This window comes from Oryza sativa, chromosome 9 (genome assembly GCF_034140825.1).
Source record: "Oryza sativa Japonica Group chromosome 9, ASM3414082v1".
Taxonomy (NCBI): Eukaryota; Viridiplantae; Streptophyta; class Magnoliopsida; order Poales; family Poaceae; genus Oryza; species Oryza sativa.
The window spans coordinates 20,855,496-20,909,659 of NC_089043.1; the positions used below are offsets into that span (position 1 = coordinate 20,855,496).

A 54,164-nucleotide genomic window follows, 5' to 3' on the forward strand; every position below is an offset into this window, starting at 1 on the left:
AAAGAAATTTCCACTTTGCGTGTCGACTACAAGTACACAGCTCCAAAGTAAACGCTCATGCGTCGAGTTCAGGTTTCATTCGTTCCATCTGCCAGATAACATGAGGCGGTAAGCTCGTGAGAAGGTTCACGTTTCTAATAAGAACAGGTCGAAAACCGTGAAATTTCAAGCTTTTTCACGTGGGACAGAAACAGATTTCGAGGCGGAGAAATTCAAATTCCAAACAATAAATTTCAGCAAATTTTGTTTAAAATTTATCGAAACCCATCGTATCACTAGGAGTCGAGATTCGGCAGTCTATAGGCATTTAACGAAACCATCCCTGTGATGACTCCCTCCGTTTAAGGCATTTGATTTCGTCCTAGATAAATTAGACTTCTCAAAATTTAACCATTTTTTTTAAAAAGGGGATATTGACAATTATGATACCAAATAAATACACTGCAAACTCATAATTCACAGTGGATTTCAATAAATTAAATTTGTTGCTTTAAATGTTGGCGCACTATTATATAAATTTGATGAAAATTCAAAAATTTTGATTTAGAACAAAACTGATTGTCTTATATTACAATACTATATGGAACCGAGTAACACTAGTCTACAACTCCCTTCACTATTAAATACTTACATCCGTTTTTTAATATATGACGTCATTGACTTTTTACATAATATTTGACCATTCATCTTATTTTGAAAAATTTAAGTAAGTATTTTTTTTTTCTTTTATAGCGGCTTGATTTGTCACTAATGGAACTTCAAGCAATACTTATATTTTGGGATTTCCATAAAATTTTTAAACAAGACAAATGATCAAAGATTTTAACAAAAGTCAATAATGTCATAGAGATGGCATATAAGTATTTGTGGGTTGCTTAGACGGGCCCATTTGAGTTCACGTGAGATGAAATTTAAGTACGGGCGCACAAAACAATAAAACTATTAGCTCATGATTAATTAAGTTTTAATTATTTCAAACTTGAAAAATAGATCTATCTGATATTTCGTACGAAATGTACCATTTAGCATATTGAAAAACATGCTAACAAAAATCTAGGTAAAATTTGTATCTTAATAAAAAACTAAAGGGCTAGTAAATATTGAGATTTTAAAAGGTTACCTTCCAATCCTTCCATTGGTTGACTAAGAATGCTTTAATTATTGTATATTAGAATCCTTGTCAAAATTGCTATGTACTCATGGAGCGTTGTTCGTTATGGTGAGGGCTAAAGAGGATGAAGAATAATTTCATACTATAATATATGTGTAATAAATCCTTTATATTTTCTCACACTTGATTAATAAGTACTATATTCGGTTATGTTTTGAGTAATGATACAATCTTCAAAATATATCTTTCACTATATTTTTTCTATTACAATATATATATATATAATAAATATATTTATTTTTCCTATAGTACTTTGTAAGATAAATCTACTAAATAATTTAATCTTATTTTTATCCAAAACTCCAAAAATCATGAAACGGGGAGTAGAGAACAAAATGAAACCGCGTCCAAATTGCAAAGGCGTAAATCACCCCCGCCGTGTCTGACCGTTTCGCTTCGGTGCGGCTCCCACTACGCGCCTCCTCCTCCTTGTCCTCACCTCTCTCACTCTCCTCCCTTCACTTCCCAACCAAAGCGAGCTCCATTAATGGCGCCTCCCCTAATCTAGCCGCCGTACTCGCCTCCTTCCCTTCCGAGACCACGCGCGAACTGCCCCATGACACTCCCTCCTCCTCCTCCTCCTACTTAACTAGGAAATCTTCGCGCGCCAGCTGATCGTATACCACGTACGTACACATGGGCTACCACCAGCCCGTACACGGCGGCGCCGCGGCCGGTGCCGGCGGGAGTGGCGGCGGTGGCGGCGGCGACCACCTGCATCAGCATCACCACCCGCGGTTGCACAGCCCGCGGATATCCGGGGGCGGGTCGATGACCCGGCGTGCCAACTCGTTCAAGCGCGGGGAGATCGAGCTCCAGATCGGCTCGCCGCGCTCGCCCCGCGGCGACGGCGTCGGGAGCCCCCTCGCCGAGTCGTCGTCGGCGTCCGAGGCGTCCGCGGGCGGCGGCGGCGCGGTCCACCACCACCACCACCAGAGCCAGCAGCAGCAGCTCCGGTTCCGCCTCTTCAAGCGGCCGGGGTCCGGCGCCGGGGAGGTCGTGCTCGGGCTGGGGATCCGGGAGAGGAGGCGGATTGGGAACCTGCTGTTCCTCGCGTTCTGCGGCGTGTGCCTGCTCCTCGGCGTCGCCAAGATCTGGGCGGGCGGCTGGTTCGCCCTCCCCGGCGACGACAAGGACGCTGATTTGCAGGTATGGAAGCTATAAATTCCTTTCCAGTTTTAGACTTTCTAGCTGCTATTTTGGCAAGCTTTCTTCTTCGGAGTCAACAACACGTGTAGTTTGAGGAAAGTTGCATGATCCTCTGAAATGTTCTGTCCGTACATTTCTTAACGAACAAACTATATATCCTGCTGTTACTTAATTCGAAGGTCTTTGAAGACTATGAAATCATGCTAGCTTGCTAATGTTCAACTGTAATTTCCGCACGAACTTCTGATCCTTGGTGTTCCAATTTGTAAGCATGCAGTTTGGCCATCCTATTTGTTCCATACCGTAACTCTGCAATTTCATGTTCTGGAGTCTGGACAAAGCAACAAGAGTTGAAAACAGAAATGTTTGAAATCTTGACAGGTTTTTAGACAGTTGAATGTGATACTTGGGGAAAAAAAATTGTGGTGGAAGAGATGTTAGAATGGAGTTACTGCATTTTAGATTTGCATGGACCTTATTGAATAGGGATATTTTACAGGAGATTTAGCATTTTAATTTTTAGGACAGTGTCTTACTTGCTTGGTATGTCTATACCAACTAATTTACTACGAAAACGCTTCTTTGGTGCTTTTGGCCATTGGCAGTTGGATGCAGTTAAGTTTTGGATCTTACGAAATATATTTTGTTTGTACGTTCAATAGTTTATTGTAGTAGTCAGGCAGTCAACTTGAGTTTATTGTATAAAAAATTTAGATAACTCGAGAGGTTCCATACTCCATTTGTTACCAAGGTTAATTATAAGGGACATCATGTGGGATGGAGATGGGATTCAGAGCGCTGCAACCTTGAGCTAGCTTACCAGCCAACCGTTTGTCATTGTTTGATCTTCCCAAGTAGGATGTGTTGATCTCTTTATCTCAAGTCAGTAATTTCACTTCTAGTTTTTACCATGGTGCCCTCTCTATCTCTACTAATAACTCAATGTCTGAATCATAGCATTGCATCGACATAATTTAGTTAATCCTTTTAGTAACATTTTTTCTATTACAAGCTTATTTTGCTGTTCTAACATTTCACGAAGTTTGTATCTACTTACCTTGTTGACCCAAATTGTTGATCTTACAGTGTAATTTGGTTTTGTGCTGTCCATGTTTCTAGGATCTCTCAATCTCATTCTCCAGTGATGGAGGGTATCAATTTGATAGCCACTTTGGACATGTTGGAGGGAAAGAGAGTGACAGGATGTTGATGACAGTGGGATCAGAAGACAGTGTTCCTGAGGCTAGTAATACATCTCTGCCTCGACCTTTTTGGTTCACACATTAATTAGTGGAACATAACATTTATTTTGGCTGGTGCTTCATGTAGGCCCCCGATGTCTGGTCCCAGCCAAGCAGCGGAAAGTTCAGACAATGCATTATTTCGAATTCTCATAAAAGTAAGTTGGTCTGTATTAATACCTTTTGGTCTCTTCAATACTCCTTTATTAACAAGGTATGGTCTTCTGTTCTTAATTTGTAGAGGAAGATTCTCACACAAATGGATACATTCTCATTAACGCAAATGGAGGTTTGAATCAAATGCGGTTTGGGGTGTGACTCCTGTCCTACTTTTTGACTTTAGGTTACCATTAGTGTGCTATGGTCTGATACATTTTTCATGTTGCAGATATGCGATATGGTTGCTGTTGCTAAGATCCTGAAGGCTACATTGGTTCTACCTTCACTTGATCATACATCTTTCTGGGCAGATGACAGGTTGTGCTTTAACATAGTTTCTTCATCCATAATCTCCTAAAAACTAAAGGATCTCCTCTCTTTCTCAAAAAAAAAAAGATAGAAAGAAAGAATAGAAAACTAAACTTTTCAATCAATGTGTGGCCATAATGCCTATTCTGATTTCCTCATTTCTGTAGTGAATTTAAGGACCTTTTCAATTGGAGACACTTCATTGAGTCACTCAAAGAAGACATTGATATTGTTGAAATGCTGCCCCCAGCATACAAGCATATTGAGCCTGTGGCTAAAGCTCCAATATCTTGGTCAAAGGTTGAAACTAGGTTTTTATCTATAATTTACATTAATATATGATGGATAGTCGGAAACACTAACTAGTGTTTTATCTTGTGCAGGTGAATTATTATAGAGATGAAATTCTCCCTCTTTTGAAAAAACACAAAGTCATTTACTTTACGCATACAGATTCTCGCCTTGCCAACAATGGTCTTCCTAGTTATATTCAGAAATTAAGATGCCGAGTTAACTATAGGTCTTTGAAGTATTCCCAAACAATTGAAGATCTTGGTGCTACCTTGGTTTCACGGATGCATCAGGATGGAAGCCCATATCTTGCTCTCCATCTAAGGCAAGTTCGGTGCTCCTAACATTGTTGTAGGATGCTTCTCTCTGCACTCATTACTTTCGTTCTTCTGTGCATAATAATCTAAGTTAAGTAAAGGCAACCCTGATTTTCTTAATTTTGAAGGTTTTCCACAAGCTGCAGCTTCTATTATTTTGAACCCGAGCAAGAACTGTTTATCTCTAAACTATTGAGCATATGTGAGCTAGATATGGCTAACTTGTTGTATTGATAGATTATGCATGTTGTTTTATAATGTAGATGCTTGTGTAGATGAAACTATCACGGTGCCCTTTGAAATAAGGCTCACTGAAGCAGGGGTGTAATTTTGGTGAAAATTTGCAGGTTTGAGAAGGATATGCTAGCTTTTACTGGTTGCAGCCATAGCCTGACATCAGAAGAAGAAGAAGAATTGCGTAAAATGCGTTATGAGGTTAGTCATTGGAAAGAGAAAGAAATAAATGGAACTGAGAGAAGAAGTATGGGTGGTTGTCCTTTGACTCCCAGGGAAACTTCGTTTTTACTCAAAGGATTGGGTTTCACACGAAGCACCAGAATCTACTTGGTTGCAGGTGAAGCTTTTGGCAATGGAAGCATGCAGGCGCTGATGGATGATTTTCCCAATATATATTCTCATTCTACCCTTGCAACAAAAGAGGAACTTGAGCCCTTTAGAAATCACCAAAATATGCTTGCTGGTCTTGACTACATTGTAGCTCTCCAGAGTGATGTCTTTCTTTACACGTATGATGGTAATATGGCCAAAGCTGTACAAGGTCATAGGCGTTTCGAGAACTTCAGGAAGACGATCAACCCGGATAGGTTACATCCTTTCCTCCTTGGAAATGCTCTGTGGTTATATTTGTTGCACACAAGACGACGTTGAATGCCAAATAGCTGTCTTTGACATGTGTTTCCTTTTTTTTGTAATGTCTTATTCTTTGTATTGCAGGATGAGTTTCGTGAACCTGATAGATGAATATGATGAAGGAAGGATGTCTTGGGATGACTTCAGCTCAGAAGTGAAACGTATACATAGAGATGGAGAGCGAATAGGGGCTCCATATCTCAGGGAGCCTGGGGAATTCCCCAAGCTAGAAGAGTCTTTCTTTGCAAATCCGTTGCCGGGCTGTATATGTGAGAAGCTTAATGACGAGTGAATATGTATATATTTGACGATTCTTTAACCATCTACGCCACAGGTCAGGAGTTCAGGATATATAGTGCCCCTCTGCTCCTTGACAGTGGGTCAGCAGCAATATGCACAATTATTTAGTCATGATCACTTGACCAGTGAATTCGTGCTGATGAGAGTTCAGAGACGAGACACCAATTTTCAGGTTCATCCCACAAAAGTTTGCTGCATGAAGATCATCAGATATTGCAAATACGAAAACCATGTGAGAAGTCTGGCAGCTGCTAATCAATTTTCCAGCAGCCAGAGCATGCCATCTGAGAAGGCTGGAACATCAGAGCAACTGCAATCAGTATACGGAAGGTAAATACCGCGGAGGAGATTACACTTACGGCTTTGTATTGCCAATTTGCCATATCATAGGTTTTTTGGTGCACATGGTGCTTCCCAATCTTGCTGTTGCTAAGCTGTATTTTGTGTAGACTCAATACAACTGAATTTTGTCACTTGTATTTTATCTGGATATATTGAATTAAACGAAAGAGATTTTGTCTGAGGCTCAGAGTCAGTCTGGAGCCCCTGCTGTTCCTGTCCCAGCATTTTTTCCTTTAAAGGCATAACTTATTCCATTGATTTACTGCACTGTTTTGCGTGACATCTTTTGTTTTTATGAGTAGCGCCATGCGTCTCTTTGCTTTGACACTAAATCATCTGCCTATCCAATGGCATTCTCTGCATTTTTCAATCCACAGATTGTTTCTAATAAAAATGGGGAAACAATGCACATAATCTGAGAACTTCCACACTGCTGCCAAAGTACCTTTTTATAATGAGTCCCACTCCGGTGCTTTCTACTAGGAGTAGAAAATAATTTGAACCGTTAATTGTATATGATTGAACGGCTCAGATATATTTCTACTCCCACCACATTTAATGGTAGTAGAATTGTGGAGGGATATTTTTGTCCCAGAAAAATTATTTGTGGAGAGGTATTTGTCCTTTTCACTTTCTAAACCTAGCTACACTCACTCGTCTCTCGTTCTGATCCGGCACGCATTTGCAATTGGGTAAGCAAAAGCTCCGCCGTCTCTGGCCCAAGTCCGGCGACGACTACCTCCTCGGCTCCTCTTCTGGTATTCTCACGTACACCCGTCGCCGCCATGCACACACCCTCTCTCGAGCTGCTCGTCTACTACTACGTGTACACGTATAAGTGTACTGATGCACGTATAATATACGCGGTGACATGATGGAGGAGTTCCACAAGGAGATGCGGCGGCTAGCCGACGAGCTGCTGGAGTTGTTCCTCAGGGTGGGCGCTAGGTCTCACCGGCGTTGAGGCGGAGAGGAGGATCGCCAAGACGATGACGGCGACGATGCACTGGTACCAGAGGTGCCCGGACCTGCGGCAAGCTCTGGGACTCATCGCACACACCGACTCCGGCTTATGCTCCAGAGCATTGTGTCAGGGCTGTAGCTATTCCGGCGAGGACTAGACCGGTGGGTGGCGGTGCCGGCGATCGTTCCGGGCAACTTCGTCCTCAACGTCGGCGACCTCTCTTCCACATGCATACTCACCAACGGCCGCTTCCACAGCGTATACCACCGCGCCGTCGTCAACCGCGACCGTGACAGGATATCGCTCGGATACTTCCTCGGCCCGCCCGCCGGACGTCAAGGTGGCGCCGTTGACGGACGCCGTGTCGCCCGGCCGGAGCGCCGCCTACCGCGCCGTCACGTGGCCGGGGTACAAGGCCGTCCGCAAGAAGGCCTTCACCACCGGCGGCTCCGCCCTCAAGATGATCTCCACCGCCGCCGCCACCGACGATCGAACACAACGACGTAACCGACGTTGTCGTGATGTCAAATTTACCCCTAATCTGTCTTAGTACTTTACTATTGTACCCTTAAGAATAAACGGTTCAGATTAGTTCTACTTGTAGTATAATACTTTCAGTATAAAGCACCGGAGCGTTGCCCTTTTATAATATAAGTAGTAGAATTTCGCACTACACTGTATCTTCGAATGACCTAAAATTACTATAAGCATGCAGGTTTCTGAGATATTTGTAACAGAAGAAACAATATATATCCCTTCGAGGCGACATTTCCTGCTAACCCAAAAGACTGCTTCAGACAAACGATGGCACTGTCTGGTTCAAGTGATCCGACTTTATATTTCTTCAGCATTTCATAAAATGTGCCGGCTAACCTAATAACCGTCTGCTTTGCCTGCATAATAAGGAAAATAGTCAATATACTGTTTATGCAGCTCGCCACAACAGATATAAAACCAGAGGTAACAAATATGTGACCAAAAGCACATTTCTGCAAACTGAACAACATTCAGCAGAAGTTAGTCACTACTTAAAAATTGTAGCAGAAGCATGCATAGTCCGAAGGAGCGAGGAAAATATCATATGATCCTGTTGAAGTGTGTTAACATTGGATTCCAACAACTACTTTCTGATTCTAGTGAAGAATAATCTAAGATTTCCTATGTCGAGTCACATGAAAAATTGACTTGGACCTCAGTGCCTATTACTTTCATTGTCAAACTACAAGAGGAATCAAGTTGTATACACCAATTTGACATTATGGCTATGTTTAGATCCAGGGTGTAAAGTTTTAGTGTGTCACATCAAATATACGGACACACATTTAAAGTATCCGTCTAATAAGCCTAATTAATCCGTCTAATAAGTCTAATAACAAAACAAATTACAGAATTCGTCTGTAAACCGCAAGACGAATTTATTAAGCCTAATTAATCCGTCATTAGCAAATGTTTACTGTAGCACCACATTGTCAAATCATGGCACAATTAGGTTTAAAAAGATTTGTCTCGCAATTTACACGCAATTTGTGTAACTACTTATTTTTTTCGTCTATATTTAATACTCCATGTATATGTCCAAATGTTCGATGTGATAGGATGTAAAATTTTGCCAGGGGATCTAAACAGGCCTATACTTATGAAAATAGTTCTCTTTTAAATACCCATGTTCAGGCTCTGTATTCTCACCATGCCACCATGCTCATCACAATTATCAGGCTCTGGGTAATCCCACGAAAACTAACCGATCAACACACACAGAGAAGTTTGACATTATATTCAATCAAATGGGGACACTCGTGCCGATTCGTTAAAAAAAAGTAGTTTGAGGTTTTGGACAATTATTAAGTTCTGCCTCACTATGCTGCATAGATATCTGAAACTACATTATGGAAAGTAAAAATTCAAATTTCAATTGACCATTTTGTAAAAAGGAAGTAGTTTGCAATGCAGGCTATCACTGTCTGACTATGTAGTATGAGTATGAAACGCTGGATACCAGGGAGGGACCTGGTATCGATTATATTAAGAGGGCAGCATAACTCTCAGTCTGGAGCCATACTATTGTGCAAACTCAAAAGTAAAATATAACACAAAATGCAACAGCAACTTTTAAAACCCCACAAAAGGATGTAATAGAATATCATTTCAAATCAAATGTATAAGATGGAAATTTCCTAAATAATATTAACTACATTTACCTTTAAACAGGATCTGAGCTTGGGGTGAAGCTCTTTTGTATTTTAGTAACTCACTGAGCGCATCCTCATTAGACATTAGGCATTTATCACCATGAGTAACAGATATTGTGCGAAGAAGACTTGCTTTAGAGAGAATCAGCTCTATAAAAGACATTTCATTTGGAAGCCAACTAATTCTCGTTATCTGTACAATTTGAAGGTTGGCGCACATGCCACCAGTCCACTCTGCATTTTGGAACACCCCATTTGCCTCAACTTTCTGCTCGTTATCAGTGATCTTCACAAACAGAAATAAAAAATTGTAAGGAGAGAGAGATAACCTTCAAACAGTGCACATATATTCAACTTGCGAGGCAACATTCAACCTTACCATTATTTTGAGTTTTTCGAGATTCGGAGCATTCCTTAGTAAGCAAAAAATCGTTAAAATCGCGGGCAGTTCACAGAAGTCCATGTATAACTTCAAGCTCTTCAAGCTCTTCAAGCTGTCAAAGGTGCATGGAAGTGTCTCTAGTATCTTAGCTCCATTTGACTGAAAGATATGAAGAAAACAGGTACTCCATCAGAACTTAAAAGTTGAAACTGGATGGATAGAAATAATCAAAGGACATATTATGTTTTTTTTCCCTTCTGTCCAAACAAGACCAAAAACACATATCCCTTTATTGAAGGAAATGTTCCACATTGTTAATTTGTCAAGGAGAACACAGGCCCACAGCCCACATATCCAACTAGGGGATAAACCTTTTTTCTAGAGCGAAAGTAAGGAGTCTAATGTAGCAAATCAGAAAGGTAAAAGGCCATCGGACTACCAAGTTGGAAGACAAATGAGTTACTGAAAGCATACGGATGCCAATATATATTCACCATAAGAATATGTGCACAATCACATAATCCCTTGTATGACAGTAATATCTACAATTCTTTGTATGACAGTAATATCTACAATTCTTTGTATGACAGTAATATTTACAGATTAGGAGACAGCACAGAAAGTTTGCTACGTTTATGTCACCCAGCAAACATGATCCTAATATCCTATCCACAAGAGGTTATGCAACCAACAACAGTCATGATCATATAATTGTTGTCGATAAATCATATAATTTCACATATTCAACTCTGCAGTTTAATCAGCGAGCAAGTATTTTGATTCAACCTAAACATCAACCATTTTAAAGTAAAATGATCACCTATTTTTTTTAGAGGAAACTAATTATCAACTGGCAAGAGAAAAACAAGAAACATTTGGAGGCATCAGAATGTACCGGTTGATAGGACACAAAGAGGTGAAGCTTCCTAACATGAAGAAGCTTGCCGAGAAACTCGGCGAAATCACGGCCACCAAGATAATCCCACAAATCGATGACGGCAGAACGCAGGCGTGGCAAATCCAAAAGGTTCCATCCATAATCGTTCGGCGAACAAATCGTTAGATGCTGGAGATTGGGCGCTCGAATCACCCAATTTATGATATCGTCTCCATCGATGAAGATTCCAGATAACACTAGCATCTCAAGCAATGGGGAATTCTCGATGATCTCCTCCAGTTGGTACTCCCCGCCCGCTCGCAGCCACACGTGGTCGAGGGTTAGGCTCCTCAGGTTGGGGAATCCGGCGAAACCCGGCGGGAGCGGCGGGATGTCGCAGGCGAAGAGGTTGAGGTAGGCGAGGCGGTCGCAGGAGAAGACGGAGGAGTGGACGGCGAGGTGGTTGTGGATCGGCGACGCGAGGTCGAGGGACTCGACGCCGCGGCGCGCGAGGACGAGGATCCAGTCATGGGCGCGGCGGGTGGTGAGCTTGTCGACGTATGCGCTGAAGCTCCGGACGCGGCCGGGGCAGGCAGCGGAGGAGGACGCCGTCGACGGCGGCCAGCGCCGCGCCCTCCTGGTGCGGGAAGGGGAAAGAGATGTCGAGGGACGGGAGGGACTCCCACCGCCGGCGCCAGGCGCGGGAGAGCGCGGAGGTGCGGACGGCGTCGCGGAGGCCGAGCCGGGTCAGGACGCCGTCGAGGACGTCCGGCGGCAGGGAGATCAGCGCGTCCTTCGCCTCCTCCTCCTCCTCCCCCCCGGGAACAGCAGCCTCCGCCGTCCGACACTTCTTGTGACGGTGCGGCGGCGGCGGCGGCTCCATTCCTCCGGCGGTTTCGAGGCAGTGCACTCTTTCCGCCGACGCGGTGGAACAAAATGGCGCGCAGCTGGGTGGGGAAGGAAAAAAAAGCGCGGGAAAAGAGCACTCGCGTCGCGCCGGCGAGATCATGTGAACAAGCGCAACTACGGGCCACACCACAAGCACATAAGTTTTCCGGCCCAAAATATCCCGCTTTCCAAAATCTCCATGTCAAATATTCTAGTTGAAATTTATCAGAATTTCTAGTTTTTAGTTTGATTTTCGTGTTTCCTACTAATTAAAGTGGGATATTGATTATTGAAGGGGTTTCTGTTCAATTTTCTCTTGACAGCTGAGGCATCAATATCCATGTCCAGAACGTATTCGGCAATTGATTATTCGCGCATCAATATCCATGTCCAGAACGTATTCGGCAATTGATTATTCGCAATAGGACACTGTTTAATTAGGTCCCTTTTAAAATTATTAAATCACTAGAAAAAATACCAGTGTGTTACAACGGGTATATGCTATTTAAATTTTATTGTTGTTATATGGTTTAGCTAGGATAAAATTTACTGTGTGAATTCGCTTAGATATTTTTTTCGAAAATCATAAGCTGCAAGAGTCCGTATTTCATCTCAAGTTAGCATGCGGGTTTTTTTAATGATATTTCTTATATGTCTCCTTTTATATTTCCAAAAACAAATGAGCTTAAAATACAATTTAAAAACGGATCTGTATTTCTAAAAGCGAACGAACTTAAAAACCTACTTAAACATGGATAACCTACCAAAATACTAGTAGAAACATCTTTAATTATCTTTAATTTTTATAATAGTAGATATAGAGAAATCTCGCGATCGCGGTAACATAATTGTCGAGGCTGTGAGGACCAAAGGGAGGAGCCGAGGAGGGGTTTTGTCGAGCTTTGCTTGAAGGCCGCCAATGGCGAGCAGAAGGGGCATCCCCGAGCTCCCATGGGAGCTTCAAGACGCCATACTCGCGCGGCTGCCGCTCCGCGACGCCGCCCGCTCCAGCGTCCTTTCCAGCAGCTGGGGCCGGTCCTGGCGCCACCTCGGCGAGCTCGACTTCGTCTCGTCGCCGCCGCCGGCGGCGGCGTCGTTGCCGGTGGCGGCGGCGACGGCGGTGGCGTGCGACAAGGCGGCGATCGACGCCATCCTGCTGCACCAGCACCCGGGCCCCGTGCAGCGCGTCCGCCTGAGGGTCACCGACGAGCTCCTCCCCGGCGTGCCCGCCTGGATGGCGTCCCTCTCCGAGAAGGGGATCCAGTCGCTGGACCTCACCGTGCGCGCCATGTACCGGCCGCCGCCGCACCCCATGCACCGCTCCATCTTCGCCTGCCGCGCGCTCAGGCGCCTCTCCCTCGGCCGCTTCGCCCTGCCGGCCGCGCCGGAGCACTTCGCCGGGTTCCCGGCCCTCGCGACGCTCTCCCTCACCGGCACCGCGTTCCGCAATGCCCGCGACCTGGAGGCGCTCGTCGCTATGTCCCCGAGGCTGGAGGAGCTCAGGATGTGCTGCATCGCCGTGGACGTGGACTGCCGTGAACATGGCGGCGACGGGCGCCGCAAGGTGAGGATGGTGTCGTCCAGCCTCCGGTTCCTTCGGATCGACGGGATGGGGAACGTCGAGTTCGTGGGCGCGCGCTTGCCGCGCGTGTCGCAGGCAGACTTCGCGCAGGCCTCCTATCCAAGCGCCCCAAACCTTCTGTCCGCCATGGTTACCTCGCTTGAGACGCTCGACTATTACTATTATGCCTTGCCGTTATCGCCGGTATGTATGTACTTTTGTTCGAACACTATCTAAATCATCGTTAAAAGAATCTCAGAAAAAAAATTGATAGCATTCATACCATTTAAATAATAAAACACATTGAGGAATTAAACAAAAGACAAACTCAGACGTGAATAGAATTTGTCTTTTTCGTTTATCAATGTGCAGATCGAATTTGGACATGATTTTTTTGGAGTTATAGATCTTGCTATACTCTATATTAACAATTTTTTAAATACTTTTTTTTACAACCATTTGCATTGATTTTGAGAGAAAAAATTACACGAGGAACACATCTCCTCGAGGGATCAGAAATCCTCCCCATTTTGTTTCACTTCAAATTTCGCCCGTATCTACTTCCTCCATTTGAAAACAGAAGGGTATTCCTTTGTTTCTTACATTTACAAATTTTGACTAACAATTAAACTAAAAATATAGTATATGTTTACTGTCATGCATATAATTATCATATTTGACAATATTTTCGTACTATATCAATTTTATACTTACAAATATAATATTTTCATTAGTTTACATTTCAGTGCCTTGTCGGTTGCCCATATTATGGCTTATTAGGAAATAAATGTTAATTTATAGGTAAAAATTTTATATATTTGTTCGTAGCGACTTATTAGCCAATGCTAACAAGAAATTATGTTGAAAATATTTTAAAATCAAATTTCAGCTTATTAGGCTAACCGATGGGGCTCTAAGAACTTATGGATATAGTATACTTTGTTGACATTACTCAATGTCATGTTTCAGACTAAATTATTGAAGGGACTACCATCTTCCTACAAAAATTTGAAGAGATTGAAAGTTCATCTAGACTTCAACCATGCTCCACCGATTCTGTCTACGCTTAACTTCCTAAGGACCGCTCCAAACCTGACTCAACTTGTGATTCAGGTAATTTCCATATTCCTCTTCTTTAATGTAGTTTTGGAAACTTCCTACTTAATTTATATATAATTCCTCCGATTACATAATTCTTAATGTTTTGAACAACACCATGGTCTTAAAAGATATACATATCTATTATGAATGTATAAAAAGTTAATATCTAGTTTATTTAAAATACTTTTTAGAACTTGTATATACATTGTGTTCTAGTGGTTCAAACTTGATATTTTAGAAGTTATTAATTTAATCTTATCCGTGACGTTAAAAATTTGAAATTATGAAACCGGAGAGAAAATCATGTATATTTTTGTATTCATGCTTTCGATTATTGTCAGGGATATGTCCTGCCTTTTTCTGAATAACATTTTTCATCTTTGTAGGACTTTACTGATGACTCATATGCACAATCTCCATACCCTTTGGCAGCGGAGCTATATGGAAATTTATGCCCCAGCCTTCTTTTTCTCCAAATGTCTTATGTCACTTCGCAGAACAACGAAATGGATTTCATTCGTCTGATCTTATCGAAAGCGAGAATGCTTCAGGTAATGGAGGTTAAAATGCGAAGAAACAGCAGAGGCATAGAAATCAAGGAAGAAATATGTGGATATGATAAAGTATCTCCGCGCGCTCAGATCCGTTTTAAAAATTAGTAACCATTCACCACTCTGCAGATATGGAGTATCATGTCCATGTAATTTTTAGGATCCTCGTTGAGTAGTTGTCATCAATAGCATCTCTAATAGTCCTCCGCCGTCCGGCGCTTCTTGTGACGGTGCGGCGGCGGCGCCATTCCTCCGGTCCGGTGAGAGGGAGAGAGCGCGCGCCGCAGAGAGCGCCTCGAGGGTTTGGAGGGAGCTCTGTACAGGCGGTTTCGCGGTAGTGCACTCTTTCCGCCGATGTTGTGGAAGCGTGCAGCTTGGGTGATAACTGGTTGGGGAGGGTGCAGTCACTACATATGCTATTATGTTGGGAAATTTGGTGCAAGAGAAACAGGCGGGTTTTTAAAGATATAGAGCTCCAAATCCCGCAGTTAGTGACAAAAATTCTAGACAAAATTCATGTATGGTCAGCGTGTGGTGCAAAAAAACTTGCGAGAATAGCGTCTTAGTTTCCTCCATGGAGGTGTAATTTTTTTCTTTTGTGTTGTTTCTTCTCCTGTCACCGTTGGTGACCTCTGTAAAGTGCTTTTCTTCTAAATATAAAACCAGCTCGGCTGGCTTAGGTTTCAAAAAATAACTGGTAGGGGGAAGGAAAAAAGCGCGGGAAAGTGCACTCGCGTGGCGTCACGCGGGCACAATCATCTCTCTCTTCTCTTCTCGATGAGGGTTAACAAGCGAAAGTACGGGCCACAAACGCATAAGTTTTCTGGCCCAAATTATCCCCCTTTCCAAAGTTATAGATGGCCATAAGGCCCGCCCGGTACAGCCCGGCCTAAGCATGGGTTAGGCACGGCCCGAGGCAGTCGGGCCGTGCTGTTTGGAGGGATGTATGAAATGATAGTAGATGTATGAAATGCCGGCCCGAAAGTATGGGCGGCCCATCATATCTTCTTTGAAATAAGTTTATTTTCCCTCCTCCCTCTTTGGGCTGTGACATATATATAGCTAAAATAAGTCTATTTTATGTCCCTACTCTTTGGGCCGCGTCATATAATACGTCTATTTTGTAGACAAGCAGACAATTAATAAGAGGTATGTATGAAATAATAGTGGATTAATACTCTACCTGTGCATATAGGTGTTATATTTACACTTCTTTTTACTTGTCACAATATTTACAAATTCATGGTGCGGTGTTTATATTAGGATGGATATGTACACACACTAAATTGTTACATGAGATAGCTTTTCATTTGCTTGAGGGGCCATCCCATCGTTTGTTGCATACCATCTAAATAGTCAATAAATTTTTTAAAACAATTAATAAAATATATATTAATATAAGACGTATATCGCTTCACAAGCATTGACATATAAGGTCAAATTTGACTAGTACAAGTTGTGATAAAAAGAAGCAAATCTGGACCCGAAGCAGGCTTATTTGAACACCAACCTATCCACCTACATGTACTACACAGAATAGTCTTCTTGCATGATCTCATACATGGGATAATCTCCATCTCCATCGTCTTCATTGGAATCAACTATCGTTCCTTGCCGATGAAAAATTGGAGTCCTCGGCGCCCTAGGCAGCGTATCCAATGGCTGGCAGCCGTTATTCTCCTGAAGCTTGTTGACAACTCCGGCATGATTCAGCAAAGCCCAGACGATGGTCAAAAGCTCGCCGCCGGTCGCCAGCTTGGAGGCGTGCACAGACGCTCGATCAGACGGCGCGATGTACAGCAACAGGTTTGCCCAGAAATGGGCGAGCACCTTCCACCTCTCCTCCGCATCCTTCTTTCGGTCCACAAGATTGAGCGCGAGCACCGCTCCCTCGTACAGCAGAGGGCATCCTGCTTCTTGCTCCTTCCAACCATCGCGACCCAGCTTCATCAACTTGTCATACTTGTCACTGGTTGTCCTGCATTCTGCGAGGTATGCGTGTGCATCCTTTAGCACACGGCAAGACAGTAGCTGGCTTGTGTAAGTCCCATCTGGTATGAGATCCGGTGCGAAAGCTACGAGGTAGGAGCAGTATCCCGAGAGCACTGTGGCTACTTCGTAGTGATACCTCAACTCTGCATCAGCCTGCGCCATGTCAAACTTGGACTCCCCATAGCAGCAGATGCTTGTGGCTATGTGCCATACCAAAATGTAGGGGGCGTATGTTTTATGGCTAAAGAGGTCGTAATCCAGGTCTCGGTCCAAAATGCCATTCTGGTGTAGCCACCTTCTTCCATCGGTAATTTTGCCATTGGTAGGTTTCAGGGCGTCCTTGAGGGCGCACAGGACGGCTTGCTTCACTTGCGGTGGCAAGACAATGGATGACGCCATAATCCACGGGTCAAGCAACTGAAGTGTCAGAGTTGATAGCAAGAGTTGCACACGGTATAGATAACCAGCATTATCAAGCAGGGAGTACTGATTAATGGCATTCTTCCAGTATCTGGAGACGTTGAAATGGCACAGCACCTTCAACGGAGTGTCGACCCTTGCACGGTGCCATGACACTTTTAGCACGTACTGACACATCAATTTAACCTTGTGCCAATCGGACAACACCAACGAAAGAAGCTGGTATGACTCTAAAAAGATGTAGAGGGCAACGACCAGACGAGTAACAAAAAGATCAAGGTTGAAGCTATGGATGATGATGTTTACTTTGGCTGTAGTACTGGGTCGGTAGTGAAGAAGAACGGAAGAGAAGAGGGTGAAAAGGCTGGTAACCATGGTGAGCAAATAAAGGATCAAATCGAAAACGAGATTATCTTTCAAGGAAGGATACCGAGCATAGAAGAAATCAAACAGGAAGCCCAGCTCAGCCTCAACCACCCGAAAGGCTCTGTCAAGATCGCGATCATCCGAGAGGAGCCTATCGACGACGAGAGTTCTTGATAGGTCGTTATTAGAATGGAAGTTGAGATCACCAACATGGTCTGCCCCGAACCTCAGGCGCATCAGCCTGAAGAGCGCAAAAGAGAGGCACAAGTCTCGCCGCCTCGCCGCGCCGCGGCTCCCTGCAGATGAGCTGCAGCTCAGCAGCTCGCCCTTGCACTCCCACACCTTATCAACGCTCACCGTGTCAGGCGCATCGTACCGCAAGTGTATCGCCATCGACGACGACTCCTCTTCCTTCCCATCGACGAGGTAGATGTACTCCTTCATACTGGACGGGTCGGGATCGTACTTACCGACGATGGAGCCATCTAACAGCTTGTGTTTCATGTACTCGAACACGATCTGGTTCTCCCTGATCAGCCCGTTATCTCGGCTCGTCGTGCGGTACGCGTTGATCCTCAGAACCAACCGCGCGACGCTCAAGCTCCAGAGGATGAACAGGGGGACCTTGAGGTTCATCCTAAGCTGGGCCTTGTAGTACAGGATGAGAAAGAGCAGGTAGATGATGTGGAGTGCTTGGTTCATCATCGACCTGGCGTGTTGCTGGGTGTCGTTGAAGCTGAAGGCCGTCATCGCGTCGGCGCTGCCGAGGAGGAGGAGGAGGAAGCAGGCCCAGACAACGAAGAGCTCGTTGCGGACGGACGATGACTGCATGAGGCCGATGGTGTAGGAGATCACCGGGTAGTTGAACATGAAGGCCGCCCACACGAGGAAGCCCAGGAAGCCGTTGCTCTGATGGCGCCGACGGGAGTTGGAGAAGACGAGGATGACGACGAGGAGGCAGCTCAGTGTGACCAGCCCCTCGATCCGGGCAAGCTGCCCAACAGAGCTCGCGGCGAATTGCTTCGCAACCTGGGTGACATTCCCCAGGGCAACAAATCCATCCATTCTAATTTTAATTCCTGTCTCTCTCTTACTCGCTCGGTGTGTTCTTTCTTCTATACGAGTTCTTCTATCAACCACTCCGCCTTATATATTATACTCCCTCCGTATTTTAATGTATGACGCCGTTAACTTTATAACCAACGTTTGACCACTCGTCTTATTTAAAAATTTTATGTAAATATAAAAATATTTATGTCATGCTTAAAGAACATTTAATGATAAATCAAGTCACAATAAAATAAATTATAATTACATACATTTTTTGAATAAGACGAAAGATCAAATGTTTGTCAAAAAGTTAACGGCGTCATATATTAATATGGAGAGAGTAGCTTCTATTGTGAATGGATCAAACCACAATAAATTCATACGACTCTGCTCTTCGCGTCTTTGTGAGTGCTATTATTTGAAGGACCGACTCTGCTACAGGTCATTTCTTTTCCCTCTTATTTGTGAAGACCAGGAAAGGTCTTTCTTATCTGTTGCTCAAAATGTCCTAAACAAACACAAGCGTGATTGAACTGCTAACCATTTCTTTTGAAGAACGTACTGTTATTTTTAGTTGCTGCTGTAAGCCTGCAATTAATTATCCATGCGAAAAATTCTGACCGAGCAACCGTGCAGGTCTTGTTAGTTTGAGGATTTTTTTTTTCTATACCAATTGAAGTTTGCACTCAGCCGGGATCTATTTGACACTAGGAATTCATGGTATTGCCAGGTCAATTCATGGTATTGCCAGGTCACAGCTACTGCCCACTCCTTGTAGACCAAATTACTACATGTCAACGCATAAGATACAATGTACTTACGGATGTTATGAGCTTCACGGGAACAAGTTAAACAGGGTGATGCTCTAAAATTTTCATGTAGACTAGCCACTTAGTTGTGCGGTACGCAACTTTGTACCCGTTTATAACCCCTATATATATATATGGACCGTAATATTTAATAAAATTTAATTACTTTTTTATTAAAAAAAATATGACTCTTTAAAACAATGGTATGTTCCTATGTTGCATATTTTATGTTCTGAATTTGTGATTTTTTTTCGATGTTTTAATCCTTGGAACTTAATGTTTCATACATTGGACGTTGTGTTGCAGTCAATATATATCGAGTGTTGAGTCACTTTGAAACATTTCATCAAGGGAGCTAAAATAATATAGGATCTGTAATGCCCCGCTTTTCGCAAGACGATAAATATAAGTTAATAAAATCCTATTTGCGAAAATTTAGTTCTTGAGTGTAAGTCTAAGTCGTGCCATGGATCTCAATTCAAATATATCCTTTTCCCCTCTCATCGACATAAAAAATCGCCACCTCGAAATTCCAGCTCCAAATTGAATATACAAAAATCAAATTCCGGAATTCAATCTCTCCCGGTGAAATCATCGCCAAATACTTGTCCTGATTCCAAAAAAATTACCAAATTTCCACCTTGAATCCCTCCCTAGGCTCCACCTTGAACCCTTGAGTACAGATGCCCAATTTGATTTCAAATCCAAACTCCAATTCCTCTCCAATTCAATTTCTCTATAGAAGTCTAAATCGCCTTCCTCCTTATTGGGCTGTTTTTCTTCCCGGGCACATCTCTCTCGCTCCCTTTCCCTCTTGGGCCGCAACCGTTTCCTGGCCCATCACCCCAGCCGCTCTCGCTCTCTCTCTCTCTCTCTCTCTCTCTCTCTCTCTCTCTCTCTCTCTCTCGCTTCTTGCCGCGCCATCGCCACCGTCTTTGCCTTCAAAATTCCGCCACCGCCTTCGTTTCCTTCACGCCGCGCGTCGTGGCCGCTCGGAAGGACGCCGCCGTCACCCTCGCGTCACTCCGCCTGTCGCGGCGACCGCCTTGCCTCCGCTCGCCGCCAAACTTTGCACCGCCTTTTTGGCGACATTGCCATCGTCATCCATGGTCCCCGCCGCTTGTAGCCAAAACCCGGATGCCGGTCGTGCGACCGCACCACCTCGGCATCCACCCCCACGGCTTCCTTCTCCTCCAAGCCCCGGTTCAATCCACCCTTTAAAGCCTCGCCATCTCCCATCCTTCTCTCCTTCGTTCCACCCCAACCGAGCCGTGCTTGCCATTCGTCCTCGCTCGGCCCGTCTGCGTCTCATCGTCCTCGCCCACCGCGCGTCACGCTGGGAGTGCCGTTGTGATCATGGTGCAACGGCGGACGCTTCTTCCCCTTCTCTAGCCTTGCTCCTTGCCAAGGCCGGAACCGATTGCTTCCGCACCGATGGTCGACCGCCTCAACGCCTCTTCATCTCGGTAGCCCTCCGTATTTTTCGCGGCCCAACCACCTCCTTTAGGCTGCTAGCTAGCTGGCCGCCGCTCCGTGTTACGCGGAGCTCACCGCCGCTCGCCACCTCTGTGCCGATGCTAGATCGCCGCCGTGGGTCTCCTTGGAGCCGCGTCGTGCCCCCGTGAAGCTTGAAATGAGTTCGTGAATCCTTGAAGTAGCACGAGCTCCGAAGAATCGAGCCCTCGCCGCTCCGGCGAGGTTGCCGTTTTCGGTCGCCCTCTGGCGAATCCGAGCCGTAGGCTCATTTTTCCTCGCCCCGCTCGTCATTCAGGTGCGCTTCCCTCGTAGCGCCGTGCGCCGCTCCGGTGAACGTCGCCGCCGCCCGCCGTCGGATCCACGGCAGGGTCGTCTTCCTCCTTGCACCGTCCCGCGTGGCTGCCACGTCCTCGGCTCTCCCCTCTCCCGTGCGCACGGTCCGCGGTTAGCCGTGTGGCTGCACATGGGACCGCCGCATTCCGTCCACACCGGTGCACCAATCGCCCTCCCCGTCCACCCCAAGCCCTAGCGCCGCCGCACGTGCACCTGGTTCTCGTGAACCTTGTAGCTAGTAGGTGGGTCCCACCCAGGATCCCGCGCGGTCCACCGGCCTGCCTCGCGCGCACCTTGCCTACGTGGGCCGTGCCTCGCCCTTCGGCTCGCGCGTGCACGTTCGCGCCCGCACTTTGCTCTGGGCCACGCCTCGTGCTCGACCAAGAAGTTTAATTTCGGTCCCTCGTTCCCATTTCCTTTCCAGGGAATTCTTTAATTCCTTTTCCTATTAGACATAAAAACAAATAATTCTTAGGAAATTCATATCACTTGATCTGCAGCTTTGTTTGACCTCATTCAAGTTCCAGTATCCTCTAAAATTTAGATATATCTAATGGCACTATTAGTTAGTCTAAATATAGATATATATATCTAATGGCACTATTAGTTAGTCTAAGGCTTCGTTCGCAAGTGCCGGATCGGAGCTTGACTTTTGGGTTGGGAACATGTAGTACTGTAGACCACTGTAGCAGTGTCAGGGCGTCAGGGACGGAGGGAAAGCGGCAGCCTGGACGCCGTCTATGGCCGACACTTTCCGTCGCCGTGCCGTGCGATGCCGGGCAGGGGCTGGCAGTGGAGGTACTGTAGCATGCGAATTAATGGGTGTTTTTTTGCAAGACACGGGTGAAAGAGGTATTTGCTACGCGGCACCAATTGTGAAAGAAATATTTGATATGCACACACATGTGATTTCTTTAATAATAATTTTCATAATATGTGAAGATTCGGACATAAATTTTGCAATAACAATGATTAATTTTTTGTCTGAAATAATAACGCAAGAATTAAGAAAAAAATGAATTGTGAAACAAATAACGCAAGAATCGGTGCATCAAATTTGTTGTTAACGTTATAAAAATAAATGGTAAACCATACAATCCTGAAAATTGAAGTACTGAACATACGACAAGCATTATGGATAACATCACCTACCTAATGGTAGTTATTGTACGCATCATCAGCAATACAGTCACGCAACATGCTCATAGCGGCCTCGCTATTTGTTGCGTAATACATATGGTCGAATGAATCGTTCAGCAGCGGCACTGGATTGCCGTTGTAGAGAGCATTAGTGAACCGATAGGTCGGATCTTTACTATCCAACCTAAAGTTCTGTAGAGCGAAAGCTGCATGAATGATGCGTGCAGGGATGTCCTCATCTCGGTAATAAGGGATTTCTTTCAATATTTTCCACATCTTTTTTGCGATGCCAAATTGTCTTTCCACGATCCCTCGCAACGTGGAGTGTCGATGGTTGAAAGTCTCTTCCCGTCCTACGGGTGGCGGGGCTCCCTCGACCGCAAGTTGATCCCTGTGGTACCGTACATGTGGGTACGGTGCAAGGAAGCCCATCCTGGTAGGAAATCCGGAGTCGACAAGTAGGTACCTGCCTGGTTAACGGCGCATAATTAAATATTAGTGCACATGTGTAAAATTAAATAAAATCAAGACATTTGGCAATAAAAAAAGTGTATTGACCGATACAACTCACCTAACGGTACCCGTGGGAAATCGTAGGGGTAAGCCTGCACTGCCTCATTGAGAATCCTTTGGTCGTGAACTGATCCAGGCCAGCCAGCATCACAGAAAATAATTCTCCCATCATGATCACATATTACTAGAACATTTCTGGTTGTTATGTGGTGACGGTTCCTGTGTTGCATAGCGCTAGCTGCATTAGGCAGAACTGGAATATGTGTGCCATCGACAGCTCCCACTGATTGGTAGAAAGGCTTGAAAGGATTCTCTTGCAGAATCTGAGGGTTGTAATCTAAGAAGTTGGGATCAACCGGTTTCAATATTTTCCCAGCGAGATCATTCATAGCCTGCAAAACATGGTGGAAGTGAACCGACACTGTCGAGTTGGAGCGGACCCACCGATTGTTCGCGTCTCTGATTGGACGATTTCCACCCATCGTGTACAAGAAAATACCAAGCTTTTCCATGGAACAGACCCCTGCTGTTCCTACAAGACCAAAAGAAGTGACCAATAGATCATGCAAATTGTGTATCTCCTCTGCAGTAAGCCTGAACATTGCCCTGCATTGGCTTCGATTTGCCATCGTGTCCATCATCCAACTGACACCGGTTTGCACCGGTATTCTCCTTGGTGCCCTCTCATTGAAATCAAGGGTAGCAGCCATGTACTCAATGATGGCATCTTCTTCTTCGCTGCTTGTGTGACCGCCTCCATTCCAACTCGATCCACCCGCGCCGTAACTCATCGCCGATTTCCTTTAACATATGAGAACCGAAGAATAGGCAATGTTTGTCATAATCAAAAGGATAGAAATTAATAATGGCAGTGATCTATGCAATCGAAGAATTATTTGGATATAAAAGCAATGCAATGGAATACGTAGTTGCTCGAATTGGATATAAAGCCGCAAATGTTTAGGGACTCACAGAATGTAAAAATTGTTAGCACACTGAGTTCTAAACATAAATAATGGTTTATTTGGAAAACATCGCACATCACAACTCAAAGTAAAGTACAGTGCACAAACTACTAGGTGCCACCAGATGACTGTCCAGTACCACCAGTGCGTATAAATTCCAAGCGCCTAGCAGCGTCCTTGAGTCGAACAAAGCATTTGCAGGTCAATGGGTCACGGAATAGCGCACAAGCAGCATACCACACACTTCCTCCAATTTCATGGCCATCATTTTCCACCAACTCCATGCACGCATCAAGGCCCATAGACTTCTCTGCTTCCATCTGAGCAACACGACTCTGGTAGCTCTGCTGTCGGATGTCCGCAATCCTCTCCAAAGCCAGTCCAGCGGAGTCGCTTCGGGACTTCTTGGAAGAACTCCCTGAGGCAGTAGTGTTTGCTGCTAGCCTCTTTCCCTTGCCCCGGTCTGCTGCCGTTGGGGGTGGAGTTGGAGGTGGTGGTCTATAAGCAGCAGCGAGCTGCGCCATGTCGATGGTCTGCCACTGAACTGCTCCTTGCGGTGCCTGTGGGGCTGCCCCTGCGACGGCGGAGTGGTTTCCGACAACTGTGCGCCCACTGAATACCGCGTGGTGAAGGTCAATGTGCTTCAGAGGATCATTCCTGAAGCTTAAGACACCTTTATTTTGCTGCAACATAAGTAGACAGTAAAAATAAGTTAGTACAAGGCAAGTGCATTAGGCTTGTGCAAACATTGAACATAATGAATATGTGCAGTCCAATGTGCATTACTACTAAAATGCTGGCAGTAAATGTGCACATTGGTACCAAGTTATCAAATATAATCAGGAGTACATGTTACAATGGGCCACACATCTGACAGAATGAAAGAAAGATAGTTTGAACATTGTAAACATAAGATAAACTGCATATGTTATATTCTTTGTAGATGAGCACATTTTTGTTCATTCTCTCTATATACATCACAAAGAAGGTGTGTACAGCTAGTTGAATATGTATTAACATGTTCCTAAATGACTTGTACAAGATCTTTCCTAATTTACTGATACACTACATATAGATTTTGTTTATGCAGAGAACAAAACCTATAAGCATTACCATGTTACATTGACTGCTACATTGCATAAGCTAATAAAATGCTACATTGTGTAAGCTATATCCTTCACAATTAAACACATGTGAATCTGTTAAAATGCTTTTGAATGTCACATGTACAAGATCATTTACTTCTCGCAATCATTGCCAATCAGTTCATGGTAGACAGTGTAAACATCATTTTGTTAACTTAAATACAAGGGAATGGCACACATTACTAAAAACGACATGACAGTAACAACTATGAAACATATGTGAGCACAATCCTTCCATTTTACTGCAGCTAGTCATTTGTTGGCACACACAATTTGAACAAAAAAATTATTACACCTCACAAAACTGTATTTATAATTGCATGCATGTACTAAATTTCAGATAATACCAATTGTAGGCAAAATTGTTGGTTCAAAATATTTATGGTCAAGTGTACGTACCGCATTCTTGCTTTCCCACCACTCATCATCGGCAACAATGGCTGATGTATGGGGATCACGACCCAGCCCGCTTGCATGCGATTCTAGCCACACCCACCTGTTGTACCGCTTCTTACACTGCCCCCAAATGTACTCCAATTGAGCCTTGTTCACCTTCTTCTTGCACTTGGTGTACATCTTGTGTATTAGGTTCTGCCATGCCTGCGGCTTGGGGGAGTTGGAGGTGATGGTGAACGCTGCCATCTCCTCCAAGCAGCTCTCAAGAAACACACGAACCTCCATATCGGTCCACCGGCTACGGCCATCGCCCATCTACTCCGTGCAAGTCAAATACTCCCTCCGTTTCGAAATGTTTGACACCGTTGACTTTTTAGCACATGTTTGACCGTTCGTCTTATTCAAAAACTTTTATAAAATATGTAAAATTATATGCCTACATGAAAATATATTTAACAATGAATCAAATGATAGGGAAAGAATTAATAATTACTTAAATTTTTTGAATAAGACGAACGGTCAAACATATGCTAAAAAGTCAACGGCGTCAAACATTTCGAAACGGAGGGAGTAAAATTGAATCGGAAATGAACAAATTAATACAAACCAATACCTTAGATGACTCTTCCTCGCGGACGACGTCCCAATCAATCGAACGGCCGACGGTGGCAGGGCTCACTCTTCGAACAAAGTCGATGACGGCTCTAGGAGACTTGGCGCAAACCTTGCAGAGGGCATGCGCGATATGAAGCACGTCGTCGGGAGCAGCCTTGGCGCTGCCAGCGTCGGAGGTGACAGAGTCGGAGGAGTCCTCGCCGGACTCCAGATCGGCGCCGCGGACAGAGATCTCCCCTGTTTGAGGGGAGTGGGAAATCGTCCCCTCCTCTTGGATCGACAATAGATCCCACTCTCGCTTCCGCTTCTTCGCTGTCGTCTCCATCGGACCACGCACACGCTCGGCCTGAAATAGAGCTGGCTCCTCAACTCCGCCAGCTTGGATGCCTTGATGACACTCTTCAGGCCAGCACTGTCTGACCCGAGAGGCCGACAGGACGAGCACACAGGCAGCCAGACTGCCAAAGATGGGCGGCCTGATGGGCGCCGATGCTTGCTGCTTCACAGCGAGCACGCCGGCCAGCTTTTACTCCCCTCGAGGACGACGCAGACAGCTCGACAGGCGTGGAGCTCTTCCACTTCCCCCCGATTTTGAGCACCTTGAACCGACCGCTGCCGCAAGACGACGCGCGGACGAGAATCGATTGGGGGGGGCACGGGCCTGCAAGCCACAGTCGAAAGGGGAGGAGGGGGGCTGGCGAGAATCGGGGAGGACGGGAGCCTGCAGCGGAGGGGAATCGATTCTCCGCTAGGCCTGCGTCGCATCGACGACCGCGGAAGCAAGATAGCAACAGCGAGAGGAGGAAGAAAGAGGGATCGAGAGCATTGGATGCCCTGACTCTGACGGAAAAGCCGAGGCGCAACGGCAACTTCTCACATCCGTTAACGACGTTAACGTCGCCTCACAAGCCGTCCTTCTGGTACTGTGTGCGGGACCACGCTTCCAGTGCACGGAACATGAACCGGATCAGGACTCGCACATACGAACGAAGCCTAAATAGGATCTTTCTTTTGGTCTTGTATAGGTCTTTAATTGGTTGTGTATAGTTGCGTATAGTTGCGATTGTGGATTTCTGTTCGAGCCCGGATTTCAAGAAGCTTCGTGAAGGCCTTGAGCAAGTCAAGTCACCCTCGACTACATTGCTCCTATAATTGAATAGTCATTATAATTTTGTTTACAACTTGCATTGTTAGGAGTACACACATAACTTGCTTGGCCTCGGTTTGCGATCCAAACCAACGGACCTACCCAGTAGTCGCACTATTTCCATAGGCTGACATATTCTGATTCCTTGTCACTCTACCTTTGTGGTACTCCGGTATTCGTGCTCTCTGAGCGCGAGTACGAATTACTTCACATGCATCGTTGTTTGTCAAAAACTTGGGAAATTAGTTTGAGAAGCCTTGAAAACCCGACATGTGGTGTCGGCGTGTTTGAAAATAAAATAGTTCATGAAAACTCGCGATGCGGGTGTTGTGCATGTGTGTCGTTGTCCCGTATTCGCATATGAGGACCGATTCTTGGGGAAATTCATCAAGCATAGGAAGTGCAACCACATGGTGTAATGGGACACCCTGGCTAAGTAACTAGTCGGTTCAGGGAAACCTTGCATGCCAATAGTTGGGGAATGCCGGGATGCGGTGGTCGGTGCATTTCCGGGTTTCTGGTAAGGCAAGGAAGAGAAGCTTGCCAGATTACTGGTCGAGGTGATTGGAGTTGATTTGTGAACATAAAATGATTCGTTTATGTGATGATCTGATCCTTCTATGTGCCATGAGATAACCTTGGGTTGGGTTTGGAAAGGCTTTGTCACAAACCTCCGACACCGGCTATTTTCTGGAGTAAGTTCGTGTTGTGTGGGTAAAGTATATCCCTCTACAGATGTGAAGTGTTTCCAATTGCGTAGTTTTGTTTGCCTGTGCTTTGTGAAAAGTATTGTGGATTGAGACTCATTACCAGAATCAACCTTTGTGGCAGATGGATGACCTAGGTGGTCAGGAATGGATTTGTGTGTTTCGGGATGTTTGCGGCATCATAGACTATGCTTACTGAGTAGAAGAAGATTGTTGTGCTATGGGGGCAGTGAGAAGTCCGAGAAACTGACAATGGCTCGGGGAGCTGCTTAATCAAGTGAAATGGCTTTGGGAGCCAAGAATTAATGAACCGACCTGGGAAGTCTCTTAAGTGGAATCGAGAAACAAGTCTCTTTTCGACCTAAACTTAAAAAGAAGAAAACCACTTAGTGGTTTCAAAATGGTTCCAAATAAAGAATTTGCAAAACAATCTTGCCTCTCTTTCATGCTTTCACTCAACACCTATGTTCCCATGACGTGTTGAGTACGTAAGTACTCATCCTTGCTCTATATATATAGTTCCTCCACCCTGAAGGTGAAGTTGAAGAGAAGTGAAAATTAGGGTTTCATCATGGTTCCCTGCCGTCGTCTATGGTGTTGGGTGTTAGTCCGTTGGTTCCGTTGCTGTCGGTGAAATGGGAACCAGGGTACCCCTTTCCCCGAGGACCCGAGGTTATATTCTCATTATATAAAGAAAACACATTGATTAGCAGCGATTAAAAATATCCACGTGGCAAGGAAGGGGGCTCGAGAGTTACCCCGTGTCGGGTCCCGAAGTCCCCTAAGCCCTTCTATGTAGCACACCCCTCTTTCAAGAGGAGTGTCGAAACATACAAAATTCATATATAAGATTTACATCTTAAAATTACAAGTCAGGGAGGAGCCCGGGACCTGATCTAGGCCGGGTCCTAGGGCCCTCCTCACCTTGTTATGTCATACCTCCCTCCTTGGGAGGGGTTTAGAGACATATAAGATCTACATCTTAAAATAACAAGATAGGGAGGAGCCCAGGACCTGACCTAGGCCAGGTCCCAGGGCCCCCTCACCTTGTTAGGTCATACATCCCCCATTGGGAGGGGTGTAGAGACATATAAGATCTACATCTTAAAATAACAAGTTAGGGAGGAGCCCAGGACCTGACCGGGTCCTAGCCCCCCTCACCTTGTTATGTCATACCTTCCTCCTTAGGAAGGGTGTAGAGACATACAAGATCTACATATTAAAATAACAAGTCACGGTGAAGGCATCCTACTCGTGGACTTGCTGCGCGAGCTGTCCTAGCTCCTCCCGTCGGTGAAGGCGTTGCGCTTGCCGCTCGTCGCCAGATTCACCTCCTCTCCTCAACGATGTTGCCTGGAGCCATTGGAGTTGTGGAAGTTAAAAAAAAACATGCATGTGGATCGGGTTCGGATGGAAACGGGCCAAAACAAAACGGATCCTATCCTGACAAAGGACTGTGGGCCCGATAACATAGCACGAATCTTGACGTCCATCCAAAGGCTAGAAATTTGAGTGCAATTTGGAAAAAAACATGCTAGTGATGTATAGCAAAAACCAACTTTAGTATGACGAATCTGGACATAGAGAGTATCCAGATTCGTTGGAGTACGAGGTTGGTTTTTTTTACGGGAGAAGTGTTTTTTTTTTCACTAGGACCATTAACTATAGCATGGCTTTTATTTTTCGGTTTTTGCTCTGTTCATGTTCTGCGGTCAGGCATTTTAGTAACTTAACATGCAGTTTGTATTTTTTTTATTGTCTGGCCTTTAATTTAATGTTGTTTTTAAGTGCTTTTGAAGGATTTTTCAAATCCCACATCAAGCTGTGGGGTATCCACTAGTTCTAGTACTACCTCTGTCCCCTAATATAAGGGATATTCACTATTTTCTTATAATGTTTGACCACTCGTCTTATTAAAATAATTTGTGCAAATATAAAAAACGAAAAGTTGTGCTTAAAGTACTTTGAATAATAAAGTTAGTCACAAATAAAATAAATAATAATTGTAAAATTTTTTGAATAAGACGAATGGTCAAACAGTGGAAGCAAAATGTCAAAATCCCTTGTATTAGGGGACCAAGGGAGTACATGGTTTTCCCCCCATCCTGCCTAGAGATACCTGGCTCTGCCTCAGCAGGTCTCGGTGCTAGACTTTGGGTGACCACCTGACTAGCGCATACTCCCTCCATCCCATAAAAAACCAACCTAGTACCGATATGACACATTACTATAAATCTGGACATACATTTATCTAGATTCATAGTACTAGGATATGTCATCCATTTGTTTTTTATGAGACGGAGGGAGTAGCGCCTTCTTCAACCATGTTGCAAGTTGTAAAATCATGCTACGAACAGTGGCGCTAAATAAACTTGCCACACCATTGCTGTTAGGGTAGCAATATTTGCTTACCATGCCTAGTTTGGTGAGTTAGTCCACATCGACAAAATTAAGGATCTACTGACAATAAGAACTCGTGATAATACAGGTCATAGCTACTCAATTGTTCAGAATTATCACTACCTCAGTCCTTGAAGACCAATAACATTTCACCGCATGAGACACACCTTGTGGATGTCATTGGGGCCTCACGGCAGCCATAAGTTGTTGCAAACAAGTTGCGTACTGAACGGCAGTGTGCTGGAAAGAATAGTGATCTGAAAGACCATACTCTGAAAAGTTAGATTCTACGTGGATGAAATGACCAGGTAATGACTTCTTAGCAACTGTTTCCTGCCATATGTCAAAGAAGTCTTCCATTACTGCCCTGGATTTTTCAATGGAAGATAGGGGATAATACTCTACCTGCACAAAAAGCAAAAATAAAAAAAAAAATCATGCCAAACTTGCTAGCAATATTGAGTAACAAAAGCAAAATAAGGATTACTCATAAGTACAACAATTGGAGCCAAATGAATGCAGGAGAACCTATCAAGTTTCACTCTCTCTTACGATTAACAATTCAAGTGAGAACTACATGCACAAAAGTACAGACCTTTTATATGCTTACGATTTAGTGTTCAAGTCCAAATAATGCACCGACTTTCATAAATATCCCAGAAATGACAACAAGAATCTTCTAAGTTTAAAGCTGTGAAGAACTACTTAGTAGTTCCTTAGCAGCAAGACACAAACAGTAAGTTGCAAAGTTTGCTTGCAAACTAATGGAGAGACAATCAAAGGTCAGCATGCACGTCTGATAATTTTGTCAAGCTCAACACACTTACTGCATGATTCATTTAATATCCCTACCAATACTGATGTTGAATACTAGTAGTAATCGAGGGCTAGTATGAGCCAGAACATCAAGAATCGAATTGAAAGTCTAAGCAACAAAGCCCTGTTAATCTGTGACAATACTTACTCAAACCTAAATTTTATACTGTTGCTTCCCTGCATTTGGTTTGACTATCATATTATACTAAAAAAGAGCAAACAATATATCATAGGTTTAAAGGCCAGCAGGCTAAGTGTAACAAATAAAAGAAAATGAAAAGGAATGTCACCTCCATCATGATTCCCCTCAGTGTTTCCGAATTATTAGGAACACATTTTCCAATCCTCAGGCAAAAGTCACCCAGTTGATACTGAAATCCCTGCAGATGAAAGCATCTAGTTTAATAGCAAGTGGATCCAATAAACTGAACTTGCATATGAGACAATGAACACTCGCACCGTGGTAGAATAAACACTACCAAGATTAAAGCACCAGATAGAACTTGTAAGGTATCTAGAAAAAAAATGAAGGGCCAACATAAAAACAAAATAATCGAGTAGCTTCGATGTGAGATATATGATCATTTTTCAAACATTTTTGTTGATCACCCACTCTTGAGATTAGAAGCCCTAATGGCAAGTGGTTGAATCATAAAAGAAAATAATAATAAAAAAAAGAAGTGGTGGAGAAGGTTTCTTGCAACCTCACCAGACTTGAGGAACAGTTTTTGAATCATCCATAATTTAAATCACTAAAGGCTTATCTAAAGTAGTGAAAGAATCAATCTTTCTCAAATCTTGATTGAGCCACGTAAGCCATAAATTAAGCACCATCCAATGCTACGACAGGCAGTATAAACTGTTGGATTTACGCACCCTTCTAGTCAAAGACCCAGCAAAGAATTTAAACCAGAACCTGCCTTCAAGAGACTTCTAGCAGTCCCCCAAAAAAAGAGAGAGAAAGACTTCCAGCAGAAGCCTCACGAAGCTCCACGCAGCGCAATGCGCAAGTTGAGCAAGAGATTTTTAAAAAAAATCAACCACACCTGCATCTAAAACCTACGGTGTGATGGTAAATTAGCAAAGAGATCTTTTGATAATTTCTATTTACTTTTTGTCATCTCATGTCTCGTCTTTTTTCATTTAGCCCTTTTCTCTTTTGGACGTACTTCTCACCTGGAGTGTTATTACTTTTTTTTAGATAATGGAGCATTATTAGTAGCTCTTAATCAAATTCATTTGTATAAACATTTACATTGGCATCAATCAATGCTGGTTAACTATTTGTGTGAGAAATCATATGATGAATTAGTACCACACACCTGGTTCTCTCCTTTGTGAACTACTCTTTCTTTTGAGAAAAGTATGAAAGGATAAGAGTTAAGAGATACTGATTCTACAGTTCCATTTTTCACTAAGGTGTAATTATTTTCTTACAATCCATGTAACTTATGTCTCCCTTGAAGTCTTGAACCCCATTTGTAACGGAAAAACTTGTTAACCAAATTAAGCACAATTCATTGTGTTTCTTGAGACAGTTTTCTGTTGTAAACTTCTAACTAACATTTCAAGGAACTATGAGATCTTATTTTACAGTAATACAATCTTAATTTATCTTGATCCAACTGATAAGCAATTCAGCATCAGTTGCCCCCAGACAACAATCTTAATTTCTCGTGTGACAACATACTCATGGTAGTACCGTGTCTTAAGATTCTCAGATAAGTAATGAAATTTATTTAATCAAACATAAGTTCAATACAAGCAAAAATAAGTTCAATACTCAATCAGAAGACAACACCATATTCAATTCAGTAGCTACTAGGAGCAAAGCAGTATTTTGCATGTTCAGCTTAGAATCCTCATGTTATTACCAACCTAAAAAGACCTAAACATGGGCGTCAAATAACAAATCAGAAAGGTAAAAGGAAGGAAAGCAATCTGACCTCGAAGTTGAGGGTGACGCGGGCCTTGTAGGACTGGAGCTTCTCCATGACCTGGGGAAACGCGGAGTCGGCCTGGAGGACGAGCCGGTGCGCGCGGAGGATGGAGAAGTAGAGCCCCGGGCGCTCGTGCAGCGCGACGCCGAGGAGCTCCCGGGGCACGTCGGGGTGCTGCTGCGGGGGGCCCCCGCCCCCCGCGGCGGCGGCGGACGCGCCGTCCCGCGCCATCGCGCGGTAGAAGATGATGGAGGTCTTCCACCTCCCGTCCTTGGATCCCCCCAGGGACTCCGCGCAGGCGCACGCCTCCGCCAGGATCTGGCTGTTCAGCGTCGCCCCCTGGTTCGGGTGCCAGTGCATCAGCCTGCGCCGAGGGGAAACCATCGATCGATTAGGGGGGGTGGCCTGGCTGGCCGCGGCGGCGCGGAAGAGAGAGAGAGAGAGGTGAGAGTTGAGTACCACTTGACGGCGGGCATGGCGGCGAGGCGGCGCGGCGACGGCGGCGGCGGAGTCGGCGTCGGGGAAGGGGGTCTTTGAGGGCTGGACCCGTAGTACAAAGACTTGTACGGACGCTACTACATCTACGCGCATGGGCTTAAAGCCCACAAGAAGGCCCGTTTGCGATAGATGAATTTGGCCCACTCTCCATTATTCTGTTGGGCTTCGAGGTGCTGGTCCCTCCAGCAAAAGGAAAAAAGTATACTTTTGACTCCTTCAACTATCACCCAAGTATGATTCATGTCCTCCAACCATAAAAACCGGGTATATCGACTCCTCCAACCATCAAAACTGGTGCAAACAATGTTCCTTGGTAGTTTTGGCTAACATGGCGTCTACATGGCGATCTTAGCCGAGTCTTTATCCTACGTGGCGCTTACGTGGCATTAGCTTGGACATAAGTTGGAGATGTGGATAACAAGTTTGAAAGTAACTGCAGTAAAACTATACTACTTTGTCTAAAAAAAGACAAACTCTAGCTTGTGTTCAGATTCATAGTTAGGATTGAAATTTTTTTGGGACAGAAGAGGTATTCAACATGTAGAGGTAGTGTGTCATGTCCTATCATAAATCAGAAACTCAGAGCAGTGCAAGTGATGCAACCATCAGAGAGAAAAAAAAGTTCAGAGCAAGAGCAGCAGCAGTAGACTAGTAATATTATACATCACATTCCTTTCAGTTTTTTTCTCGTGAAATAATAACCAATGCCCCAATAAATAAAGATGCTAGTTTTGCCATTTGTGTTACATAAGTTGCTGCTTGATTTTCCGGAGTGCAGAAGTTATAGTGGCAAATGAAGGCCTTTTCGAAGGCTCTGCATCCCACGTTCCACAAATGAGATCATTCAGGACGCTAGAATTTACGTCTCTTTCTGCAAGTTTGGGCCTTAATTTTCCATCTGCTACTTCCAAAGCAATCTACAAAAACACAACATTGTGTCAGCCAAGAACAGAACCGATTATTGTTTACCTGAAGGAGCAGATTAGCATAATGAAGATTTTACCTTACTAGGCCCGTAACCTGTATCTATGTATGGATGCTCCCCGGTTACTAGTTCATTTAGTATGATGCCGAAGCTGTACACGTCGCATTTCTCAGTGTATGGTTCACAGCGAATGATTTCAGGAGCCATATAAACATAAGTCCCTAGAATGTAAAACTGATCAGTGATTTATCAAAATTCAAAACAAATTAGTTAATTCAGCGACTGTAAATTTTTTGGTTGAAGTGTAATTAGTATGATGAACATGCACGGGGCAAGATCGGTGTTGTACCCGTCTCGCCGGTGAGCGCCGCCGTGCCGTCCGGCAAGAACCTGGCATGGCCGAAGTCGGCGACGCGCACGCGCGAGTCGCCGTCGAGGAGAACGTTGCTCGGCTTCAGGTCGCGGTGCACGACCGCCGGCGTCTGCTCGTGGAGGTAGCGCATCGCCAGCGCGATCTCCAGCGCCCGGCTCACCCTGTCCACCAGCGGCGGCGGCGGCGGCGGCGAGGACGGCTGCCGCCGCCTCTCCCTGCTTCTGCCGCCACCGTCCCCACCGTGGAGCCACTGCGCCAGCGTCGCGCCGGTCAGCAGCTCCGTCACGAGGAAGCAGCTCGCCGGCGGGCGCAGGCACGCGGCCATCAGCCGCAGCACGTGCGGGTGCCGCTGCCGCGACAGCGCGTCGAGCTCCTGCGCGAAGAAGGCCTCGCCGCGGCTGCGCTGGTCGGCGGCGGCGAAGAACTCGGCGCGCATCCACTTCACCGCCACGTCGAGCCCCCTCCACGTCGCCCTGTACACATCCGCCGTTGACCCTCGCCCGATCATCTCGTGCAGCTCGATCTGAGTCCATGGACAGGAGATCAAGCTTTGCTGTGATCGATGGACAAATGTTTCACGCGAACGCACCTCGTCGGGAGCGACGGACCAGCCGTGCTGCACGGCGAGGTCTCTGGTGGCGGCGAAGTAGGGGTCACAGGGCGGTGCTTCAGCAGCATCTTCGTCGTCGTCGTCGGCGGCGGCGGCTGTTGCCGGCTCTTGATCTCCGGCGTCGCGGTGCGGCTCGTCGTCGCCGCCATTGGAGTTGGACACGAGGTGCAAGAAGTCGTGCACCTGGGCGACCTCGAGGCAGAACCTGAGATACGCCTGGGTGCTCTCCAGCCGAGCCATGTAAGTCTCCTTGAGATCTCGCTGCTTCTCCACCTCCTCCTTCAGCTTCGCCACCACCTTCGCCATTGCAGCACACGATCAAACATCCGCAAGCTACATACATCATCTCGTCGATTAATCAGGATTTCATTGGATGCATGTCTGGCTGGCTACCTCGTCGGAGTGCTGATGGTGGCAGGGTGACGGCGAGGAGAAGAGGCCGGCGAGGCGGCCGCGGAGCCCGAGCCCGTGCGGCGTGCGGCCGGTGTTCGTCGGCGAGCTGCCCATGACGACGCCCGGAGTGCAGAGAGAGCGCAGCTTGATCAAAGCCTCGCGCTGTTGATGTGGATTCTTGGTATCTATTGCGGATAATACAAGAGATCACTAGATCAGAATTCAGAACAGAACAGAAGTTTGTGTTCACTTGTAGTGAAATTTTGCAGTAACAAAGTGACAATTAGCAACATGCAGACAAAGAACAGCGATGCATCTGATGCAGCTCAGCTGAAAATTTTGGAGACAGCGTGGGCTCGTGGCTGGCCGGCCGGCCTGCCAGTTGCATAGACTTGGATGGACTGGACTGGACGAGTCAACATGGGCCTTCAAGACGGGCCAGTATTGTACCATAGGCCCATTAGCCACCTTACAACTCAGCCTTCCTTTTTAGCAAACGGGCTGCCATGTTGGGGGCGCTGATGAGCGACCAGTCGCGCGGCGCGCGATCAGTTGCCCCCCTCTAGTATATACTAGTGTATATATACTACTATATCCTCTAGTCTATACTACTATATGTATATATACATGTATATACTATCTACACATACGTACAAACTTTATATATGGACGTGACTATACAACTAGTGGTAGCTGATTTGTATAAACCAGCTATCACTCCATCTGTTAGAGACACTATCCACGTATACTTCAAATACCATTTTCTCTTAAACTACTCATCCGATCTATGATCCGATTATACCGTTGTATTCGTAACAATTAAATCTTTATAACAAGATCCCACAAGATTATATTTTGATGAAAAATTATAAATTACTTTTATAATATATCTAAATTACTTTTAGATTTCACTAAATTACTTCCTAGACATATGAAAGTAAATTCAATAAAGTCTAAAAGTAATTTACATATATTATAGAAATAACTTATAAAAAAAGAAAGTAACTTTAATGAATGCCTTTTTTCATTGGACGTGACTACACAGCTAAAATAAAAGGAAAAAAACAATCGATGATTAAACAAATTTATAGAGAGTTATTTTTAACCATTCAAAAGTTACTTTCAATTAACATTGAAGTTACTTTTAAAAATTGTTAAACTTACGTGTGTTGATATATGCTGATTAAATTTTATTTCTAGATAAAGTCATATTTTTATCTCTACAACGAATTTACTTATAATGTCGTGATAAAATTACTTCCGTTTTGTTTTAAGATAGTTTTATAATATATGTTAATTACTTTTAGACTCTATTGAATTTACTTTTATATATCTAAAAAGTAATTTAAACTTATATATATGATAAAAGTAACTTACATATATAATAAAAGTAATCTACAAATATAAATATTTTTTCATCGTAATATAATCATGTAAGATCTTGTTGTGAAGATTTAATTGTAACGAACACAATGATGTAATCGGATTATAGATCGGATAAGTAATTTGAGAGAAAACTTTGTTTGAAGAAGAAAATAACATACATGTGATGTAATAGACTTCTCAAAAAAAAAGCATGCATGTAGTACACTATAGTAGATTTCTCCCCATGTTCTGGCGTCGCTGGTTAAGGAAAAAACGAGAGGCCTCTCCAAATAGATTTTACGTTTGTATATACGTATACAAAGTTTATACGTAGTATAGACAATATATATATGCGTGTATACATATACATATACATATACATACATACATACATACATATATATATATAGAGAGAGAGAGGGGGGACACCTATTTGCTGCTACCGGGAGTAGTTACTCCCTCCGCTTATTGGATCGGGTTAGTGGAATAACCCATAATCCAATAATATTTGCACAAAATATTAGCATGTAGTTAGTTCAAATAATTTCTAAATCATCGGTTGCATGCAAACCAATTTTAAAAACCGGTAGAACGTCAGCTAAAAAAATGGCAGAACATAACTGTTTTGAAAATATCGTTGGCAGAACATAATGTGAATCGGGAAAGGAGCAGAACATGAAAATGAAATACGCTGACAGAAGATATTCTGCTCACGTGAAAAAAAATTTAAGCGGACAGAAGATATTCTGCTCATCCAATTAGGAGCAGAATAGAACTGGAAAGAGAGCAGAAGATCGAGCAGAAATTCTGTTTGAAAGGAAGCAGAACATCAGCTGTTTGGCGGCACATGAAATTGTTGATGATCTGCTCTTTTCAAATTGATTTTCTGCTACTAGCCAGCAGAAGATATTTATTAGAGCCAACAGAAAAAATTGGCAGAGCATCAACTAAAAAAAATGGCAGAAACTAATCTGCATCAGAGAAGTATGCATGCGCATGCAGCAGAAGCTAATCTCCCGTTCCTTAAACTATGGATATGTAATAGAATAGCTTCTGGTCCTTCAAACGATTTAATCTACTATTAGAGCAAGGCCCGTGCAGAAACGAGAGCAGAACATTCCTGCTTCTTCTGCGCTTGTAGCAGAACATGGATCGTAGTTTCTGCTTGTGCTTGTATTTGGGTTTAGAGATGTAGCAGATCATGGCACACGGCAGAACTAGGAGCAGAACTTCACTTCTTTTTTTGGGTTTAGAGATGGACATGCACTGATTTGGAGCAGAGCATGATCTGCTATCTGATTTCTGAGGAGCAGAACATGTTGCAGATTTGGTAGAGATGTAGCAGAACATGGCGTACGGCAGCAGAACTGGGAGCAGAACATGACTTCTTAATTTCTTACCGCCTAATTACATTTACACCAGCATGATAGTTTCTGATGAAAACAGAACTAGAGCCACCACCACCTGATACATTTGCACCTGCTGCAGGACTACAAAGTTGCTGCAAATGCAAAACATAAAGAAAGCGAATTAGGAGCAGAAACGATCAAGAAAGGAATCGAGATCAGGAAAAGAATCCAAAAGATGAAAAAATAACAGATGAATATGATAGCAAACCTTGGAACTGGAATCCTCCATGCCAGGGCTTTCACCGTTATCTGTAACACAGCCGCCGGCGAGGCTACAAATCTGACTTCAGTTGGGTTATGAACCCTCCAAATGCAGAGAACAATTTTAGATCGATAATGTTCTGCTCTTCCTTAACGACGCAAGAAATATCCTGCTTTCTCGCTTTGGATAAACAAACACAAGTTTCAAATTTCATATCTACAACAAACTCGGGAGGCTTCGTTCAATTTTTGGATCTACTGTAGAAGATAAACGACCTTCTGTTGACCACCGAGAAAAATAAAAACGGGCGGGAGTATTCGATTCATTAGACCCGGTAACAGTCATTGGCATTAGTAGCGATCGAATTGAGGGCGCATAGGGAGGGAGTAGCTACTCCAGGTAGTAGCATATAATTTTCATATATATATATATATATATATATATATATATATATATATATATATATAATTTTTTATATGCATGAACTTTTAATGTATAAAAAATATACACATGTATATAAAATGTATATAAAGTTTGTGTGCATATGAATAAAGAACTAAAAAATACACGTATACAAACTTTGTATACGTGTATATAAAATTGATATACGTACGTAAAAAAAGCCCAAAAAATACACGTATACAAACTTTATATATGTGTGCATATGATATATATATATATATATATATATATATATATATATAATTTTTTATATGCATGAACTTTTAATGTATAAAAAATATACACATGTATATAAAATGTATATAAAGTTTGTGTGCATATGAATAAAGAACTAAAAAATACACGTATACAAACTTTGTATACGTGTATATAAAATTGATATACGTATGTAAAAAAAGCCCAAAAAATACACGTATACAAACTTTATATATGTGTATACAAAATTTGTATACGTGTATACAAAATTGGTATGCGCAGGTATAAAACCCAGAAAATACACGTATACAAAGTTTGTATACGTATATACAAAGTTTGTATATGTACATATTAAAAAACCGAAAAAACTAAAAAAATATGGAAAGAAATAAAAACAGAAAAAGAAACGTGCGTAACAAAAAAAACCGCACGGCAAAGATACAGAAAGAAAAAAAAACAGAAAAAACAAAAAGAAAGAAAACCGTCCAAAAAAAAAAGAAAGAAAAATCGTTCGGAAAAAATAAAAACCGCACCGCCCGCGCCACCTCCGCGACACGCGTCCAGTTGCGCGGGGGAGGGGGCGCGCGACTGGTCGCCGATTAGCGTTCTCGGCTACCATGACAGGACAAACAGACTCCTGCAACTTTAGAACGTGTTAATTAGCTGACTTTCCCATATTCTTCTCCCAAATTTTCACACTCACCTTCACTGAACTGATAAACGATGTGTTTTCTATTTTTTAAAAAAAATCTAGAGAAAAGTTGCGTTTAGAATAAATTATATTAATCCATTTCTCATGTTTTTAGCTGATACTTAATTAATCATATGCTTGAGCTATCTCGTTTTCTACATGGGGACAAGTTCGCAACTTCTCCTCCCAAACATAGCCTTAAGCCATTCTCAATAAATGAAATGCCATGTAAGCAAATATAGTGACATGGCAATATAATTATAAAGAAAGGGAGGGAAAAGTTTCATCTAGATGAAACTGGGTGTACACAATTTACAGAACTATGAAATTGGTTAAAACTAGCATTGGGGGCTAGAATATTTCATTTCATCCAACCATATCTAATCCCATGCATCGCTATTAGGGGAATGTTCTTTTCTTCAACTCCAACCTACAACTTATTCATTGTCCGTTAACACGCTTTCAAAATGTTAAATGATGCGTGTTTTTAAATCTTTTTATATAAAAAATTCTTTTAGAAGTTCAAATAAATTCATTGTTTAAGTTTGTCCTAATTACCTGTCACATTTTCCGTGCCATAGAAAAGCTCAACTCAAATGCCATGACTAATCTATGAAACCGCGAAATGAAATTATTCACTGAAGACTCTCCATTTAGAAATGGCCTTAGACCGCGGGGCCCTACAAAATTTGTCAGTGAAGGACATGGGCAAGCTGAGCTGGTCAGGGGGCCGCCGGAATGGGCCACGTCACTGTTCACTCCTGGTCCCATTCCATAAGTTTAAGGGTGTGTTTAGTTCAGGTAAAAATTGAAAGTTTGATTGAAATTGAAACGATATGATGGAAAAGTTAGAAGTTTGTGTGTGTAGAAAAATTTTGATGTGATGAAAAAGCTAGAAGTTTGAAGAAAAAGTTAGAAACTAAATCAGGCCTTAACTGGTTTTGGAAGTTCTCTTGAGACCCTGACAGTCTGACAGAATCCAGGTACAGAGTTCTAGTCAAGCTCGTCCGTCAATTGCATCTTTCACCAAGAAAACGACGCGATCTCACAACTTCTCTCAAGTGATAATAGCAAGCCACTCACTGCCAATAATTCGCGGCAGGTTGGTGACGAACGAGTGAGATCCACGGGACGGAAGTGCACATGCCAACGCATGCAGCTGCAGCTGCCACCACCGCTCCACTCCCCCCTGCAGCTTGTGTTTATATAATCCTCCACCTCCGCGCACGTCTTGATCTCCTCGGCGTATATAGAATTTCTTGCCTGATCCCTTTGTCGCGCGCGCCATTTGGTGATATTTTGCTGAGATTTGGGTGGTTTTTGTTACTTTGTTTGGTATGGAGCGGCGGCAATGCCACGGCAAGAACGCGCCGCCAACGCTGGCGCCGCCGCGGAGGGCGCGCGGCGGCGCGGGCGGGTCGTTCTCGGCGTCGCTGCTCGACGCGATCTACCGTTCTCTGGACGAGGGAGGGGGTGGCGATGGCGCGGGTGCTGTCGTCGATGACGCGCGGCGGTCGGAGGCGGAGGAGATGAAGGCAGCGGCAGCGGCAGCCGTGCCGCCGCAGTTCTGGTGGGCCAAGTCGAAGCAGGCGGCGGGCGCCGCGGGCAGGAGCCGTCGCGAGTCGGTGGCTCGCCCGCGGCACTCGGGGTACGCGTCGTCCACCGCCTCGTCGTCGGACGCGTCGTCGTCCAGCTACAGCAGCTTCACCTGCTCGTCCGCGTCGACCACCGACACGGAGTCGACCACGCACCGGAGACGCCACAGCCAGCCTCCGCCGCAGCAGCCGGAGGACGTCGACGCCGCCGCCGCCGCCGCCGCTGCCGCGCCACCGAACAGCAAACCGAAGAAGAAGAAGAAGAAGAGCCGGCCGTGTTTCCCTGGAGCAAGGCTGCGGCCAAGAGGCACAGTGCCGCCGCCACCGCCGTCGTCATCCGGCCCGTCGCCGGCCACGTTCGCGTGCGTCGTCAAGGCGCTGTTCTCCTCGTCGCGCCTCCCAAGAAAGCCCAAGGCTCCAACGGCCGTCCCTCTGCCGCCGGCATCGCCGCCGGTTCCGCAGCCACCGTGCATGTCGGCGGCGGCGACGACGACGTCGAACACCAAGGCGTCGGAGCGGAGGTCCGTACGCTTCTGCCCCGGCGCCGAGACGTCGGTGGTGCGGCGCAGGGTGGAGGAGCTGGTGCGGAGCCTCGCCGATGTGGAGGAGGACGAGGACGGCAGCGACGCGAGCTCCGATCTCTTCGAGCTGGAGAGCCTCCGCGGCGCCGACGGCGACGAGCTGCCGGTGTACGGCACGACGAGCCTCGCGACCAACCGCGCCATTATATTGCGCAGAGAGCAGCTTGCTAGTTCATAAACAGTGGCAACTTCAAGCCAAAAAAGAAAAAAAAGTTGCAAAAAAACCATAAAATTTCTGCAAAAAATGTGAATTATCTATCTGCATTCCTTGTGTATCATCTCATCCGGTTGTATTATGTTTGTACTAATTAAAATTTGTGTATAATAATATATTCAAAGTACAATAAAATCAGTGTATCATATGATCGGAGGGCAAAAGGTAACGCACTAACAATGTCTGAACGAATATAATACTCCCGTCATCCCGTGCAAGTGTAGCATACAGTGAGCAAATTGGTGCAAACTGCAAAGGACCATGTGTTAGCTAATTTTTTTTTCTATGTACTTTGTACTAGTTCAGAAATCCTTGGAAGATTGGTTGGAAAGCTGTGCATTTTGTTTTTGTGATCTTCAGAAATGTCTTGCCAGTTGCAACCCTGTTCAATTGTTGTTCAGAAGCAGCGAAGGAAACTCCCAATTGGTTTTCATGCACAATTAGTGTTGACCAAAAAGGTTCTTACCGTTAGGTCATTTTGGCTATCAATTCTGAATTACCTCTGCCTACAAGAAGCATTTATTCCAACTCGCTTAAAAGGTACATAAAAATTACAAAAATTTAAATGCTTCTATTAAAACCCTACAAAAGTTTGAACCAGAGCGGGTTCAGAAATTTTCTAGAGCATATGGACAAGTATTTATGTAGTTAATTAAACATTGGAAATATAGAAGCTATTACTGTGATGTTACCCGCTAATAAACCTTGGTCGTCAGGCCTCGGATCCACCCGTGCTTTAAACCAACGTCCTAGCTAGCACCCCAAACTCTAAAACCGGAAATTTATCCTCTCAAACCACAATATCCACGTGCCATAGCTCTCATGCTTTAAGGAAGGGGGGATTTTAGTCCATAGCACAACTGCACAAGTTGAAAAAAGATTTATCGATCATTTCAAAATCCTCAACCACTGAACTGGATAGTTTGCTCTGGTGAGAAGTGAGATAGTAGGACGTCGCCACAACATAGTCCTACATGTGTCAACCTAGCTGGGCCAAATCGAATACATTGTTCACCAAACAAACAAATTAATAAGCACCAAACTTCTGTGCATGGTTAGCTAGGCTTAATGTATATGAGGATGCTCGCTACCAACCGCGGTGATATCCCCAATTGGCTAATGCATCACTAGCTAGATAAGGCTCCACCGACCAATATTCCTTCTCCATGACCATGTACACCTCTTTTCTTGCATTCTTTTCATGGGCTTTTTGAACTATGTGTGTGCCTCTTTGGATAGATCATAGATGTGCTTAGCTTCTATCTGAAGCACTAGGATTTTGTATATATACAATCGATCAACAGATCACCATCGAGAGGATGGTGATGATGATGGTGGGTCATCTGAAGACAGAATAAAAAAAAATGCCATTATGAATTTATGACTATTAGCAGGGAAAACCACAGAGTACACAAATAGTGGTGAAATTAAAGTACAGCAAGTACTTGTTAGCAGGTTGTCTGGGACAGGGCATGCTTTGTCACTAAGCCTTCGTTAGCATCGATCAGTCCATTGCCGGCCTGATGCTAAAGTAGTACCCCACACTAGCTAATCATATGGCTTACATTATAGCAGGTAGTACTACAAAAATTTGTCAGTGATACGAAGTATAAATAGATCTGCATGTATATAATACTTGCAAATCAGTTTCGCCGAAGCTGCAGGCACATATATGTATCTCGACCTTATCCTAAACACCACTGACACCGTTCCGTTGGAAATATAGTAATTAATCGGCATATTTTAATCCAAAATGTTAAAGCAATAATCATGGCATAAGCAGTGTAGAGTGATCTTAACATAACCAGTAGCATATTATGCGCATCATGAATGTCAGGAACAGGAACATAACAGTAACGCAATAACATGCTAGAGGCATCATGAAGAACAGGAACAAGAACATAGCGCACATAGTATAGCGATAGCGCTAACAATGGGAACAGGAATAGCGCTAACAACAGGAACAGGAGGAGAAGATTATACCCCGAGAATGGCCCTCCGCTGGATGGTGCCTCCGTTGTTGTTGTCGTTCACGGCACCTCCTGGCGCACCAGCTCCGGCTCCTCCTGGCGCACCAGCTCCGGCTCCTGTCGGCGGCGCACCACCTCCGCCATCTCCTCCAGCAGCGGCGGCGGCAACTCCAGACATGGCGATGAGCAGTCGTGCGGGAGGCACTCCCCAAGAACCTGATCACCCGCCTACCCGGTGCAGATCTCAGGCGAAGGTGTGGTTTCGGAGGCACTGCTCCTTCCAATCTCTCGTGCGCGCAAGAGATCAGAAGCGAGGAAGCGAGAGCAACTTAGGCGCGGAGAAGGAGAAACTAACACCGGGAAAGAAGCGATGAAACCGGATCGGACTCGCGGCCTCCTTATCTATCAGGAGAAAGAACGTGGACACGCTGTTGCGGAGGGAATCGTGGGAACGTGGGTTAGTGGCTGCAAAAGGATAGCGACGTGACGCACGCACGCCGCCAGCCAGTCAGCCACGCCTCGCCACGCCCACGCCCACGCCCTCAGCCTTGGCCTGGCCCGGCGCGCGCGCGCGCGCGTGGCATTCCGACCCCCACCTCAACTGGTCAACAGGGAGCCTCCAATAACTCCCTATTTAGGTTGAGATATTCCTCGCTTAAATCCTGAGGTAGTATTATTATCCTCAACACTTATTATGGGCCTTTGAGATTTAATATTATAAGTTGGGCCTAGCTCAATTATTCTAACAATCCCCACCAAATTTTAAGGCTCATAAGAAATGTTCTCAATGTTGTGCCTGTTTGATATACCAGGGTTTTGGTGGAGACTGTTAAGTTGAACTTCCACCTAGGAAATAGCTACATTAGACCACAACTGAACAATGGACTATGCCTTGAATTGTCAGTTTTGTGTGATCAAGTTTCACTCAGAACCTTGACTGGTACTGGGCTGCCGTTCGCATCCCTTCTGTTTGGAGCATATAAGTCAAACTCCAGGTCTTTCATGAGTATCTTGAGATCGCCCAAACCTCATAGACTGTGACTAGCAGTCAAACTCATATAGGTGTGTTCCTTCTGAGATGTTCTGCAGGTCAACATCTCTGCTTGGAAAAGCCACTCGGATCACATTAAGGCATAAGCCATCCTACCATGCAGAAAAGAAGAGAAGCACATCATGAAAATGAGCCCTTTTCAAGGGTCTCTTCTTTCAGTCACACGATAGTTTGTTTCACCATCGAAATTCACGGGATCTCCGATCACAATGGACAGGTTTCCACTATTATGCAACCTTAGGTGGGTATCAAGCCCATTTCCCTCGATGCACTGTCTATCACATTATGTGGTAGCCCCTTGGTAAACTGATCTGCCAGATTTCTAGCCGTTTGGACATAGTCCAATGCTATCACTCCGAAGTTTTTCTGCTTTCTGACAGATTTCAGTCTTCTCTTGATGTGTCTAGATGACTTCATGTTGTCCTTTGAACTGTTCACTTTAATAATCACTGTTTGATTATCACAGTTCATTAGGATAGCTGGCACTGGTTTTTCAACCACCGGCAAATCCATCAGGAGTTCACGAAGCCACTCGGCCTCAACTGTCGCAGTATCTAGTGCTGTAAGTTCTGCTTCCATTGTTGACCTCGTTAAGATGGTCTGCTTGCAAGACTTCCAGGAAACAGCGCCACCTCAAAGTGTGAACACATATCCACTTGTGGCTTTTATCTCATCAGCATCAGATATCCAGTTTGAGTCACTATACCCTTCTAGTACTTTTGGATACCCGGTATAATGAATTCCATAGCTCATAGTGCCCTTTAGATAGCGCATTACTCTTTCTAGAGCCTGCCAATGATCATCTCCCAGATTTGAGACAAACCGGCTCAGCTTGCTTACAACAAATGAGATGTCAGGCCTCGTTGTGCTAGCCAAGTACATCAATGAACCAATGATTTGAGAGTATCTCAGTTGATCCCTTGCTATTCTTCGGGTTTTCCTTAATAGCACGCTGGGATCATAAGGAGTAGGAGCTGGCTTGCAGTCACTATATCCAAAGCGACTCAAAACCTTGTCCACATAGTGGGATTGCACAAGTGTAATCCCACCCTCATCTCCTCTTTGTAGTTTGATGTTAAGAATAACATCAGCCTCTCCCAAATCCTTCATTTCAAAACTCTTGGACAGATAGTCTTTGACCTCCTCAATCACATTAAGGCTGGTCCCAAAGATCAATATGTCATCGACATATAAGCACAAGATCACCCCTTCTCCCCCACCATAGCGATAGTATACACATTTGTCAGCTTCGTTCACAACAAAGCCTGCAGATGTAAGCGTGGTGTCAAACTTCTCATGCCATTGCTTAGGTGCTTGCTTGAGGCCATACAAGGATTTCAACAGTTTACACACCATTCCCTCCTGACATTCTAGTACATACCCGTCTGGTTGATCCATATAGATCTCCTCCTCCAGCTCTCCGTTTAAGAAAGCTGTCTTAACGTCCATCTGATGGACGAGAAGACCATGAGAGGCTGCCAGAGCAAGTAGTACTCGAATCGTGGTCAAGCGAGCAATTGGTGAGTATGTGTCGAAGAAGTCCTCGCCTTCCTTTTGGGTATAACCCTTGGCCACAAGCCTTGCCTTGTACTTTTCGATTGTACCATCAGGCCTAAGCTTTTTCTTGAAAACCCATTTGCATCCTACGGGCTTGCACCCATATGGACGCTCAACGACTTCCCAAGTACCATTAGACATAATCGAGTCCATTTCACTGCGTACTGCTTCCTTCCAGTAGTCAGCGTCAGGAGATGAATATGCCTCTTCTATGGTTCTTGGAGTGTCATCCACGAGGTATACAATGTAGTCATCTCCAAAGGATTTTGCAACCCTTTGTCTCTTACTCTTGCGAGTATCTACAATGTTGTCCTCCTCAGGATTTTCCTCAGGCGTTTGATCATTGTGTTCTATCGGTGCAAAGTGCTCATGGGGCATGACAGTTTCTTTACTAGAAGTGCTAGGTGTATGTTTCATAGGAAATTCATTCTCAAAGAATGTAGCATCTCTGGACTCAAGAATTGTACCAACATGCATGTCGGGTACTCCAGAGTTTACTATTAAGAATCTATAACCCACACTGTGGATAGCATAACCAAGGGACACACAATCAACAGTATTTGGTCCAAGTTTCCGCTTTTTGGCTATAGGTATATTTACCTTGGCCAAACAGCCCCATGTTCGTAGGTATGAGAGATTTAATTTCTTCCTTTCCCATTCCTCGAATGGTGTTACTTCCTTATACTTCATTGGAATTTTATTCAGGACATGACACGCAGTCAAAACTGCCTCACCCCACCATTCCTTGGAAAGCCCCGCAGTGTCTAACATGGCATTCACCATCTCAGTTAGAGTACGGTTCTTTCTTTCGGCCACCCCATTTGATTGGGGTGAATAGGGAGGCGTCCTCTCATGAATAATTCCAAACTCTTTGCAAAAGGATGCAAACTCATTGGAAAAATACTCCCCACCTCTATCAGACCTCAACCGTTTGATTTTCCTTTCAAGTTGGTTTTCTACCTCAGCTTTATAGATTTTAAAGTAATGCAATGCCTCATCCTTTGTTTTCAATAGATACACATAGCAAAATCTAGTGCAATCATCTATCAGTGTCATGAAATATTTCTTTCCCCCTTTAGTCAACACGCCGTTCATTTCGCACAAATCGGAATGAACAAGTTCTAGAGGTGCCAAATTCCTCGCCTCAGATGCCTTGTGAGGCTTGCGAGGTTGTTTCGATTGAACGCAAGTATGGCACTTGGAACCTTTGACCAAAGTGAATTTTGGAATTAAACTCATGTTAGCTAAGCGCGTCATACAACCGAAATTCATATGACAGAGTCGTGAATGCCACACATTAGACTCATCATTCTCGCTAATATGGTTCACAGCATTATGATTATTACACATGTCATTCAAAGAAAAGCGGAACAAGCCTCCGCTGTCATAACCTTTTCCAACAAAAGTCCCATATTTAGATACGACACATTTATTGGACTCAAACACAAGTCTAAAACCTTCTCTACACAATAGAGAGCCGCTAACTAGATTCTTCTTTATTGAAGGGACATGCTGCACGTTCTTCAGCTGCACGGTCTTTCCCGAAGTAAACTTCAGATCGACCGTACCAACACCATGAACAGCCGCAAGCGACCCATTTCCCATCAACAAGGAGGAACCTCTCCCGACCTGATAAGAAGAAAATAGAGAAATGTCAGCACATACATGAATATTAGCACCAGTGTCCACCCACCAATCAGGTGAATGAAAAACAGAGAGAACTGTAGGTAATATTTTACCATACCCCGATGTTCCTCCGCCCTCGCTAATGACCATGTTGGCAGACTTCCTGTCTTTGCGCTCTGGACAGTCCTTGGCCCAATGCTCAGACTTGCCACACACAAAGCAGTCTCCCTTTGCCTTTCCCTTGCCTTTCTTCTTAAAATTGGTTGCAGCCTTGGGTTTGACATCAAGCTTGACTTTCTTGTTGTTGTGGGATGCATGAGGGTTCTTCTTCTGTACCATATTGGCACTAGAACCTCCCTCAACCTTTTTGCCCCGGACGTCTTTTGCCCTCGCCTTCTCCTCAACACCCAAAGAGCCAATGAGATCAGAAACACTGAACTCTTGTCTCTTGTGCTTTAGAGAAGTGGCAAAGTCCGACCAAGAAGGTGGTAGTTTGGCAATAATGCCACCCGCCACAAACTTGTCCGGCAATTCACAGTTGTTGTTCTCAAGTTCCTTAGCCAGCATCTGAATCTCATGAGCTTGTTCTACTACAGAACGGTCATCGACCATTTTATAGTCATAGAACTGCTCCATGACATACAACTCACTGCCGGCGTCAGAAACTCCGAACTTGGCCTCAAGTGCATCCCACATGTCCTTCCCAGAAGGCATGTGCATGTACACGTCCACTATGTTGTCAGCGAGTACACTGATCAATGCTCCACGGAACAGGCAATCCGAAGCCTCGAACTTAGCCTCTTCCTCAGGAGAAAGAGGTGGTTCACTTCGTTTGCCCCGTGAAACATAGAAGCACTGCATCGCTGTCAACCACAATAGTGCACGTGCTTTCCATCTCTTATAGTTTGAACCATCAAAAGCATGTGGTTTCAGTGCAGCAGCAAAGCCAACTACCGAAAATGTCCTATCAGGTTTTTGGAATGTTGGAAATATAGTAATTAATCGGCATATTTTAATCCAAAAATGTTAAAGCAATAATCATGGCATAAGCAGTGTAGGGTGATCTTAACATAACCAGTAGCATACTATGCGCATCATGAATGTCAGGAACAGGAACATAACAGTAACGCAATAACATGCTAGAGGCATCATGAAGAACAGGAACAAGAACATAGCGCACATAGTATAGCGATAGCGCTAACAATGGGAACAGAAATAGCGCTAACAACAGGAACAGGAGGAGAAGATTATACCCCGAGAATGGCTCTCCGCTGGATGGTGAGGCAGAATTGCCTCCGTTGTTGTTGTCGTTCACGGCACCTCCTGGCGCACCAGCTCCGGCTCCTGTCGGCGGCGCACCACCTCCGCCATCTCCTCCAGCAGCGGCGGCGGCAACTCCAGACATGGTGATGAGCAGTCGTGCGGGAGGCACTCCCCAAAAACCTGATCACCCGCCTACCCGGTGCAGATCTCAGGCGAAGGTGTGGTTTCGGAGGCACTGCTCCTTCCAATCTCTCGTGCGCGCAAGAGATAAGAAGCGAGGAAGCGAGAGCAACTTAGGCGCGGAGAAGGAGAAACTAACACCGGGAAAGAAGCGATGAAACCGGATCGGACTCGCGGCCTCCTTATCTATCAGGAGAAAGAACGTGGACGCGCTGTTGTGGAGGGAATCGTGGGAACGTGGGTTAGTGGCTGCAAAAGGATAGTGACGTGACGCACGCCGCCAGCCACGCCCACGCCCTCGGCCCGGCGCGCGCGCGTGTGTGGCATTCCGACCCCCACCTCAACTGGTCAACAGGGAGCCTCCAATAACTCCCTATTTAGGTTGAGATATTCCTCGCTTAAATCCTGAGGTGGTATTATTATCCTCAATACTTATTATGGGCCTTTGAGATTTAATATTATAAGTTGGGCCTAGCCCAATTATTCTATCACGATCATCATCTCATCAGACTATCAGAGATGGAATAATCTTGATCAAGCTGTACAGTACGGCGTGCCAGGGAAATGTACGACACAGGGATCACCGAATGTGTCCTTGTTTAAGATGGAGGCCGGATCGATCTCGGCCTTAGCACCGATCGATATGGGCAGAGAACAGTTCCATGTCCGATCGTGCCCATGCATGCCTTGGCAACGCAGCTGTGCCTGCAATTTTTAAAGAGAGCGCAACGATTGAGCAACACAGTTGCAGCACTGATTAGTTCGATCAGTGCTGAATATGCATTGCTAGCTTAGCTGGATATTCCCTCTTGAATTGGGATAAAGTTTCAGCTCGATCATTAATTGCTCTAGCTAGCTATACGAATGCCCAGGACTATATATAAATGAACATAGTTACCTCTCATTAATATCTGTATTTCACTTTGTATCATTGTATGTGTGAGATACTGATTATTGCATATATTTTTGCATGCAGATGTAGAGGAAGATTCGAAGTGGTAGTAGAGGTAATCATCGATGATCTAGCGGCGACAGGGACGGCTGATCTGTGTGCTGGAGGCTGGAGCATATGATCTGGACAGGATGGCCGCGCGCGAAAGGGACAATGCTGTAGTCCGCGCGGTGTGCATTGCGTTGGTTACACCTACCTGAATCGATCGCACGCACCTCATTTTCTGGTAACCTTGCGAGCGTCAGAGAAAAGAAGACACGATCCAGCATATGCAGAAACCTCTGAAAATGCACCGCGCCAAAAAGGTGTACAGTACACTGACAGAAAACGTTCGTAGCTAGCGTTTCGGTAGATTGATGCATGTGGATGATGCATAGCTAGCTAATCGTGCTCGACGACTAGCTGCTGCTCGTGGTATGTCGTCCAAAACTATATCATGCATGCACCACCTAAGAATTGAATTTTTTTTAAGATAATAAAAATGATTTATATCTCCGCGTCTTTGCATAAGACACTACACAAATCCAGTAAGTTTAGTATCTAAAAATAAAGCCATGAGGTAATGGGATAAACCCCTAGCTTCCTTTAAAAAGGTTTAACAAAAAAGAAGTTCCAAAATCAGATATATTCTAACACGTCATCCGGTAGGTATTATGCTATCCAAAATAAAATAAAAGGCTCTTAGGTACCGATTTTAAGAGTATAGATTCTAGGTACCGAAAAATCGAAATGAAATGAAACAGTTTTCAAGTGAAATCCATGGATGATTTGTTCATTCAGGGTGTGTTCGGGCATGCATGTTCCCATCCGTAACAGTAATCACGCAAAACGGAACGGACCATTAGCATGTGATTAATTAAGTATTAGCTATTTTTTTAAAAAAAATGGATTAATTTGATTATTTTAAGCAACTTTTATATAGAAACTTTTTAAAAAAAACACAACGTTTAGTAGTTTGAAAAACGTGTATACGGAAAACGATGAAGAGAGGTCGGGAACATGGGGTTACAAACACAGCCTCAGTCAGTCGTTAGCTAGCTTTGGACTGAACACACGGAAGGCGGGAGAAATAAATGGCGAGCTCCCCAGCGGCAAGATTGGATGGGACAGCAGCCGCTATAACTGCGACGAGACACGCGCATCGATCGATCGCTCGGTCGGCAGTTCGTTCGTCACGGCGGTTGCAGGCGTACGTACGGCCGGCGGCTGGAGAGGCAGATCGACGCGGAGGGGGCACCCAAATTAAGCGGAAGCCAGCGAGCGAGCGCGTGTGCGGATCGGAGCGCGCGGATGGAGCTAGGGGTGAAAACGAAGCGGATATTATCCGATCCGATCCGCTCCAAATCCGTCCGAAGTGAGGATATGGTAAGGGTTTTTAGATATCCGGCCAGATGCGGATGCGGATGCGGATATGGTATCGGTAATATCTGGCGGATACGGATTATCCACTATTTTAAGCGGATTATCCGATAAACATTTTGGCGGATAATCCGAATTTCATAACCCATATAACCACTCAATTTAACCCATATAACCACTCAATTTGGCCCATTTGGCATGTGCATTTTCATCGTGCAAAGATTCAGCCCATTCAGGTCCACCTTATCCATCAATCTATCCAGGAGTTCAGTCCGTGACTCCGTCGACGTCGTGTCAATTTTTTTCATCGAGACTTCTCTTCTTATAGTCCTCCTACGCCGCCGCCTGACTTCTCCACCCAGCGTGCGCCCTACCGTCTCCAGCCCGGCGCCACCGCCGCCGCCGCCGCCACCTTCCTTCTCCACCCCGGCGCCGCGGCCTACCGTCTCCACCCCAGAGGCGGAGGCGTCGCCGCCACCGCTGCCACCTCCTGTGCTGGTCACCTGGTTGTCTCCGTCTCGGTGCCGGCGACGCCTCCTGCCATCGTGATGTCAATACTATATGTGTCGATTAGATGCTTTTGGACAGAAGACAAGTCAATCGTTAACAACTTGACATTATATTATGATGTGATCATGTGAATTGTGATATTGGTATCTCATTGTTGCTCATTGTACAGATAATCAGATGTTGTATCGATTGTATATACATGTCACATCCGATTATTTTCATCCGTTTCCGACCCGAGTCCGCACCGACTCTGCACCATTTCCGACATCCGAAATAATCCGCTCCGCATCCGCATCTGCACATTATCCGCACCGCCTCTGAATCCGATTAAAAAATATGGTATAGGATATGGCATGACTGCTATCCGTCCGAATCCGATCCGTTTTCACCCCTAGATGGAGTGGTGGTCCGGTGGGGTGGGTCGCGTGACGCTTTCACGTACGCCGGGGCGCCACCACAGTACACATGCGTCGAGAGAACAAACGTGCCTCAATGGACGCTCGTACAGATGAAAATACTTGGTGAAAACCAGTACTCTAATATTTGTATACGTCATTGTAAATAACTTTTATATTTAAATTTAATCACGAGTAAAAATTTTACACATGATGATAGGAATAAATATCATACGTCGAGTTTTTATTTTATAATAGTTTGTTGATTTTCACTGCACGTGCGGTTTCAACCACATATTTTCCTCATCTACAGCGCGTGCCGTTTTGATGGTTAGGTCTCCTCTCCCCGTCCACTAGGGTGTGGTCTATGGAAGACAGTGGCATAACTGGTTAGACCATTCCCAGTGAGTTTAATAAGAATTTCAATCTCATTAAATGATATGTTGTATAGGGTAAACTAATAGCATATCAGTAAATTTATTAAGAGAGAAGGAATAAGTTTAGTTTTGATAAAACTTAGTTTACACACTTGCCTATGCCTTGAAAAAAAGAATAAAACTCACTGAGACTGAATCATTCCATCATATTATTTTTTGAAACTAAACCGGCAGGAGAACTGCCAATTATATTTCATTAAGCGGGAGTAAATATCTAGACAAGCTAAAAAAAAAAAGAAAAAATGGCGGAATCCAACGGCGAACATCGACGTCAAGATGCTGAAGAAGCGGCACACAACGTTGACATCACAAGGCACGTGTCATCGTTGCCGAGCTTGCCACCTAGCGACCCAGCAGCTCCAACTCTACGGCAATCACGACATTATTGGAGGCACTGCCAAAACGAGCAAAGCAACACCAAGCTCACACTTTAGACATCAGCCAAAGCCCCTGAAACGC

At 44.6% G+C, this 54,164-nt stretch overlaps 7 protein-coding genes and 2 pseudogenes across 8 annotated transcripts; 4 read left to right on the forward strand and 5 right to left on the reverse strand.

Annotated features, from left to right (window-relative positions):
- The first annotated feature begins 1,564 nt into the window (after nucleotides 1-1,564).
- LOC4347185 (O-fucosyltransferase 35) lies at nucleotides 1,565-6,330 on the forward strand. Its single transcript, XM_015757157.3, has 9 exons — nucleotides 1,565-2,320; nucleotides 3,440-3,562; nucleotides 3,650-3,719; nucleotides 3,803-3,873; nucleotides 3,950-4,038; nucleotides 4,197-4,329; nucleotides 4,413-4,645; nucleotides 4,985-5,461; nucleotides 5,592-6,330. Exons 1-9 carry the CDS (start codon nucleotides 1,808-1,810, stop codon nucleotides 5,797-5,799), a joined length of 1,917 nt encoding a protein of 638 aa, XP_015612643.1. The 5' UTR covers nucleotides 1,565-1,807; the 3' UTR covers nucleotides 5,800-6,330.
- LOC136351716 (gibberellin 3-beta-dioxygenase 2-like) lies at nucleotides 6,085-7,836 on the forward strand (annotated as a pseudogene).
- Nucleotides 7,714-11,510, reverse strand: LOC4347186 (F-box/FBD/LRR-repeat protein At1g13570-like; annotated as a pseudogene).
- An 819-nt stretch (nucleotides 11,511-12,329) lies between these two features.
- On the forward strand, nucleotides 12,330-14,834 carry LOC112936349 (F-box/FBD/LRR-repeat protein At1g13570). The gene is made up of 4 exons (XM_066303917.1): nucleotides 12,330-13,214; nucleotides 13,980-14,123; nucleotides 14,498-14,662; nucleotides 14,823-14,834. Exons 1-4 carry the CDS (start codon nucleotides 12,369-12,371, stop codon nucleotides 14,832-14,834), a joined length of 1,167 nt encoding a protein of 388 aa, XP_066160014.1. The 5' UTR covers nucleotides 12,330-12,368.
- A 1,355-nt stretch (nucleotides 14,835-16,189) lies between these two features.
- On the reverse strand, nucleotides 16,190-18,505 carry LOC107275421 (uncharacterized). Its single transcript, XM_015755723.1, has one exon. The coding sequence runs from the start codon at nucleotides 18,503-18,505 to the stop codon at nucleotides 16,190-16,192; it is 2,316 nt and encodes a 771-aa protein (XP_015611209.1).
- Nucleotides 18,506-23,673: 5,168 nt separating this feature from the next.
- On the reverse strand, nucleotides 23,674-27,922 carry LOC136351092 (uncharacterized). Its single transcript, XM_066304222.1, has 3 exons — nucleotides 25,881-27,922; nucleotides 25,271-25,703; nucleotides 23,674-24,409 (listed from the first exon to the last, which is right to left on the reverse strand). The coding sequence occupies exons 2-3, from the start codon at nucleotides 25,580-25,582 to the stop codon at nucleotides 23,837-23,839; spliced, it is 885 nt and encodes a 294-aa protein (XP_066160319.1). The 5' UTR covers nucleotides 25,583-25,703; nucleotides 25,881-27,922; the 3' UTR covers nucleotides 23,674-23,836.
- A 545-nt stretch (nucleotides 27,923-28,467) lies between these two features.
- LOC4347187 (mediator of RNA polymerase II transcription subunit 20a) lies at nucleotides 28,468-33,442 on the reverse strand. 2 transcript variants are annotated; one of them, XR_001548576.3, is made up of 5 exons: nucleotides 33,352-33,442; nucleotides 32,899-33,256; nucleotides 31,243-31,332; nucleotides 30,260-30,541; nucleotides 28,468-29,089 (listed from the first exon to the last, which is right to left on the reverse strand). XR_001548576.3 is itself a non-coding variant. In XM_015795811.3 (4 exons), the coding sequence occupies exons 1-4, from the start codon at nucleotides 33,366-33,368 to the stop codon at nucleotides 30,314-30,316; spliced, it is 693 nt and encodes a 230-aa protein (XP_015651297.1). In that variant the 5' UTR covers nucleotides 33,369-33,442; the 3' UTR covers nucleotides 30,082-30,313. The 2 variants fall into 2 exon arrangements, 1 of the variants encoding a protein (XP_015651297.1); XM_015795811.3 differs by lacking the exon at nucleotides 28,468-29,089 and having other exon boundaries at nucleotides 30,082-30,541.
- Nucleotides 33,443-34,133: 691 nt separating this feature from the next.
- On the reverse strand, nucleotides 34,134-35,805 carry LOC107276504 (uncharacterized). Its single transcript, XM_015755724.2, has 4 exons — nucleotides 35,692-35,805; nucleotides 34,929-35,595; nucleotides 34,394-34,536; nucleotides 34,134-34,307 (listed from the first exon to the last, which is right to left on the reverse strand). The coding sequence occupies exons 1-4, from the start codon at nucleotides 35,803-35,805 to the stop codon at nucleotides 34,134-34,136; spliced, it is 1,098 nt and encodes a 365-aa protein (XP_015611210.1).
- A 5,290-nt stretch (nucleotides 35,806-41,095) lies between these two features.
- On the forward strand, nucleotides 41,096-42,553 carry LOC9272047 (protein BIG GRAIN 1-like). Its single transcript, XM_015755924.3, has one exon. It carries the CDS (start codon nucleotides 41,353-41,355, stop codon nucleotides 42,367-42,369), a length of 1,017 nt encoding a protein of 338 aa, XP_015611410.1. The 5' UTR covers nucleotides 41,096-41,352; the 3' UTR covers nucleotides 42,370-42,553.
- The last annotated feature ends 11,611 nt before the right edge of the window (nucleotides 42,554-54,164 follow it).

Coding starts and splice junctions, on each gene's coding strand:
- LOC4347185 (XM_015757157.3), top strand. CDS start 1,808: ATGGGCTACCACCAGCCCGTACACGGCGGCGCCGCGGCCGGTGCCGGC. Junction 2,321..3,439: donor ACAAGGACGCTGATTTGCAG/GTATGGAAGCTA, acceptor CCATGTTTCTAG/GATCTCTCAATCTCATTCTC. Junction 5,462..5,591: donor AAGACGATCAACCCGGATAG/GTTACATCCTTT, acceptor TTTGTATTGCAG/GATGAGTTTCGTGAACCTGA.
- LOC112936349 (XM_066303917.1), top strand. CDS start 12,369: ATGGCGAGCAGAAGGGGCATCCCCGAGCTCCCATGGGAGCTTCAAGAC. Junction 13,215..13,979: donor ATGCCTTGCCGTTATCGCCG/GTATGTATGTAC, acceptor GTCATGTTTCAG/ACTAAATTATTGAAGGGACT. Junction 14,124..14,497: donor TGACTCAACTTGTGATTCAG/GTAATTTCCATA, acceptor TCATCTTTGTAG/GACTTTACTGATGACTCATA.
- LOC107275421 (XM_015755723.1), bottom strand. CDS start 18,505: ATGGATGGATTTGTTGCCCTGGGGAATGTCACCCAGGTTGCGAAGCAA.
- LOC136351092 (XM_066304222.1), bottom strand. CDS start 25,582: ATGGGCGATGGCCGTAGCCGGTGGACCGATATGGAGGTTCGTGTGTTT. Junction 24,410..25,270: donor GGTGGGAAAGCAAGAATGCG/GTACGTACACTT, acceptor CTTATGTTGCAG/CAAAATAAAGGTGTCTTAAG.
- LOC4347187 (XM_015795811.3), bottom strand. Junction 31,333..32,898: donor GCGTCACCCTCAACTTCGAG/GTCAGATTGCTT, acceptor TTTCATCTGCAG/GGATTTCAGTATCAACTGGG. Junction 30,542..31,242: donor TGAGGGGAATCATGATGGAG/GTGACATTCCTT, acceptor CTTTTTGTGCAG/GTAGAGTATTATCCCCTATC.
- LOC107276504 (XM_015755724.2), bottom strand. CDS start 35,805: ATGGGCAGCTCGCCGACGAACACCGGCCGCACGCCGCACGGGCTCGGG. Junction 35,596..35,691: donor ACCATCAGCACTCCGACGAG/GTAGCCAGCCAG, acceptor GCAATGGCGAAG/GTGGTGGCGAAGCTGAAGGA. Junction 34,308..34,393: donor CAGGTTACGGGCCTAGTAAG/GTAAAATCTTCA, acceptor GTGTTTTTGTAG/ATTGCTTTGGAAGTAGCAGA.
- LOC9272047 (XM_015755924.3), top strand. CDS start 41,353: ATGGAGCGGCGGCAATGCCACGGCAAGAACGCGCCGCCAACGCTGGCG.